Below are 57,626 nucleotides of genomic sequence, written 5' to 3'. Positions count from 1 at the left end.
ATGTTAAAAGGTCTTTTGCTATTCCCAGATGAAAAACCCAATCCTCAGCTCTCCAAACCTAGCATCTCATTATTTTAGCAAGCCCTGCCTCATTTCCAAACGACATTTCTGGATGATCCGCACCCTCAGGAATTCAGATCCATGGTTTTCATAGTTGCTTCCATAATATGGTCATTATGTTAATTATGAAAGTTTAGCAGTTATTTCCAGCCTAAAATTATCTAGGGAAATGCATTTTGGTATATTCTTGGATGGACATTCCTCATGTTCAGCAGAGAATTTTATAATCCTATTAAGAAAGGGGAAAACACTGTGTTTGCTTTGTTCTTAGGAAAAAAAAGCCAAAAAAACTAAATGGAAAGGGGTGTGGTTGCTGGTTTCTGGTGCTAATTGGCCTCAAACAATGTGTGCTAGATGATTGGTTTCACATGCACATCTGAAATGTGATCTTCATTACATTATAAGTTTTTGGATGGAAGAATATATGCCTACACCCTGCTTAAACCCTTGAGTTCGGAGGGTTGTTTTTGGGGGGTGACAACATACCTCACTTGTTTATAGTTTCAGTTGATCTTATCTGAGTCTTTAAGCTTCGCCTGAAATGTTTCCTCTTTTATGCACACCCTATGCAATCACCTTGCAGTGTTGGCAAGTCACCAAAGAAATAACAGGAATTAATAGGAACATCCAAACAGCATTTTGTTGAACTCATTTTCTTCTGTTGTGGATAATCACAGCCTATTGTGTTGGGGGTTTTCCATTAAGTAAAGTACAGAGGGGAAAAAATAAAAAGACACAAGCTGTATAAATCTGCCTCAACAACCCACAAGATGGATTTGGAAAAAAAAAAGATATTTTCTAGTATTCAAAGGCAAACTAGTACAAGAACTTTCTGCATTTCAGAGGAGTTTGTTATCATAAATAAAAGGAAAAGTTCAGAGTCAAATGTTTACTTCCAGATTGAGAAAACTGTGTCATACCCCTTTCCTATCCTATCTGGCCAGCTGAGAGAGTCTCTGGGTAGAGGAATCTTCATCTGATGTAAGCAGTCCTGCAACAGATACATCCATGCTAGAAAACAGCCTCCAAAACCCATAACCTCCCGATAGACTTGCTCACACTTCCCAATTACCAGGCGGAGGAAGTCCCATTGGGAAATCCTAAGATATGGCCATCCACCTCCAGAGCAGAGTTTCCATGAAGTGCGCTACGTGTGTGCTTTGAGAAGTGCAGGCACTGGTTTTGATTCAGAGCCATCTTGACTTATAGAATCATAGAATCTTTGGTTTGGAAGGGATGTTTGAAGGTCCTCTTGTATAACCCCCCTACCATGAGCAGGGACGTCTTCAACTAGAGCAGGTTGCCCAGAGCCCCGTCCAACCTGACCTGGGGTGTTTCCAGGGATGGGGCATCGACCACCTCTCTGGGCAACCTGGGCCAGGGTTTCACCACCCTTATTGTCAAAAATTTCTTCCTTAGATCTAGTCTAAATCTGCCCTCTCTTAGTTTAAAACCATCACCCCTTGTCCTAGAACAAAAGGCCCTGCTACAAAGTTTGTCCCCATCTTTCTTATCACCCTCTTTAAGCCCTGGCAGCTGCAGGAAGGTCTCCCCGGAGTCTTCTCTGCTCCAGGCTGAGCCCCCCCAGCTCTCCCAGCCTGTCCTCCCAGCAGAGCTGTTCCAGCCCTCGGAGCGTTGCTGGGGCCTCCTCTGGCCCCGCTCCAGCAGGTCCATGTCTCTCCTGTGCCGAGGGCTCCAGAGCTGGACGCAACACTGCAGGGGGTAGAGGGGCAGAGGGGCAGAATCCCCTCCCTTGCCCTGCTGACCTCGTGGCTTTGGGTGCAGCCCAGGACACGGTTGGCCTTCTGAGCTGTGAGCGCACATTGCTGACTCATGTCCAGCTTTTCATCTCCCAGGACCCCCAAGTCCTTCTCCATCGGACTGCTCTCATCCCTCCATCCCCCAGCCTATACTGATACCAGGGGTTGCCCCGACCCAGGTGCAGGACCCTGCACTTGGTCTTGTTGAAGTTCATGAGGTTCACACGGGCCCATGCCTCGAGCTTCTTCAGGTCACTCTGGATGGCATCCCATACTTCAGGTGTGTCAGCTGCACCACTCAGCTTGGTGTCATCTGCAAACTTGTTGATGGTGCATTTGATCCCACTGTGTATGTCCTTGACAGAGATATGAGAGTACTGGTCACAATACGGACCCCTTGAGGGACACCGCTGTTCACTAATCTCCATCTGGACATTGATCCATTGACCACTACCCTCTGGGTGTGACCACCCAACCAATTCCTCATCCACTTAACAGAACACCCATCAAATCCATATCTCTCCAATTTAAAGAGAAGGATGTTGTGGGAGACCGTGTCAAAGGCCTTACAGAACTCCAGATACATGACATTGGTAGCTCTTACCTTTGTCCACTGATGTGGTCACTCCATCACAGAATGCCACTAAGCTGGTCAGGCAGGACTTGCCCTTGGTGAAGCCATGCTGGCTGTCTTGAATCGCCTCCCTGTCCTCCATGTGCCTTAGCAGAGCTTCTAGGAGGATCTGTTCCATGATCATCCCAGGCACAGAAGTAAGGCTGATGGGTCGGTAGTTCCCAGGGTCCTCCTTGTTACCTTTTTTAAAGATGAGTGCAATGTTTCCCTTTTTCCAGTCTCCAGGCTTCGTCAATAAGACCCCCCTTGGTCAGGTGGCCTGTAGTAGACACCAACCACAAGGTTCCCTTTGTTGCCTCAGTCCCTGATTCTTACCCATAAGCTTTTGACCTGCTCGTGGCTGTTCCTCAGAGACAGCTCTTCGCACTCTATCCATTTCTTGATGGGCAAAACCTCCGCCCTTCCTTCCTCGCCTGTCCCCTCTGAACAGCCTAATAGCCAGACTCCAGTCATGGGATTCGTGCCACCAAGTTTCAGCAATGGTGACCAGGTCATAGCTTTCTAGCAGCATGGTGGCTTCCAGCCCCTCCTGTTCATTGCCCATGCTGTGTGCACTGGTGTAGAGGTACTTCAGCTGGGCTGTTGGCTGTGTCACCTTCTTAGGGGAACACTCTCTGAGGTCTTTTCCTGGTGCAACAGGCTAAGGAGCCTCGCTAGCACCCTGTCCCTCTAACCTTGGTGTGTCATCCCACAGCTTGTCGTGGGTGAGCCTGATATTATCCCCCTCCCCTTTCAAGTCTAGTTTAAAGCCCTGTCAATAAGCGCCGCTCACTTGCTAGCTTCTTCCCCCTTTGAGAAAGGTTAATCCCATCTGATGCCAGTAAGCCAGGTGTTGTGTAGGCTGTCCCATTATCAAAAAAACCAAAATAGTGGCAGTGGCACCAGTCACAGAGCCATGTGTTAATGGACGCGTCTGTTTCTTCCTATGTCACTGCTTGGAACTAGAAGGAAGGAGGAAAAAATAATCTGTGCTCCAGAAAAATAACCTGTGCTCCAGTCTTGTGCTCCAGACTTGATAATTTTAAACTATTTTCTTGATTCTAATCAGCTTTTTATCTATCTCCTAGGGATCCCAGAGTTTTCCATAGCAGACAAATGTATGATGAAAAGCTATGATTGGATTCAAAGGCAGATGTGGAAGGCTGTTGACATGACAGTGTTGCTGTACACTAGTGCTCATCTTTTGCTGCACACCTACAAGTAGGTTAAACCCAAAAACACTCCTGTAAAGTGGGTAAACATTATTATCTGAAAATCAGACCTAGGGAAGCTGAGATGCAGATAGGTTAACTAGGCTCATGGAGCAAGGTAGTAGCAATTCCAGAAACAGAGCCAGCATTGTATTCCACATGGTTTAACCACTAGTTAATGCTCTTTTTTCATCAGTGCTCCTCTGCCATTTTTGTGCAACCCTAATAGGAGGTGCCTGAGTTCCTAGAAGAAACAGGAGTGAATGCTGACCTGAAAGCCACATACTTAGAAGTTTATTTCAAGCTCTGTCAATGATTTGCTACCTGACCTTGGAAAATTAACCTCAGTTTCCCCATTTTAGATATCAAGTTAATGCATATTGTAGCGTTGATCATAACTACAATATAAGCTCTGTATTAGAGAGGCCAAAGAGGAGGTTTGTTCAAACAATTCACAGTTTTCTCTTGGCAGCTTCAAAATGGTGTCAATGATGAAAGTCACTTAAGTAAGCCAGCAGCAAGGATGGGGTAGACTAATCAAGTGTGCAAGCGTGCCAGGGATTAAATTACCATAAACTTCACCTCTGACACATCATGTCCCCATCTATCTCTCATAGTAACTGCAATTCTTCAGAGACGAGAGCCACTAAAAGAGAGGAATTAAACAGATATCTTTGCCCTCCTCCATTTCCTCCTTTGATAAGGAACGTCTTTAAAAGTTAAAGAGAAACCTGGAAAAGCAAAGTAAAAAACAAACAGTGCCAAGCCTGAATCCGGCCTATCCCTATGAATAATGCGTCAGGAATCCAACCCTGCAGCTCACTTAGAGACATTTCCACTCAGGCATCCCTCATTAGCTCATTAGTCACAGCAGCCTTATTCCTACTAATTGATTTTACTACGATTCCCTACAAGGTATGGCCAAGATCCAACATGTCTCTGCCTGGCTTTAAAACCATTATACTGGCACATCCTTGCAAGACACTTTAGCCCTCTCTCAAGCATATTGAGCACTTAAAGGTCGCGTAATTCCTGGAACCGAGCTGTTGGAAAGTTCCCTTGGGGAAAGGGCATGTGTCCCCTCAATCTGACAAGCCATAGGCTCAAAGCACCCAGCTGAGCAGGGACTTGTGACTTTCACACCTGGTAGCAGGTCAGTCTGCTATAGATTGGAGCCGCAGATGGGTACAGAAAGGTTGGCAGCTCTTTCCACACTGGTTTCCACCTTGGTACTGGACTGGGACATGAGGGATGCTGGTTAGTGCAGGACTTGGGACAGACAGATCAGACAAGACCGCAAGTACGAAGGGTTTCATTAACTTGGCTGCTCTTCCCAAATTCCCACCTGACCTCACTATGGCTATCCCCTGTGCTCCAGGCATGTGTTGTTCTGTGCCTGAGAATTAGTGATGCTTTGTGTACTCACCAGGACAGGAAGGTAGGGAACAAGCTGATTTATTTTTATAAGGAATCCTGTTCCCTGCATGTAATGACTCACCTGCCTTTTTTTTTTTAAACTTCTTTTTTTTTTTTCCCTTTGAATTCAATGCAGGTACCTCTTATGTCGAGGTTATTATTTAGACTAACCTCTGTGTAGCACTTAACTCTTTCTGGGTGGGACTTTCGTATTTATCACTTGCCTGGCCAGTGGCCAGGACATGGATACAGAAGTCCTACAGTGAAATCTTATGCGAGTTAATAACTACTAAAGTGTGTTCTCTCTCTCTGTTCATAATGTGCATAGAAAGGATTGATCATATATTTATAACCAGTGGGAATTTGTCTTCCTTCCCTATCAAATTTTTCTAGTTTCCTTTTTTTTCTTTTTGCTTTCAAGCTGGTATCTTTTCCCTTCCCATCAACCCTGACTGACTGAGGCACTAACCACTTGTTTCAAGATTATTTGCTCCATCCAGCTTTCCAAGGCATTGTTAACAATGCAGGAATGTAAATCACTTGCTCAGCTTAGCTGTCACCTGCTCTAATGATCCCCTATGTTCCTTTAAGACTTAATCCAATGAACAAGAGATACTTTCCTATCTGAGTCACTTCTCACTGACCCAGAAGGGAAGAACAAGGACAATAAACGTAAAACAGTAAATGACCTGCCTGAAAGGAAGCCTCTTTGCCTCCAGGCCCTTTTCATCTCCCTCTAATGCTGCAATGCTTGGCACTGAAGCTGGAAATATCCACGTCTCTGGCTGAGGAGTGTGTCTCCAGGTTCAGTTTGCCCAAATCAGTAGAAAACCTAAGTGTCTTGAGGATATCCCCACTGCCCAGGTGATAGGCTCGGCCTGTCTCCCACCAACCGCAAGAAACATCCCAGGTTTGGCCTCCAGATGCTTGAGGATTTCAGGAAAAAGGTTCTGAGCAAAAAGCTTCTGGCTCCTGGAGCATTTGTCCCTGGTAATGGTGAGGAAAGCAGCCTGGTGGTGATGTTTTCCAGCTGGGTGAGCAGTTCAGCCCATCTGATGTTCCTGGCAAACAGGCAATGGAAGGTCTGTGGGAGACAAGACCAGTTCATGGGCACTTGTCACAAAGCTGAGGAGCACAAACTCCCCCGGCCACACCAGCGGCAGAATTTACACAAATCACAAAATGGTTGAGCTTGGAAGGGACCTCTAGAGATTGTCTAGTCCAGCCCCTCCGCTCAAAGTAGAATCACTGCAGCAGGTTTCCCAGGGCTGTGTCCAGTTGGATTTGATTATCATCAAAGATGGAAGTTCCATGACCTCTCTGGGCAGGCTTTCCCAGAGTTCAACCACACACAGTAAAGAAGGATTTTTCTCATGTTTAAATGGAATTTCCTATGTTCCACTTTGTGCCCTTTGCCTCTTGTCCTGGCACTGAGCACCACTGAAAAGAGCCTGGCTCCACCCTCTTTTCACCCTCCCTTCAAGGTATTTATATACATTGATAAGATCCACACATCCCTCCCCACTGAACCTTCTGCTTTCCAGACTGAAAAGTCCCCAATCTCTCAGCCTCTCCCCACACCATAGATGCCCCAGTCCCTTCATCATCTTCATGGCTCTCTGGTGGACTCTCTCTAGCATGACTGTATATCTCCTGCAGTGCGGAGCACAGAACTGAACACAGGACACCACATGGGGCCTCACCAGTGCTGAGTAGGGGAGAAGGATCACCTCCCTTGACCTGCTGGAAATGCTCTGCCTAATGCAGCCCAGAAGGCCGGTGGCCTTCTTTGCAACCAAGGAACACTGCTGATTCATGTACAACGTGGTGTCCACCATGACCCTCAGTCCCTTCTCTGCAAAGCTGTTTTCTATCCTAATCAGCTCTGTCCTGGTGCCTGGGGTTATTCCTCCCCAGATGCAAGACTTTGCATTTCCATTTGCTGAACTTCTTGAGGTCCCCCCATTTTTCCAAACTGTCCAAGTACCTGGTGTATCAGCCCCTCCTCCTAGTTTTGTACCATCTGCAAGGTTGCTGAAGGTGGGTTCTGCCACACCCTCAGGGTCATTAATGAAGATGATGAACAGTATTGACCCCAACATTGAGTCCTGCGGTACCCACTAGTGACTTGCCTCCAGGTGGACTTTGTGCCACTGATCACAAGCCTCTGGGCCCAGTTGCTCCACCAGTTTTCAGTCCACCTCACTGTCCATCTATCTAAGCCATAAAAGTATGGAACGGACCTCTCGTCTATGAGCTCATCAATGAGGGTATTGTGGGAGACAGTGTTGACAGCCTTAATAAGGTAGAGATAAACAACAGCCACTTCTCTCGCATCATCCACCAAGCCAGTGACCTCATCATTGAAGGCTATCAAGCCGATGAGGTGTAATTTCCCCTTTGTGAATCCAGGCTGGCTCCAAGGTTGTGATGCTGCTTTTTGTCTTGTTCCTCTCTCTCAGGTTGTTAAACTCCACCACCTCATGGTCACTGCAGCCAAGGCTGCCCCCTACCTTCACATCCCCAACAAGTGCTTCCTTATTTGCAACTCTGAGGTCCACCAGAGCACCTCTCCTTGTTGGTTCCTCAGTCACCTATGTCAGGAAGTTGTCACCAGTACACTCCAGAAACCTTGTAGATTTGTTATTGCCCTGCTGTGTTGCTCCTCCAGCAGATATTGGGGTGGTGAAAGCCCTCCATGAGGATGAGGGCTTGTGAATGGGAGGCTTGTCCCAGTTGTCTGACGAAGACCTCATCTACTTCTTCCTGATCAGATGGTCTGTATCAGTACACTCATTGCAACACCATCTATGCTGATCATCCGCTCATCCTAACCCATAAGCTCTCAGCTGACTCATCATCCATCCCTAGGCAGAGCTCCATGCACTTCAGCTGCTCTCTCACATAAAAAACAACTCCCCTTCCTCACCTTCCTGGCCTGCCCTTCCTAAACAGTCTGTATCCATCCATGGTAGCACTCAGTTATGGGAACTATCCCACTACGTCTCTATGATCCCAAGCTTTCATGTGGTTTGGCCAGTGAGTTGACCATAGGCAGTATCAGGAGTTAGGAGAGAGCTGGGTTTGTTCAGCCTGGAAAACAGGCTGAGAAGAGAGGCCTCAGGAGGTCTAACAGCATCTGACGTAAAAGACAGTGACAAAGAAGGCTGACCTAGGCTCTTCTTGAGGATGCCCATTAACCACAAGTTGCTGGAAGTAAAATTCTGTCAGATAGAAGGAAAAATATTTCTCCACATGAGTGTTAAAAAACAGGAGCAAGAGACCAGAAAAGCTGTGATGTCTCTATCCTTGAGATGAGGTGAGGAGCATGCTGAGCTAGCACACTTTTTCCTCATCTCCTGGCTCCAGATAAACTTCTTTCAACATCATGTCTGGCAGCAGAAGGGTCCTGGGGTCTTGATACATCAACACACACATCCCAGGACATCCTATGGACTGCACTGGGAGATCTGGGGCCTGCCACTGCCACCTTCCGACAAGAGAAGAAAATGCAAATGCCCCGTCCCAGCCCATTTCCCAAGGAAGGAAGGGAGGAATTTTTAGGTAGTTTTTAATTTTCACTGTTTACAAAATTTGGGTTTCATAATGTCCTGGTTTCAGCCAGGGTAAAGTTAATTTTCTTCACAGAAGATAGTGTGAGGTTGTGTTTTGGATTGATAACGTGCTGATGTTTTGAGCTGTTGCCAAGTAGTCAAGGACAGTCCAGCTTCTTGTGCTGGCCTGCTAGCAAGGAGGCTGGGGGTGCACAGGATGCTGGGAGGGGACACAGTCAGGACAGCTGAGCCAGGCTGGCCAAAGAGATATTCCATAGCATATGACGTCATGCTCAGTATATAAAGCTGGGACGAAGAAGAAGGAAGAGGTGGGGTGACGTTCGGAGTGACGGCGTCTGTCTTCCCAAGAAACCATTACACGTGATGCAGCCCCGCTGTCCTGGAGATGGCTGAAGCCCTGCCTGCCCATGGGGAGTGGGGAATGGATTCCTTGTTTTGCTTTGCTTGCGTGCGCGGCTTTTGCTTTCCCTGTTAAACTGTCTTTATCTCAAACCATGAGTTTCCTCACTTTTACTCTTCCTATTCCCTCCCCCGTCCCACCGTGGGGGAGTGAGTGAGCGGCTGCGTGGGGCTTAGTCGCCGGCTGGGGCTAAACCATGACACATAATCATTTGATTCCAACCAGCGTTAGGATGAGATACCTCCATATGAAAATAAAAAAGGGAGAAAAATTCAGTCTAAGTTGCCTTGAACAAACCATGAGTTGAATTCCAACATGAGTAGCTACACCTTGCCCTATCTATAAAGCACCTGAGCACTGCAAAGCAGTCACATACAACATGCCACCATCCCAAATCTATCGAGTGCTCGTATTTGGGTTTTGTCATCTTTCCTCTAATAGTTTGGAGCACGATACTAAATGGGTGCTGATCCTGGAACCAACAGGTTTATCTGGTCTGAGCTCAGGAAGGGGTCCTCGTGCGAAACTTGGACTCTCATGTGAGAACGGGTGACTGCCTCCCTGCAATGTTAGTAATGAGAAGACAGAATTAGAGCCAGGAACATCTGGTGCTCAGGGAAAACAACATGGCATTGCTCTCGATGATGTGGGCATGACAAGCATCCATGTGAAATACGATACACCCAGTCCTTGTTTGTGTTAATTGGCATGGAGAAGGAGAGCAAGGCACGCTACTCACACCTCATGGGATTGATGCTGTATGTGTTACGTTTTCAGCATGCTAGCTTAATGCTTTCTACACAAGACAAGAGTTATTAACTTAATGGCAGTTCAGATTGCTAAGTGTCCCTGTGTCACAGGAAGGACCAGATCACCAAACCCAAGGAGACCAAGGTACACTGTGCATCGCTTTAAATCTCGCTAAATCTTACTAAACAAAAAGAGGGTAGATTTAGACTAGATATAAGGAAGAAATTTTTCACAATGAGGGTGGTGAAACCGTGGTCCAAGTTGCCCAGAGAGGTGGTCGATGCCCCATCCCTGGGAACATCCCAGGTCAGGTTGGACGGGGCTCTGAGCAACCTGCTCTAGTTGAAGATGTCCCTGCTGATGGCAGGGGGTTGGACTAGATGGCCTTTAAAGGTCCCTTCCAACGCAAACTATTCTATGATTCTATGATTCTATGATTCTTTTTCTTGGGAGACGACAAGCAGGAAGATTGGAGCATGTTCCCACAGCCATGCAAAGCACCTCCCATCTTTCCAACCTCCTCCCATCTCTGCTGCTGCTCAGGTCAGCATTGCAGCCTGGGTGTGCTGGCTTCCCCCTTGCTCTCCACAACCTCTCATGTCAACCTCAATACCCATGAACTGGGGAGAAAAGGAACCAGGAGGAAAGAAAGTGGAGAAGGTTGTCACTGGCAGGAAGGTGCGGCTCTTGATTCAGTCATTTTTTATCTTCCTTTAGCACCACTCAAATATTCACTTGCAAACTATCTACCTACACACTTTCCTTGACTCATCCACATAAAAAATAGCAAATGAACTCATTTTCTGGAGATTCCTCTCTACCCCCTGAGCTATTCCTTCCTCTAAAAACCTGTGTTTGCCATGGTTAGAGTGGAAACATGTCCAGAGGGACAGAAAAGGGCAGGGATGGGGAGGCAGGAATTCTCCTGTTTCAGACTTTTTTGCTAGCACATGGTGTCTCATACCCTGAGATGATCAACACAACCTTGGGATGCCAGTGCGAAACATCTGCAGAGCCAGCTGAAACCTAAACACTGGCAACAGCCTGTGTTGTTTAGTTTCCAAAAATACTTTTGGGTATTTGGTGTCACTACATCTCTTAACAAGGCTCAGTTGGAAATACAGACCTTAATGAAGGAAGCAGTTCTATTACCTGTGGGTCAAAACATTAATGATGCCCCCTCTTGGACTTGGAGAAATGGCACCATTTCCCTGAACTCTCTGAACACGTGAAACGTGGGAGAGCCCATCCCGGGCCTGTCTAGAGGCAGGCAGGTCCCCATGGAGCAGTAGGAGCAGGGATGTGGGGGGCAATATGAACAAAAAGGACAGAAATAATGGGCAGGATAGAGGTGTAGCCTCCTGGGGGTAGGTTTATTCTGTCCCCACTTGATGTGCAGTGCCCTCCTGTCCTGAAAATACTCCCTGTCAACACTGGTGCTCTCCTGTCCCAAAATACACTTGTAGGCGATGCTACAAAATACAGATTGCAAGGAGAGAGAGCAGTGGAGAAGAGCCTTTCCCAGCAAGAAGATAGTCCAGATTGGGGTTATCCAGAGAAAAGGAAAGATATTTTTAAGTGTTTGTTTCAAGCAGCTTGTGGCTGTTCCTAAGAAACTCCTGAGAGCCCATCACTGTTATTCTGCATTTATTTTACATTCCCCAGGGAACATAATCCCCTTCTCCCACAGGATCCAACTGGGCTCCCAAAAAGAATAAAGCTTTAAACAAAAATTAGAATTACAGGTCTTTGCAAAGCAAAGCATCATCCCGGTTCAGGAGAGTAGGAGGTGTCTACAGAGCATCCAGCCTCACATCCGTGTGTCCATGTGTACATCTGTCCGTGGGCAAGAAAGAGGCCAGAACAGCCCCTGCAGTACTGCAGCCCCAGGCAGCTCGGGAAGAGGAGCAGCTGCCCACAGACACCCACACAGGGGCCCTTATGTGCCCAAAATAGACATCCCTCTCCAACATAGCTGCCCTCTCCAACAAGAAATTGCACAGGCTCAAAGGACAAATCCCATCTCCATTCCCAGTAGGGTCATGGGCAAGTCAACAATATTTATGAGCACAGCTATTGAAAGCAAAGACAATCCCTGTTCTTTATCACCAGGAAGAGACTCCAATGCAAGGGCCTTGAGATGGCATGTATGGATTTATCCCTCCCTACAGTCTATAGGCTCAGCCTCATATCTGTCCTCCGTTTGACCAGCCTGCAACCCCCAGCCCTGGGCTTTGAATCCAACCCGAGCACTTTCTCTTCACACAAAGCAAGATATAGTATCTGCAATACCCACAGAAGCATCCAAAAATTTTGTTCCAAGTGTACCTTTTTTATTAATTCCATATATTTTTATTAGAGTATAAGAAACAGTATGTAACGTACACTACATTTATACTTATGTTAATATATTTAATGGAATCAATGTTTCTTTATTCTGATTATTCTGTTACAATAAAGGTAATACACAATTACAAATCGCACATATATGCATTAGTAAAATCAACTTTTCAGTGTAACCATCTCAGTGAAATGAGATCATCCAACAAAGCTGAAATAAAATGTGTCAATAGTTTTTCTGTAACACTTTATTTGCCTTATTATATTTTTATGAAGTGTTTCAGTTTTGATGAAACAGTAGGGTGTGGGCTGGAAAAAATATTCCCTCAGAAAACGTGGGACCTGAGAAGCCTGTTAAGCCTTTCATTTCTCAATTTAGACTATCAGAGCAAAGCTGGACACATTAAAACACTCAATTTGTCTCTGATGCCTCTGATTCTCTGCTTTGCATGCAATTATCTGGTTAAAGGTAGCTCATCCTTGGCTCCCTAATAGCGATTTTGTGTGTTAATGGTTCCTCCTTGACTTCTGAGACCTGGGCTTCAAAGCATCTCTACCAGATCTGATAAAAGCCAGTAGATGGCAGGACCGACCCAGGGCTTCGCTCCCCTGTGCAGCATGGACACACCCAAAATGCAAAATTGGGTGTGTCTATCCTTGTTCCAGTTTGATCACCTCAGACAGCAGCTTTCCAGGGGCGAAATAACTCCTCCAGGATCAAGGAAGGATTGAGAGCCATCTTCATCCCAAACAACTGAGACCCGCAGCACCCCACCACTGAGGATGACAGCGATGGCACAGCCCAGCTTCAGGGTGCAAAAGCACTGGGATCACTGGAGCGAGAGGCCCTAAAACTCCAAGCATCCAGACATGCACCACATGTGCCTTTCCTGGAGACGAGGAGCTTGGATGCCTGTACATCATTCCAGCATGGAGGCACAGCCACTCAGACCAGAGCTACCAGGCTTCCCACAGGGGTGGTGGGACCATGGCCACCTCCATTGCAAATAGGGTCTCTGGGAGGCAAGTAATTTCAAATAGCCCATAACTTGAGTAAATTAACACCAAGCAAGGACATTCCTTGAGTAACGATGTGGATCCTTTGAGTAATGATTAAGCAACTGGCCTTATTTGCTCTGGCTGTTTGTGCAAGGAAGTCACATCAGGTCTGTGCTTTCCAAAAGGAGAACTTCTGTCCTTTTGCAAAAAAAAAAAAAAAAAAAAAAAAAAAAAAAAAAAAAAAATCCCAAAAAGTTGGAAGAACCTTGTTCATTTTTAAGTCCTCCTTTTCGTCAAACAACAAACCCAGCAAACCTGAGTGGAAAGGGCTGGTGCCACAGTAAGCTTTGAGACTGTACAGACAATACCAAAGAACGAGAGCCCTTGCGACGGTGGTGTAGTGGTAGACAGCAGAAGCTGCCATTGAAATACAGCCATTTCCAGAATGGAAGCACAGAAACCATTTCCTTATTAGCATGCTCCAAAATGGGCAGGTATTTGACTTAAGCTCTTCTCATTTTCCAGTGAAAACCGTTCTGGGGTATTTTATGCCTGTATGGAGAAAAGTTGCCTCCCCTTGTCACCTCTCATCTTGTCAGAGAAGGTAAAGATCTGTGTTTTCTGCTGAGATTTTCATCTCTCATTCTACAGTCCAAGTAAACACATTCAAAGTACTTAAGGCTGTCCCACCATGGCCCTCAAGTTCCAAATCAGGCATTTAAAAAGCCACCAGTTTTAATGCTCCATAAATGTTGTGTTCTTGCTACTTTATTATTATTATTAATATTTTTAATCACTACAGTTGCACATTTTCAGGCCTTTCACTCCTGGGCTTTACAACAGCTGAGGTTCTTACATGATTTCCAGGTCTGATTTTGGGGCCAAAAAAAATCTATAGCAGGAATAGAAATTGTGAGAGTTGGCAGAACTGATCATATGATGCTTGGGATTAAACTGTTGAATAACATTTCTTGCATTTGACAAGCTGTCATACCTTCCCTGTCTCTCAACTGTACATATATCTATCAAAGAGATCTTTGATAGATATATGTATGAAAGGCACAGCTGAATATTTCTTCTTTTATACACTAAGTGCACAGGAATATAGCACATAAGGAGGGAAGAAAGACAAAAAGAGAGTTAAGAGGAAAAAACAAATCTCCATATACAATCTATTCATCATCTGTAAGCTCAAGAAAACATGTGAACTGACCTTCAGATCCTGTCCCCTGGCAATACCATTAATGTAACTTGTTATTTGTACGTGGTAAGTAGCCTGCCAAACGCTCTTCCCACCAGCCCTTGCTCCTTTGCATAACCGAGTCCTTGGCACAAGCAAACTCTGAAACGCCAATAGGAAAGAGATGGCCATTGGAGGAGGCAACCAGGTCTCATAACCCTGCTCATAGCTTTAACCCATGGGATGGTCCAGTGTGGCATCCTCAAGAGACTTCTCAAGGCATTAGGACACAGCTATGCTGATAGCTTGTAAGTTTAGCTCTTTGCTCACAGCAAAGGTGTTTGTGAGGGTCATTGAGTCCAAAACCAACCTACCCTATGATCAGGTGGCTAGAAAAGAGTTACAGCCCAATTACTTGCAAAGTAAAGTAGAGCACTCTGGGTGCTGCCTTGCTCTCACCCTAGGGCATCTCCATCCCTCTGATCCACAGCAATCCCACAGGGACTACAGCACCTACTCACAGCAAGTGACAAGGAACAAGTTAACCCTGCAGATGAGGTTACTAACCCTCTTGGGAGAAAGGCTCAGGCACAAGAAAGCTAGGGAATAATTACCCCATTTCTAGTAATTTTTTCTTCAATTTTCCCTGTGCCATATGTGCATAGCAGAGGTTCATGGCTCACCTAGAGCCCTGCAGTCCCAGTGGAGGTCCCAACAAGTGAGGGAGGATGCATTAACCAGAGGAAGGCACATCTCAGACCCAATAAGATAATGGAGCAAGCGTCATTCTTACCAAACTCATCACCTAATTGTGGGTCACGTCATGATGACTAGTCCCTCCTGTTGTAAAGGCTGTCATTAGCATCTGTGTCATTTTAATTAAAAGATGGGGAGAAGGAGGAGGAAAAAACATGTAACCGCTTTTGTTGCAAATATTTCTATACATCTGCACCCATCTTTCAAAAGAAGCTGTTTATCCCTCATTTAAGTGGGGATAGAGGTATACTTGAACAGTGTGCGCAGCTTGAGAGACTTTTGTTTGTTTGTCCACACAAAATAGGAGAATCACATACAAGGAGGGCATGGCTAAAGACTGTCAATGCTACACATGATTTTTGCTGCTAGAAGAGAAAAAAAGCCCAGTGCACCTCTGATCAATCAGTGGAAGTGACAGCAAGCTCTCACCTGACAGCTTAAGGCTCAGTTTTGTCTTGTGTCTAGCAAGTCCACTGGTGGGCAAAGCAGGTAGGAAGCCAGCATGATGCAGAGATGGCAGGAGGACACATCTTCCATGGGACAGCCAAGAACTTCCAGGAGCAACGCTGACGAAAGACCTGGGAAGATCCTGGGATCTGAGGGACAGCAGGAGTGGTTTGGTGGTGAAGTCACCTTCTGCAGTCCACGTGCACCATCAGCCCATCAGCCAGGGATTGCAGGTTGAACCTAAAGATCCAAGTATTGATATCTTTGCCTCTGACTTCACTACATTTTGCAAACAGACCTGTTGCCCTGGATCATTTAGGTATCGATGTTATTGTCTATCACCATCACAAGTCCAAAGTGGGGAAATCGAGGCACCAAGTCTTTGTAATAAGTCATTTTTAGAGGTCCTGTTCCCAGTGCGCTTGCTCCGTTAGGAGTAATGGTGTTGACTCAGACCCCAATAACTGGCATTTTTCACTAAAATGCACCTGGAAAAGGTGATTCCCAAGACAGGTTAAACAAGCTGGCCCAGGGGTGTTTATCAGAAAGGACGGGGAGAGGGAGAAGATGGACTTGCTGCTCAGAGGTGAACTGGAAGGAATGCTGAGATGAAGCACTCAAAAGCTGCTTGAGAGGGTAAGAGGACCTCATGCTGGGCATAATATTTGGGTTTCTTCTAAGAGCGTTTCTAATCTCTCTGTCTGGAGCAAGGAAACACACACAGCACACGTCTCCTCTCAGGTAACAACAGGAGCATGTTTATTCAGGTGTGGCACTTACAGAGCTTGGAGGGACAAGGTACACGTCATTTGTTTTGCAGAAAAGTCAGCCCAGGATCAGAAGAAACAAAACGATTTTATAAAAAGAGACTGCAGCTGCAGGGGCCGGGAATGTGCCTCCTTTCGGGTCATGCATTCCCGGTGCCTGGACCACCCATGTGCTGGGGGCATGCCGGTGCCCAGCACCTCCACGGAGGCGAGAGGCAGGAACGTCCGAACACTTGACCGGGTGGTATCCGGGGTTAATCGGTTCTCGGCACATCCCAGCCTTGTTTTAACCAACCTTAGAAACGAGGGGGGAGTATTAGGTATAAAAGCAGAAACCCTTCCAAAACGATCCACCTTTGCCAAGGAGGTGTGAGAGTGCAGTGGGGTACGTCCACAGAAGGAGGAGAACAGCTTGGCCAAACCGCCCAGGTCTCCAATGCTGGAAGAGCATAAAGTCTGGGAAACAACCACCTTGGAAGCTGCTGAGAAGTAGAAGATCTCCTTGCAGACAGCAATAGAGAAGATATTGGCTAATGAGACCTGCGATGGCCCATGGAAGACAGGTCTTCCTCAGCCAGCCCCATCACTCGCGAGCCCTGAGGACGTAGACGAAGCTAATGAGGACGCCCAGGGCCAGGACTGCGTAGCTGGCTTTCACGCTGCTGGAACCACTGATGTTGCAGAGGAAGGAGTCGCAGCAGTAAACGGAGGCAGCTGCTATGCCGAGGTTGATCCCGGCACTGGGGCAAATGGGAGAGCATCCTTTGGAGATGGACTGGCCAGACTTGCTGCCTGAAAGTAGGTTGGGGCAGGAGTAAAGGAAAAAAGCAAAAAGGAGACGGGTTTAGAATGTTTCTCGGCTTTCTGATCACCTGTTCTGCAAAGGAAATAACAGTACAGAAATAGCCAAACCAACACAGGTGGCACGGAGAGGATGAAGTGCTTCTTGGCTTCAGGCTACGACAGCAATCTCAGCCAGCCCACGCATCTCAAGGAATACCCATGATAACCTCCCACACAGACCCTACAGACTGTGCACAACACCCCAGGGACAACCCTTCCAGGCTGTGAGCTAAAACTTGTCCGCTACGGCTCTGGCGGAGAACCTCAAAAAACCCACCCAAGCTTGACCCTTGGGCCTTCTCAAGCAAGCCAAGGAGCACGGGGCATACGGAGCACCAGGGAGGGACTCGTGAGCAAAGGTTGCGTTTCATGTGTCACCCGCGAGAGAGGCACAGCAAACATTTAGCAGTAGGAAATAGGAAACCATTAGCGCTGTGCTAAGATGACAGGTTTCTAAAAGCTCCCAGCCTCCATTTCTGCATGCACGACCCACCCACGCTGCAGACCATGCAACTCGGGCATGCAAAACCCCTCCTTCCTGCAAGGGAGAGCAAGGGAAGCTAGGCTGGGCTCTGGTCTCCGCAACGGTGCCAGGAGACCTGCCGGAGCAGCCTGCTGCCCTGGGAGCAGCAGTTGGGAAGCACAGACCCCCCCAGATCTTTCCTGGCACTCAGGGAGGAAACTTGCAAATCTCCCCACCTTGTCCACGGAGAGCAAAGAAGCAAAACTGGGACTCCGGGATGAAGAACCCGAACAAAGGGTAAAAGCAGGAAGGGCAGCCATAGAGCTTTCCTACGAAGGAACCCTGCAGCATCCTCCACCCTTTCACTTATTCATCAGCAACCTCCCCGCCCCCACCCCGAAATTCCCCTCGGACTCCCAGAGTCGGAGCAGGCACACAGGCTCTAATGTGACTCTGTCTTGCAGCACGTCCCTCGTAAAAATTCCCTTGGGATGGCCCGACACTCAGCTGCTAAGCCAAACTTTCCCCTTTTTCCAGCTGCAGGAAGGAAAGCCTTCCTGCAGCTCAGCAGGTGACCCAGGAGAACAGCCAAGAGGGGCAGAAGGTCCTGTCACCACTCACCAATTCCCACTCCAACATACGTCGTCACACAGTGGTTTTCATTCTCCCCGCACTTGACAGGCTTCAGGCAGGCCCAGTTGGAGGATGCATCCGAGCACGAAAAGCAGATGAGCGTGTGGGCTGCAAGGGAAAGGCACACCTCGGTTAGGGGCTGGTGGGAAGACCTCCTCGCTTGGTGGTCCCCACCTCTGACACATGGCACACACCGCATCCAGCCACTGCTGTCCTTGCTATTCCAGCTGTATCAGTCTGCAATAGGTTTTTTCCCCCACAAAATTGGCCAAGTGAGGGGTTCAAGCATAAGGGATACATTCCGAGCCCTTGGCAGGATCAACTGTCAGCTAAAGCCTCAACAGCCTCTGTTTGCACCAAGAGCAGGTTCAAGCTACAGTTGCCAACTTGAAACTAAACAACAGAGGCAAGTTCAGGCCTGCAAACTTGAGCCTGAAATTTGGGCTTATTCAGCTCAGCTACCATGGACACTGATGGGAAATGCTCCAGGCGTGACCATGGGTTCAAGCTGTCCGTGACCTGCCTTTGGCAGCGGGGCACAAAGCTCAGTCTGTGCCTGAGCTAGCACATGTGGTGGAAACGATTTCTCAGCTAGAGCAAGCCCAGCGTTGTAGCAAGACCTGCGTTGTAGCAAGACCTGCAAGGACTTGCACTGTCCCGCTACCCAGGGAGTCATAGCAATATGAAGGCAGCATATGCAACCAACCTTTATAATTTGGAGCAGGGGGATAGCAGAAAAAGCATGCCCTTCTCTACGGCAGGTCCCCTCAAATGGTCTACCCTATACCAGCAGGATGAACTGCACCAGCTAGCTCCCATCCCACATGCTTCGGGTCTCCCCACGAAAAGGGCAAGATTGGAAAATAGCATTCAGTGGTAGGAAATGATTGCAGGAGCAGCCTGGACCAGTGACTCAGCAGGGACATACGCACTTTGCAGTGGACGGATGATCTTCCCTGTATTTGACATACAAGAACACCACATCCACACTGCAATTGTTGACCTACATACGCAGACAGATCAGGTCTGTTCCCAATACTTCACGGGCCCTGATTTTTGATCACTTAGACGGCAAGCTGTTCCACCAGGTACTGCCTTTCTCTGCTGTGTTTATAGGAGGCAAAACAGAGTGGGGGCTGATTCAGGATGGGAATTGCAAGGCAGCGTCATCCCTGCTCCTACCTCTTTCAGCCCCACCACAAACAGCTCATCCTACGGAGGTGAAGGCAGTGAAGCCTTGGGAGAGCTTGCTGAAGCTCAGCAGTCCCTATCACGGCGTATTTTGAAGAACATGTTGGATATATATTGGTTAGCAGCTGTCCCGCTCTGCCATGGGACTGCGTGACCTCTTGAGGTTCTTCTCCATCCTGCTTCTTCAGGAAAAGAAAAGCTTTTTATGGGAAAATTGAGAAAAAAATAACAATTGTGCTCTGAGGAATGAAGTTTGAGCAGCCACGGCCAAGGCAGGGGAAGAAAACAAAAACAGGGAAACCAATTAAAGTGGGTTAGTGGGAGATCCTGAATGTCACATCAGGCCAGCCAGATGACTTTGCTTTGGAGATGAAGCCAACACCACAACCCCCTAAGCAAGAATTTCCTGGACTGTCTCATACATCCTCCAATGATCATCCATCTGCCAACGATTCTTGCAACAAAACCGAGTTACCTGAGCATGCCAACACAGCAGCCACAACCTATACACAGCACCCAGGATTACAGGGCCACCAGTTGAGTCAAAAGCCCCAGGAGAGATTAGTCAGTGAACCTTGCTTCTGGATCTAGGAGAGGGGGAGGAGTATGGAGCCAACCATTGAGCCTACAGGCTGTCATCGTCCTTTGCTCAGCCTTTCCATGGGTGGCATTTTTGATCTCATTGGCCAAAACGCAGTCTAGGACCTCAGAGTGAAGCCCAGCTCCCTCCTGCTCCCTTGTCCCCAGCATGCTTCTGCTCTCAAGTCTCAGGTGACCTCTCCCAAACCCTTCTCCTTGCAACTACACTGAGGGCAAAGTGAGGAGGCAAATTGACTCATCCCATTTCACAGGAACCATCTGCAACCAGGAATGAAGTGGATTATAGGCTTCCTCTGGGCATTACGGTAGGACATATGTCCCCATATGTATTTGCTCACTATGCCGAACGTACGAGTCAAGTGGTGCAGTGCTGTTCATTAAAGCTTAGAGGTTCCAGATACAAACACATCAGAAATATTTGTACATGCACATAAAAATGCCTTTAGGCATAAAATTCTCTGCCACGTCACTAAATCTGTGCTCCTACCAAAGCATCTCCTACCTGTCCCCATGTTTTTCTTTGTCATGTTTGTGTTAATATAGACAAAATCTTTCGAAGAGAGGAGAGTCTTTCAGCATAGTTTAAGAGAGAAAATCTGCAGTTGTAACTAGTGCCACTTTCTGCCCCAGCAAACAAATAACCAAATAACCCACTGCAGAGCGAAGACAGCAAGCAGGCTGAGTGTTTTAGACAAAAGGCACAAGAGGGGTGGCAGAATTATTTTAGGAAGCTGGAGACAGAGCAAAGAGTTGGTGCTCAAGGCTACAAAAAAAAGGGAAAAAAAAAAAAAAAAGCCCAAGACTGAACAATGCAAAAGGGAAGCCTCGTTTTCAACAACTAGAAAATGCAGCACTCTTCCACGGGAAGAATTTATGTGTTTATTTGTTTGCTGCTGGACTCCTCAGAGGAACAAAGAGCTCCCAAAACAGAGCGGATCATTTGGGGGAATTCCTCAGAGAAGGGGTTGAACCCATTCTTGCAAAGAGCAATGCAGGGGGATAAAAAAAAAAAAAAAGCCTTTAAAAGCCCGCTCTGAAGCTCAGCACCAGTGAAAAATGCTGTTGCTTCGGCAGCTTTTCCATTCGGTCCCTACACCGAACGCTTTTTCCTTTTCCATTGCTCTTCGACAAGATCCTTACAAATCATACGCCAGATCTTCTGGGCACTGTGAGCAGAGGGTAGAGCTTTTCTGCAAAAGACTCCCTGGATGTGCTGGAAGCATTTGGGGATAAAGCTACCTGCAACAAACCCTTTTGCCTGCATAAGAACTTACTTTAAAGCTGAAAGGGGTTTTTTGGGGGGGTGGGGGGGTGGGCGGGGAGTAAAACCCCTTCCTGCCTTGGCCTGGACAGCCTGTCCTCCCAGTTGGAACTGAGCACTCGCCAGCTGGGCTCTGACAAAGCTTGAATTGCCAGTTGCCTCCTGGACCCCACTGGGAGGGGGCATGGGAAGAGCAGCAAACAACTAGTTTCTTCTCACCGTTGTCCTCAGGAGACAAGAAGGGCCCATGTTTCCTGAGCAGGGGTTCAAAGGGCCAGGAACTCTCCTGTTTGCTCTTTGTTTGGCTTCTCCAAGCATCGACATATGGAAACAATATGGGGTTTTGCGCAGCCCCATGGAGTTTGGATAGCCAGAAATGGGAGTCGATGGGAAGGCGGGGATTGCAGACCCTGCGACTTGGACAACTTGCAGTTTAACACCCAGCAACAGGAAGCACATTCTCCACGGCTTCACTGGCAGCCCCAGGATGCCTTCCACAGGGCACGGTCCCTTGAGGGTCACCTCCCCAAGCAGTGGCCACCACAGCCTGCCCCAAAGGATGCTGGGGGGGCGGCAGGAGCCAGGATCGTGAGTGGCTCTGCCCAGACTTTGCTCCATCAGCCATTGCCAGGGCTGGGCTCCATCTCCACTCTCCCTCCTCTCGGCTGCATCTTAGCCCATGTTGGGGCCGTTATCCAGGCTCGCTGAGCTGTACGGGGGAGCGGAGCCGGCCCTGGTCTTTGTTCGAGCTGCAACTGGGAAAAGCTCCAAAATACCTACATGCACAGCTGGAAATGCACACCTATACATACAGGCACGGAAGCCCTGAAGTTCCTGCTGCAAAAGGGACGCTTCTGCGAGGCAGGTCTTGGAAAGACACCCCTCCACCCCCCGCCAAACCCCGGCACTGTCCCCCCCGCCCCTTAGTAACCCTCACCCTCCTTGCAAACCTCCAGAGCCCACCCTGTAAGACGCAGCACCACCCCCACCACCCCCAATTTGCTCCCAAACCCAGGGCTGGGAAGGGACTGGGGGACTTTGGGGAGAGGTGATGGTGGCCAGGAGGGAGGGGGAAGCAACCCCCGCCCCTTACCTCTCTCCACGCACAGCACCGCAGCCAGCACGGCGAGCAGGAGCGCCTTCATGGTGCGACGATGGGGGCCAGCGAGATGCGCAGGGAGGCTGGCTGTGCGCAGGGCTGGCGGCAGGGCCGGGCGCCGGGGGTGGGGAAAGGCCAGCGGCTCCGCCCCGCGGGCCGCCCCGCGGGCCGCCCCACCTTCCCCCGCCTCCTCCCGCGCCCCGACTGGTTTTGTTTCTCCGCTCCGGAGAGCCGGGTCCGGGAAGGGGCTAGTCCTCGTGGAGCCTCGGCGTGCCAGCGTCTGGGCCGCTGAGAAGATAGGAGCCCTGCAGGAGCAGAGCCAGCTCTCTCCCCTGGCCCTGCTCCAAAAGCTTTTTCCATCCCCCTTTCGGGTACCCTTTATTTTCCTGGGGGAAGAGACAGGAGTAGGAGGGCTCCCTGCATGCCGGACCCCACTCATGCACAGCCCTCTTCAAGTGCAACTCCCTGCATTCACAACTCCCTTCACCCACGAGGTCCTGCTGCATTCGTGCCTCCTTCCCATCCCCTGTGAATTTTCATTCACAGATCCCCTGAGCACAGCCCCCCCCATACATTCACAAGCACCCTGTATGCACACATGCCCAGCACGTGCAAACCCCTGTGTGCAGGACCTCCTTCATGCATAGAACTCCTGCATGCAAACCCCCTTGCATGCACAAGCCCTCTGCATGTGAGACCTAAGCATGGAGGTGTGAGGAATGAGTGATTCGTGTAAAGAAAATCTAGTGAATATAAGCTTAAAGCAAATGTCATTTATATTGAAATAAAGGAATATATGTAGGGCATGACCATAAACAGGGGAGTGGTAGTCTTTATGTAACTTCCTGATAAGTGTAGCTTAGGTAACTCCCTTGATGTGTGTAGCTTATGTAGCCTCCTGATATGTGTATGTTAGTTCCTGATATATTAGTGCAAACCAGTGTTGTAGCTAACTGCAGAAATGTCGAGAAAATGTTTAGCCAAATGAGGTAGCATAATAGAAGTAGAATAATGGAGCGCATGAGTAAACAGAGAGGTCATGTAGAGTGCACTGACGAAGAGGAGCATCTTCCTCCCAACGACCACCGGACGACCACCTAGAAAAAGATGAAGCACGCGCAGACCGGGGAAGTGGTGACGTATTTAGAGAAAGAGTCATCTTCCAAGAAAAAGGCGGAGAAAGGCGAGAAACGAAGCCTAGAAAAGTATAAAGGAAGGAATTGTAAGAAGTGAAGGTGTGCGTCTAGGTGGAGCGGAGACTCCCAGCGCACCCAGCGCTGTTTGCTTGCCTCTATTCGTTTAATAAATTGTAAACTTGAATTGGAATCCTGTTTGGGACTAAATCATTTATCACAGAGGTAACCAATTTCTCGAGACGTTTATCAGAGCCTAGATGGCATTAGACACATTGGGTTGGGAAGCTTGACGGTGCGATGGCCCAGCAGCTGGGGTGGCATGGGGCAGCCTGGGCTGCTTGGTAAGATGGGTATTCAGAGTGTAGGGCAGTCTACCAGAAAGGTTTGCAAGAGTGGCCCAGATTCAGCAGGTCCCACAGAAATAGTTAAGTTCTCTAGAAAATGAGCTGCAGAGAGGGTATTGGGGGAGGGACCTGTGAAGCCGGCTGTCAAGGAAGCTTGGGAATGGTGGAGGTGCGTGGTAAGCCAGCAAGAAACAAGCAGGTTTGACAAACTCTGTATGCTACAGATGGATTTAATTCTGCAGAATCAGCATTTCCTGGCAAATGCATCTGTCAGAAGAAATTCCAGCTCCTGTCTGGCCAGAGTGTATTCAGAGTCCTCTACTTGGAAAACAAATCTGTTCCTGCAAAACCCCACTTCCCTTGTCTCTCCTACGGCTCATTTTTATTTGTCCTTGCCAGTTACTCTAGCAGGAGCTGATTGTCAGTGGCGTGTTTCTGTGGTCTAATATCTTCCACTGGAATGGGCTGCTGGGACTGTTTCATTCTCTGGTTTATAAATCAACTACTAAAAAACTGGGAAGTTTCAGCTTTGCGGTAGCCTGAGCAACCGTAATTCAGATACACTCACAAGACCCTTGTGTCATACAGACCAAGTTCACATTGTGCCCGTAAGAGTCGGTCTGGCTTTTTATAGCCTACATGTGAGCAATCTCACAGCGTTTATCTCCACTTTGGGATGCAGCACCTGAGATTTAATTTCTGGTTCTCAGGAAGGCATAGAATGTTCCTTCAGCTCTCCTGTTTCTCCAGTGTCTTGTACGCTCCCCATCCCCCAGAGAAGCGTACAAAGGCCTACAATCTTCCTGTCGTTCTTCCACACACAAATTCAACATTATCATTCCACTGTTTCCTGGAGAGGACCTGTCCGCTGCTGGGAAGGAAGAGAGAGGACCTGAGAGTCACACGGGACACAACTCACCACGAGATCTGGAGTCATCCCAATACTACTGAAATGTCTGGGTGGGGACAGCACTAATTACAAGATGCTGCAAACGGAAGAGGTGGGCAGAGCAACTGGGAACCAGTTTGCTATGGTGGAAGATGCACCAGGTAAGGAAGCCCTTCTGAAAGCTGGTTGAAGCCCATGGCTCCCTCCTCCTTACGAAGGCTATGGTGTGGGACAGCAGACTGCAAAGCTCAACACAGCGACTGTCTGACAGCAGGGCTTTCTGTACCAGGGCAACGCGCAGCAGAACGCTGCACCGCATGATCCAGCCTTTTGCAAGTTCGGGGCTTGTTGGAGAACTTTGTTGGACCATTGACTTCATACTGTGAATGCAAGGCAGAAAAATATCTCTTGAGAAGGAGAGGGAGGTGGTAAGAAAGGCAGCAGGAATGTGGTCTGTGCTGGGGAAAGGTGGATACAAGTACAAAAACATGCTTAAGGGAAAAGAAGATAAGGAAGCAGCTGGATCATAAAGCAAACTGGTGCTAGAGTAAGTATTTCAAGGTTTGCTTGCATGCTGGGGAGGAATGGCTAGTCTTAAAATCAAGAAATTAAGACTATGGCAGCTCTCTTCACGGGTCAAGTGAGCAGAGATGGGTGCAGCAATTAAAACTCGAATTACTAGGTCTGCAAGGCTTTGGTGCTGAATTCACACTTTAGGAGTTTGAGCTTTGGACATGGGCCTGCTAAGAGCTTGCTGAGCTTCTGTGGAGCCAGGTGGCATGCAGAGAGCTTCTGTCACCACCACGTTTCTGTTTCAGGGCTTGGGTGAGACTTCCAGAGCCTGGCCAGGGCTGCGCATGTGGGTGTCTGTGAGGCACCTAAATCCCAGCTGAGTTTGCAAATGAGGTGTTTTCCCAGTTAGCGGAGCAGAATTGGTTTGTGGCACAAACCTGCTAAAACCGCCTTGCATAGATACCACAGGAAGGGGACAAAGTCCTTTCTTGTCAATAGTTACAACATTCTCTGGAAATTAGAAGTGTTCTCTTCTGCCGGAGAGGAACGGAACTGCTCTGTGGAACAGTCCTGTCTCATCTGCCAAAGCTATCTCACTGTGAAACACGGGGCTTCAGTCTGGCAGAGCAGAGGACTCGGAAAGCAGGAGCCCAGGATCTCTGTCCCTGCTGCAAGGTGTGTTGTCCCTTAGACAGACAAGTCTCTTTGCCTAGAGAAGTCTGCTGCAAGGTAGTCATAGCATAAAGGTCCTCACTGCCTCAGGTGCTGCCACAGCCTTTTAGGCTCCAAAGAGTGCTGGAGCCATGATGCACCATCCCCGAGACTCCTACTTCCACCGACCTGCTCCACCCGGCTGAATGAGAGGGTTGACTTCATATGCCACCCCTTCCCTATCATCCCACCCCTGGATGTTTATCCTCCTGAAGCCCCTTTTGATTGCTCTGGATCAGAGTTGCACAGAAGACCTTCAGGAACATTCTTGGATCATCCAAGGATGCTACAGACACAGGTTTTTGCATGGGCAAACGAAGCAACAGTTGCTTCGTTGAGCTTCCTTGCTGTCTACAGTGCCAAACAGCTCAATGTCCTCCATCACCTTGACAAGCCATTCTCTGCTGGAGACCATGGGGACAGACCCAAGTTAGCTACTGAGGTTCCTGAAAATGTGGGTGCATAACCAGGTACATCTTTGTTCTTCTTCTTAAACCATACCAAGTGGTTTAAATCTCCACTTAAACCACAACCTGCAGTCATAATCAGGCTGTCAGGTTTATGAACTTTCATTTCTGGTTGACATCAACATTACCGTTTCCCCTCTCTCCCAGAGCCGTTAAAGTGAAGGTGGTTCACTGACTGGTGCATGCTCACTCCGTATTGGAGAAATCGGTATTCTCACACCTCCTCCTTCCAGAGTCTGCATGACTCAGCCTTTGTCTTGCTTGTTTTTTCTAGGCTTTTGACAGGAAAAAAATGGTGAAGCTTTAAGCAGGGGTCATTACTCAAGCAAAAAGTTAAATTCTGCTGTGTGATCTCTCCAGGCTGCTGGAAGTGTGCTGGAGGGTATGTCCATGTCTGGATTGACCAGGCTACCACTTGAAGAAAGGTTGATCTGGAGTGCTCCAGCATTATAAACTGGCTCCTCTACAAATGGGCTCATGTTGTCGTATCCTGAGTGCATGCATAGGCCCTGATTGCCCTGAGCAGTCTTACCAGGGGCCTTCCTTCAGACTGTCCCCATGGGTCCAGGAGCCCCATTTAAGCCCAAGACCAGGCCTTTTGTCCTTGCCAGGACTATGCTTTAAGTGTGCCTATCTCCAGCCATCTCCTGGGTGGACTTTCGTTGTGGTTTAACCCCATCCAGCGACGAAGCACCACACAACTGCTTACTCACTCCCCCTTGGTGGGATGGGGGAGAGGGTCGGAAGGGTAAAAGTGAGAAAACTCTTGGCTAGAGATAAATAGGTAAAGCAAAAGCCGTGCATTCAAGCAAAGCAAACTAAGGAATTCATTCACCACTTCCCATGGCCAGGCAGGTGTTCAGCCATCTCCAGGGAAGCAGGGCTCCATCATGCGCAACGGTGACTTGGGAAGACAAATGCCATCATTACAAATGTCCCTCCTTCCTTCTTCCCCCAGCTTGTCATGCTGAGCATGACATCATATGCTATGGAATATCTCTTTGGCCAGCCTGGGCCAGCTGTCCCTGCTGTGTCTCCTCCCAACTTCTTGTGCAGGCCCAGCCTGCTCACTGGTGAGGTGGTGCGAGAGGCAGAAATGGCCATGACTCTGTGTAAGCACTGCTCAATAACAAAAACATCGCTATATTATCAATACTGTTTCCAGCACAAATCTAAGACACAGCCCCATACTAGCTACTACAAAGAAAATTAACTCTATCCCAGCCAAAACCAGCACAACCTTAGACACGTGTTGTAGGTAGTTTGTCTTCAGCTTTGTTTCTGGCCTCATGATGGCCACTGGACTCAGGACGTGACCTTGTCTCCAACCCTGTCTGCTGTATGGCCCTTGACCTATGTAGTAGGTATACCTGTCTCCAGGCCTATCCTTTGAATCACAGAATCATAGAACAGTTTGGGCTGGAAGGGACCTTTGAAGCTCATCTAGCCCAACCCCCTGCCATGAGCAGGGACATCCCCAACCAGAGCAGGGTGCTCAGAGCCCTGTCCAATCTGGCCTGGGATGTTCCCAGGGATGGGGCATCTACCACCTCCTTGGGCAACCTGGGCCAGGGTTTCACCACAGTGAAAAATTTCTTGCTTCGAACTAGTCCAGATCTCTTTTAGTTTAAAACCATCACCCCTTGTCCTAGCATAAAAGGCCATGCTAAAAGTCTGTACCCATCTTTCTCCTCAGCCCCTCTCAGCCCTGGCAGCTGCAGGAAGGTCTCCCCGGAGCCTTCTCTGCTCCAGGCTGAGCCCCCCCAGCTCTCCCAGCCTGTCCTCCCAGCAGAGCTGTTCCAGCCCTCAGAGCATTGCTGGGGCCTCCTCTGGACCCCGCTCCAGCAGGTCCATGTCTCTCCTGTGCCGAGGGCTCCAGAGCTGGACGCAGCACTGCAGGGGGGTCTCCCCAGAGCGGGGCAGAGGGGCAGAATCCCCTCCCTCGCCCTGCTGGCCACGCAGCTTTGGGTGCAGCCCAGGACATGGTTGGTCTTTGGGCTGTGAGCGCACGTTGCTGGCTCAAGTCCAGCTTTTCACCCCCAAGACCCCCGAGTCCTTCTCCATGGGACTGCTCTCCATCCCTGCATCCCCCTGCCCATATTGATACTGGGATTATCTCCATCTCCTGGTTGATCTTTGGACCCATGTTATAGCCTTTTTTCCAGTCCTGGCCTCTTTTGAACCATCAATGAGGTTCTGCAGTGACCTGCAAAGGTTCCTGTGCCTGGGGACATCTCCCTTCCCAGACCAGGGAATCACCTGGTTATTTCGGGGAAGAAAGAGGCATTTCAGGCCCTTCCCCATCCCTTCCACCAAAAATGTGTCTCTCTTTAAATAAGGAATTTGCCAGGTTTAAGGAGGTTGCACAAACCTTGCTGAAGCTGTAGACAAGGCACTGGGCTTGCAGAGATTTGTAGTAGAAATGTTACGTTTGTTATGAAAGACATGGGAGTGGGAATGTGCAAGTGTGCAAAAGCACCTAGAAGAAATGCCACAGCAAGGGTTAAAAGGAAAGGCATGTGTTGACTGCTGTAGAGCACCCTGTGTCTGATTTCATTCAAATGAAGAGGAGGAACAAATTGATCTTAGATAAGAGTCTCCAGAGGGGGTGGGAGCCATAAAACGAGCTGATAAAGAAAACAAAAGCACCGGGAGATTCAGGAATTTCACTTAAGAAGGGCAAAATCAAAGGGAAAGAGAGCCAAAGAAGCAGCATCTCTCTAAAGGCTGTAAAAGGCAAGTCCAAAATTAGTGTGTTGTGCTCTGCCAAGAACCTCAAAATCATGATGAGAACTGCCTAGCTGTCATCTCTTGTCTACCTGTGGCATAGAAGTGACACTGTCCAGATCATCTCAGCACACACATGTTGGTTCTTGTGAGACAGTGATCAAATTAAATCTGTAAGGATGAGTGTGAGAGGGCAAAATCAACTTGCTTAGAGATTTTGTATGATAAAATTGCTTCTTCTCCTGGAAGATCTTGCAGTGACTTTTATTACACTAATTTCCTGTAGACTGCAGAAGAGAGTTTCTTGTTCCCAGGAGCAGTGTCTGCACTGTTATCTGATTGCTGATTAACATCTAATGCTGGAGCAGGCCCTGGAGCTGGAGGCAGGTCCCAGATGAGCTGTTGTGAGCAATGGGCATAGAGCCAGTTTCCTGGCCCTCCTGGACCAAGGAAAACTGAACCCCTGTCACCCTCATGCATGATGACCACTTTGTGTGGTGCTTAGGGATTCACCAAGGTGGGAAATCAGCTGAAAGAGGAGAAAACCGTATGTCATTCATACTACGCAGAGCAGTCTCTCCACTCACTGCCTTAACACTACTATTGCTTTTACCGTTGACCGAGATCCTGGGAACCCTGGAGGTGTTCTGGGGGTTGAACATCCTTTGGAGCAAAGTTCCTACATTATGTAAGTGGAAAAGCATCTTTGCGTCACTTTTGCTGCTAGACAACGCTATGTATTTGGCTTTGAGCAACCTGATCTAGTGGAAGGTATCCCTGCCAGTGGCAGGGGGGTGTAACTAGATGACCTTTAAGGTCCCTTCCAAACCAAACCATTCTTTGATTCTATGATAAAGCAAAGTCAAGCCTGAACGCCACAATTCTGCTCTAGTGAGGGGAATTTGCACCCCCAACAGGTACATGGGAATGACAGAAAGGAGACGGAGAGGGTCAGGAGACACAACGGAGCCCCAGTGGAGACACCAATGGGATGCTGACGGGATTCTATCATGCTTTGATGCACCTTGATAATAATGCTTAAGCTGCTGATGCTGGAGGCAGTTCTCCCAGCAATCAACTCCAACTCTTCACTATCCATTAGGCGCTAGGAAATCTTTTTGATCTATCTAAAAGCTCCTTTGCTGCTGTGTGAGCCCTAAAGCAAAAAGTGGTGAGAATGGAGCAGCCCAGGCCTTTCTTTTGGAGAAGAAACTGGAAGGATCTCATCCCATCACACACCATTTTACACAATGTGCAATGTGTAAGACTTTTCAATGGACTGCAGAGTTCCAACAAGGCCGCTTTCTTTTTCATAATTTTTTCCTGAAGTTTGACACGTTAAACTTGTGATCTGTTATAACACCCACCGCAACTTCCTTTTCTGCCAGACCTCTGCAAGGGTGATTTCCTCATCCTGTATTTGTGCAGGTGGCAGGTCCACATTAACTATAGAGCTTTGCGCTTGTCCTTCCTAAATTGCACCCTCTTTCTCAGACTATTGCTCAGATTTACCGGCGTCACACAGAATTCTCCTATTTGCAGTTTCTTCCAGTTTGTCACCTGCAAGCTCAATGAACTTACTTTCTGATCCATCATTCAAACTGGTAATTAAAACGTTGCACCACACCAGAGCCAAGGCAAGCCACAGAGGACCCTGTTTAATAGATCATTCCAGTTTGACAGCAAACTGTTGACAGTTATTTGCTCATGATCTTAGCTAGACTCTGTTTTCTTAGTTTGCTTATGAGACTGTCATGTGATATGGTGCCAAAACCTTTATTAACACTAAGCTATGTGACAGGTACCACTTTTACCCTAAGTATAGATTTTACCATCTTGTCACAGGTGGGAATAACACCCGCCTGTCACAAAGTTCTTGCTGTTCATCCCCATCTCCTTGATAGCCCCTACACCACTGGAATTTGTTTGATGATTTATTTCAGAGTTTTTTCCAAGACTGGGGTCTGGGCTGACTGCTCTGTATGTCCCCAAAGTCTCCCCTCATCCCCTTTATAAGAAACAGGAGCAGGTGAAACAGGCTGGGTTTGGTAGCCGTGACGGATGCCGAAGATTTTTTTTTCCCAGTGCCTCTATGCCTGGACACTTAGTTGGCTGATGGCCCTCATTGATGTGCATATTCATATTGAAAACACCACCTTTTATTTGCTTAGACCTGTGCCCTGATTAATTTTAATGTTCTTGCTTTTGATGTGTTAGTTGGCTAATCCGTGTTAATCTCATGAACATCTGCAGCAGCAAAATGGCTCTATTACTCTTGTGTTAGATGTGGTTAGTGTCTCCACACCTGCCTTCCCTTTCACTCTGCACGTACTGCAGGATGGAAGCAAGAAACAGATCTCCTGATTCTGGGTGTCTAACTCAAAGTTGCTGTAAGATTACAAAACAAATCCTACATTGAAGTGGCACCTCTAAGCATCACCTGCATGTCTTCTCCCTGCAAGCACAGCTAAGCCTAGAGAGCAGCACCAACCAATCCTCACACACCAGCCTAATTTGAGAAGGCAAATGTGACTGATTCTTCCCTTGGAGGAAGAGGAGACTTGGCTGTGCCAAAACTCCTGAGTCACAGCAGCCCTAATCTTCTATGTCCACCTTCCTCCAGCCCTGGGAAGGCAGGTACCTGTGTGGAAAGGGAACAGTGACCTTGTCATCAGCCAGACCAACATATAGCCCATTTCTCATCCCCAACCAAAAAGGACAGCTTTTAAGTGTCCTCCTTTCTTCTTTATTTCTTTGGAAGAGTTTCAGTGATTTCCCACTCAGAGCATCAGCTCTGACAAAGTCCATTCATAAATCCTACCCACATACTCACTTTTCAGAGACTTTCAGCTCCTCGTTCACAACTGTGGGCTTTCAGTCCAGGAGCCAGGGGGGTCCTGGTATGACAGGCAAGGCAACCAGTAAATGCTTTAAACACAGTGAAAACCTTAAGGCACTTCACCTGCAAAGGATCAGTCAGCATAATCCTATAGTGAGGTCAGGTGCTCTGGCATCCAGAAATTTCAAGAAAGGAAAGAGTTCCTCTAAACGTGTAGACAAGGTGACCTAGCAACCCTTCTGCCCATTTTGTCTTCTTGGAGGCAACATCCGTTTGGGTGCTATCAGCAGGCAACACTTGAACTGGCATGATGAAGAGGAGGGGAAGAGCTAGGAAGGCGGTAAAGGCCTGCAAGGATGCACGATGCATGCAGAGATCTGCCGGCAGCAGAAAGTCCCTGTAAGCAGAACAAAGCAGCTTTTTTAAAGTGTCCAATTGCCAGGGATCCCAGTCCAGAAGTGGAAGGCCACAAAAGGGAGTCCTCACTAGTGGCTGCTGGACTCAGCTGAGCTCTGAGCGGACCACCTCTCCCTCCAGACCCTGCAGCAGCTCCCGCTCTGCTGCTCTAAAAAAAAGGATCTGGATGAGATTTGCTGTCCCTCCTTCACTCTGCCCATCCTGGCCCCCCACATGCCACCAGCCTCAGTGGACTTGCCGCAATCCTTGACTCGTTCCCTCCCTGCCATCTGGTCTCACCCACCAGGTCTTTGCCTTCTCACATCCAATGAAACTGGTTGAGATATAAATTGCTCCTTCTGCTTCCCCTTTCCTGTGCCAACTTGCCTGGTGGTAAAGACAGTAAAGGGTTTGGCCTGGAGCCCAACTTTCCTGGAGTTTTTTGAAAGCACCTGATGTACCACAGGGAAGTATCTTCCCTCTGTGTATGGTATTCGTGGAGCATGTGCTCATGGCATTGGGACGCAGCACGGCCACCACAGCCCCTACCAGTACTGCCAGCCCCTGCCCTTAGCAGCTGAACGTCTCTTCCTTCCTTTTGGTTTAAAAAGTCTTTCCCTTCCCCTTTTCCATCATGGCTTTCCTTCCCTTTTGTGGTTTTCTTTAGTGGGAGAAAATTAACAGCATTTTCTGCTGGCTAGTTCACATTTGGCCCTCTTGACATCTGTCGTCCCCTGGTACATCTCACCAGTATGCTCAGATCAAAGGCATCAGGATCTTCTTGTCCCTGCCCAGCACTGTGGTGTCACCTCCTTCATTTGCTTTGGTTCCCTCTTGTCCATTAAACAAAATGTTTAAAACCAGGCACTGGGCTTCAGAGTTCACAGTACAAAACATGAGGCTGATGAGGCGTCTTTGGCTGGTCGTCCTGTTGAGAAACCAGTGGCTCTGTAATCCAGGCAGTGTGAAACATCTCAAAAATGTGCGTACTTCACGTGTGCAACCAAAATACAGCAGACTTCCAAGGCAATGCTTGAGACAAACCGAAGATCTCATTTAGCCATCAAATACAACATCTCATCCCAAAAAAACCCACCACTTGAGTTGTTTGGATGAGCGCTGGTTTCCCCCAGAACACAGCTGAGCTAGTGATGCTGCCAACTCTTCATTTTTTTTCTTTCTTTCCCCAGAAAAGTGAGCTTGCAGCAGGGGCTATGACCAAGAAGCTCGGGACTGTTTGTGTTAGCCTCTGGCTGCCTGCCCTTCTTCTTCTCTTTAGACACGCCAAGGCCTCCTACAGAGCTTTTCTGTCTCCCCTCAGCTGCAGCTCTTGCAGGGAGAGGAGGGAGCAGAGAGCCTGGAGTGCAAAACCAAACAAAGCCCAGCACAGTCAGCCGTTTCTGAGCCAGGAACATGGTTTTGTGGAAACCATCTCACGATCTCTAAATGACTGGGATCGGCAACAGCTGTCAGGTTGGTTTAGCCCTACAAAAAATGAGGGAAATAGATATGGGGACACCTTTTTTCCAGCTGGACCAGGTCCATGAGGAGGCAGTGTGCAGGCAATTCCCAGCGCAGTGCTCATCATGCTGCACCCTCCTTCCTTCCTCCCTCTCGTCCCCGCTCCGGTACCTTGCCACTGCCTTTCCTCTCTCAAACATGTTTTTTTCTACCTTTTCCTCAAGCTCAGCCAACACATCGGCGCTGGGCAATAAAGGATGCTCATTTCAACATGTGATACCCCTACGAGAACTAAGAGCCAGAGGAGCCAAAAATTGTTCAAATTGAGGCTGGAGGAATGTCCAAAACACTGCCAGAAATAAGTTTTACCTCTCCTTACTTGTTTAGGAACTGCTTGACTAATGTGTGATAACCAACTTACTGTGAACAGAAGATACTGAAAATCCCCTCTGTGCTGACATAACTATTGAGCTATTACCTGTGTTTCAGGCAGGGTGGGTTGTTATTCCTCGCAGTTCTTTGAAACTGAGAGACAAAACCATGTCTTCAAGGATCTCTTCAGAGCTGTAACGATCTGAAGCCCGACCATGACAAAAGGTCTGTCTTTTATGTGTTTGCGTAGGTGACTTGAATGTCTGGGGACATTTAGGATTCAAGTAGGCTTAGGAAATCAATGGGAGTTCAGCACCTAACTTATTTAGAGTCTCTAGAAAATCCCAGGGGAAGCTCAGCTGCAAAGCACGACTCTTTGAGAGCAGTAATTATTCCAGAGCAACACACTTTTATTTCAGACGACAATGCCACCATGGGGAGTTTTTCCTAACCCATCATAGTCCACATGCAAAAATGTAAGTGGTACTGGCTAGGACACCCAGGGACATCACTCCATAGCTGCTTTGCTTGCTGCTGACTCCATTCACATTGCATAATGGTTTCTCACAGCAAGAAACCCTCTGATAGGTTTGGTTTTGTTGCTGACTTGTTGCTGGACAGGTTGGAGAACACATCTTAGAGATGACATATTTAGGCTTGTTGGGCTCTAATGCAGAAGAGAGGGGGGAAAAAAAGAAAGAGTAGAATATAAGGATCATTGTTAAAATGTTTCCATGGTTAAATCTGCATTGGTGAATAAAAGGCGGCCAGGGACTAGTCCCCAAGTCTGGCCATGTCCCACACTGCTGCAACATGATGCTGGTCTTCTCTGGGCTCCATGTTTTGTCTGTCCCTAAGGTGGAATTAACATGTGTGGGTGGCTTTCGGTTCAAGCTGCCTGAAGAAATGCTCAGGCTGGATCGCTGCCTGCTAGGATGATTTTCCTACAGGAAACCAGGGGAAATGTATTGAATGACCTGAGATTTGGTCTGAGAGGACATGGAGGTGCTTGAGGGTGCAGAGCCCCAAGGATAGACCTGAAGGCTTGTGCATGGCAGAGGGAGTCAGCTGTAGTGCAGTTTTGCCCAAACGTTTTTGAAAACGGCTCTGGGAGTGAGTAAAGCCATAGGAAGAGCTAGCTGGAGCAGTCAGCACAAAGCTGGGGGGAGCTAGCCATGAAGCGGTGCAGACAGCCCCAGGCTTGAGTTCACTCTCTGGTGCTGCTAGATACGTATCTTCAGCATTTCCCCAGCTCCTGGTAACAATATCAAGTATATATCGACATTGCAGTGACTGCAATAGGGAGCAACAAGGTCAGGGTTTCATAACAGTTGGCGACTGGGGCCTATTGTTTCCATACGTGACCGTGACTGGGACAAAAGCCCATTCCTGGGACTGCTCTTCTACAGCACAAACAAGGTGTTGTTCAGAAACGTACTTGTTCCAACGTTGTTACGGACAGTCACACAGTATTTGTCGTCTTTTGCGCACATGGAAATGGTCAAACAGTTCTTGTTGGACTCCTGTTCTTGGCACACGTAGCACATAAATGGGTAAGCTAGGGGAAAAAAAAAAAAGAAAAAGCACATTACATGGTTTAGGAACCACCATACCTACAATCCAGGTATCTCCATTTTCCCAGTTATAGCCTGTTGAATGCTTGTGTGTGAATGACCAGTGACTTTCTTTATCCCTTGACCTGTGGCATCAATGTTAAATCCCTCTCTGTCTCATATGTCTCAGACTGTGAAGTGTTATCGATCTGTTTGCAACCTCCGGCAGCAGTAGATGTGAGTGGAATTCAAGGATTTGGGGTCTTTTATGATGGAGATTATTGCCGAGCAATAGCTTCTCTGTCCTGAGAGCTCTGCACGTGAATTGCTAATTACTGCTCAGTTGCTTCTCCTGTGCAAGCCTAGGCAGGGCTTTCAAGAGAGAACCTGAGGATGCCTGGAGCATTTCAAGGAGATGGACAATGCCCAGTGTCCTACTTCTCTTTCATCTGGCTCGGAGACTGCCATCACGTATCCTTCCTTGTGGTCAAACGCCACTAACTGAACTGGCCTAACCTCAGTCCTAGGAAGTCTAGTGAAAGTAGTCAGATGCTCTGTTGAACTTCTGCATACTACTGTAAGACAGAAAATAAATGGGAAGTCTGAACCAAAAGTACGGTTTAATTGGTAAACACAGATCTGGTGGGTTAACTCATACATCTGCAATACAGTTAGAAGGGGACTGGCAGGAAAGTCAGGCAGTGATGAGTTGTCTTTCCTGTCAAGAACGTACACACTTGCCCTCAAATCCAGAAGGTGGTAGGACAGACGTCCGGAAAGCCTATGTAAAGTAATGATAAAAAGGAAGAAGACCAAAAACACAGTCTAGATGAGAAACCACACTGAAATGTCTGCAGAACATTCTCCAGCTAGGCAGATTAATTGATTTATAGGTTTTATGGTGGTGGTTGGGTTCTGAGCTTGCAAAATCACCCAGAGCAACGTATGTGGTTTTGTGTGTAGGAGAGGGGATGAATTACTTTAAAAAGACAGGCATTTTTGGAAAGGGAAGCAGACACAAGGCAGAATGCTTGCTAAGTTCCTGGTAAGTCTGGGGACAGTCTGTCAGTATGGAAAGGGCAGAAGGCAAGTAGAGGACACATTCCTGTGAGTGCAGTTTTGCCCGATAAGAAGTTGGCAGTAAGAAAGTGGAAGGGCAAGGAAGGTCAGAGAGACCATTAACTGAGAAGTTCCTGATGAAGGGAAGGGAAAGGAAGTGATGGGAAAGGAACGAAAAAGTTATCAACTGTTGATGCTGAGAGGGCCATAACACTGTGTAGCTTTTTTGCTTCATTCATCACTAAAAAAGTTGAAACTTCATGTGCAGAGTAGAGGAGATAAAATAAGGTTTTACCACAATTTTTGGCATAATCTTGCATGACGTTGTTATAAGCAAGGCCAGGAAACACAAGCTAGTGAAAATGCAACAGAATGGGTGCAAAGCCAGACATGAAAACACACTCACAGGGTAGTTCTCAATGGTAGTTGGTCAAACCAATGGGAGGAATGCAACTCGTAAGGTTCTCCAGAGCTCTGCTGTGGGCTCAGGTCTATATATAGTGTCATCACTAGTGGCAGTAGGGATGGGACAGAGGATGCACATCACATTTTCAGATGATGCCAAGGACAAAATAGCTGAAAACATACTATAAGCAGAGTTCTAAGTGATTTTGGCAGATGGATGTAATAAATGAATGAAAAAAAAGAATGGATGCGGTTCAATAAAGAGCAATATAGTACCCAAAGATAAAAATTAACGATTTAAATGTAGGGTGGGGAACAACTGGTTGAGTTACAATTAAAGACTGCAGCGTAAATAACAGGAGTCAACCATGTCACACAACAGTGATGAAAACAAGCGTCACCCAAAGGAACACAGGCAGCAATGTCATGTGCAAGATATGCAAAGTGGCCTTTCCATTCTGGCAAGGCCTCAGCTTGGAACACCGATGGCCAAATCTGTGTGCAGCACTTCAAAAAATATGTGAAGCATTTGAAGAGAGACCAGAGGAGAGGGAGGAGAAATGGTTATAGTATTTTGAAAATATGACCTCGTAGAAAGGTTGGAAGCATTTAGTTTGTTTGTTAAAAATGAGAAAATGCTGAGGAAAGTAACTGTCTTCGTGCAAGAAAAAAAAAGGTGCAAAGAAGAAAGTAATAAGTTGTTCCACACATCCTATGGTGAGAACACAGGAGAACTGTACAAAAATAGATGTTAAGAGATATTAAGACTAACTTTCTAAAACTATGAGAGTCTGAGCAATTCCAGGCTGTGGAATCTTCTTTATTGAAAACTTTCAAGGACACATTAGACAAACGTCTGCCTGGTTTGGTCCAGCACTGGAGCAGGGAAAAAGATCATGACCTTTTAGGATTTCTTCTGGACATATTTCTATAACGGTGAGTTCATGGAAGAAAATGACCCTCTTTAGTGAGCTGTGAGATCAACAGTTTTGATCAAAAGTTGCTTATTAGGGCCATTCTCTTCAATGGGACCCCAGATAAATGAGAAGGATCAAATAACGGTTGTCTCCAAGATTTCCTTTGTGCCTGTATTAGGCCAGAAAGCTGTGATCTCTTACTCTTGAATGTGAAAGCCTTGGTATTTGAATTACTAGCTTTCTCCAGTCTAGACTGGGCTACAGAAAGGTGCTATATAAGCTTGAGTCCATTTGGAAGCTGATGGCAATATAGAACGGCACCATGAATGTGTGCTACCAGCCTTGGATCTCTATTAGCTTTCTCTTAGCTTTCTGCTTCATTCTGGGTAACACTGAGGACGTTGTCTTTGATAATCACTCTTCTCTGTCCATGTCGTGCCACTGCATTCAAGAATTAAGGGCACAAAATCCTTTCTTCTCCCACCCCAACACTGGCCAAAGCTTCTGATCTTCTAGGCATGTTGCAGTATCATCTATCCAAACAAGGTAGGAGTAGGGGGTTGATACATCAGAGAGCAAGAATTAATTAGATGTCTCTTTCTCAACCCCTGCTAGATTATGTATCATGGTTTCTGGGAAACCATCAGGCGTGGGGGAAACACTGGCAATCTGGTCATTATTTCTGTGTGCAAGTAGAGATGTAGCAACACATGCGTATCAGTCCCAGAAGAAGGACACACATTCAGAGCACCTCAGACTTCTCTTTGGGAGAAGGATGCCTTTAATGTGATGTATGCACAGAAAAGCACTTTCACCTCTGCCTCTGATTTAATCTACAAAAATTCTCACTGGTGATTTTCCTAGGGAGCAAGACACATGTCAAACCACGTGGCTCGTTACAATGGAGGAAGCAGCAGTACAGGAAAGTCTGTAAAACACTTAAAAAATGATATGGATAAAAAAATATGGTTTGTTATGCTTTCTGGCACTTCCAACTTGCATCTTTTGGGACGATCCCACAGACCACTGCATGGATATAACCTGGCATCCAGCGGCATACAATTAGAGCTCTATCACTCAGTACTGCCAGCTGGAAGGAAGAATTAGTTTATCAGGAACTTATTTCTGCAGCAAATCATTAATCAAGGTGCAAAAGGAAGTTGGTGATAGCACGGCTGCAACACTGCAATACTGCAAAGTTGGTGACAGCCCTCTCAATTTTTGCCACATGAGAAATTTTCACCATCTTCTCTGTAAGACTTATCTTAACTAGTAGCAGCATTAGAGGCTCACCTTGCTCCACACACAGGACAGCAGCCAACAAGGTGACAAGAGTAGTCTTCATCTCCACCAGATCCTCTCAGCCAGACTGGGAAGACGTTTGGAGGGCAGGTTATATACCTTTTGAACGGCAGCAGTTTTACAGGTTCTAGATGGCTCGCGGGTGGACATGAAATCAACCTAAGGGTGTGTAATGTGCATGTGGGTGTTCTCCATGCTGGAGCCCATGGCACAGGCTGGCACCTTGGGGAAAATTCCTCTTAGCAACACATTTCTTGCTCTTCCGGTCATATGAGTGATGGGAAATGAGGATCTGCTCTCTTCTCCGAGTTTCTTCCTTTCCTTCCTCCCAGCAGAAGCAGCAGCAGCACTGATGAAATAGTGGAGCCTGGAGGCACGGGGAGATAGTCCTAGCTGTGCATTTTTCTAATCCTTTTGGATAGCCAGCAAATGATGTACCAGGGTGCAGACAGTTCATTCTCTTTAATTATTCCACAATACCGGAAGATCAGACTCTCAACTGGCCTCCGATAGTTTACCTGCAATAAAATCAGTGTATTTTACACTAAATGAAATTAGCTAATGGTTAGTTAAGCAGAAGATTTTCCTCAAATTTTCATGTCAGTCTTCATTTCTTATCAGTTTTCCATTACCTGTAGTTAATCCCTCTGCTTGCTCCTCTCTCTGTTGTAATTCTCAAATACTTTATACATTTTTCATTTAATGAAGTTTTGCTTCTTTTTCGGGGATCGTTTAGAGGGTCTGCTTTTCTCCACGCCCAACAGTTTCTGGAAATCAGACCTCCATTTACGATACCACAATCTGGCATCCTGGAATTGCTGCTCCGCTTTGAAAAAGCCATCTCTCAAACTGTCTCTGTTTCAGTCTCTCCTCTTAAATCAATCCCTTTTCTTCTATTCCTCTCTGTTGCTCTTCTCTGAATTTCTTAAAATCTGTTTCTGACGTTCCGGGAAATAGACCCTAATACAAAATGCATCTTGTAAGAGCTCAAGCTACCATCTCAACGGAGCTTCTTCCAAAGTGAGATTAGTCCTGAGCAGCAGGTAGCAGAATGTGTAAAATAAAAATTGCCAAACACCCCTTTTGCTGGCAATTATGGAATAACTTAACCGGCAGTTCCCTGGAAGTAGCCATCAGTAGGGTATTTTTGTCTAACATGAATCATTCCAGCATTGGATGATTTCCTTATCCACGTGAGTTTCTGATACTTTTCAGGGTCTCTTAAACTGCTCCTAGAATGACATCATCAGGTGGTGAATTCCAGAGTTATTCAAGCCTGATGACAAACCAGACATCCCCACTCCTGTTTTTGGAGGTTTGTGAGGTCAGCAGGGGTCATGCTGGTGGTGATAAAATCAAGACTTCTGCTTTGCAGAGGGCAATTCAGTTTACTGCCCAAGTGTGTTATAAAGAGGTTGCTCTTCATAATTATTGGGTGTGTCTTCTTTCTGGTATTTTGCAATGAGGGTAAAAGGAAGCAACCATTTTTTCCTTTTTTTGGTCTTATTAATTATCCTGTAGACTTCTGTTCTGTATATTCCTTTTCCCTTCCTCCATGAATGAGAAAGTGTTATAATTATTGCCATACCCTGCCCCCTCATGTTGACTTTGCCAGCATCCATTTGTTTCTACATGAACCTTCATGCAATAGGATCTTGGCTTAGCCCTTTCATCAGGCCTCCTCAAGTTAGCTTTGAGAGCGGTGAGGCTAAGACATCCCCAGCGCTGCCAACAAACGTGTACTACGGAGAGAAATTTGAGTAGGAAACAAGGTCTTCTATGTCAAACAGTTATCTGGGAGCTGTGCCCAGGACATTAATGTCTTCCATAGTACCTAGGTGTACTGCGGTGCTGGAGCATACCCTCTTCTCAGCATCTGGAGAGTGGTAATTTTGCAGTACAATGACTGGGTCGCAGCGATTCCTTCTTTCTCAAGAGGTCAGATTACAAAATGCGATGCAGTCAGAGGCAACACTTAAGCAGCCAGCATGGGGATGGTGTCTCCTGCTGCTCAGCATCACAGCCTTCAGCATGGAGGAGGCCTGAAGCAGGCCAGCCAGCGACACCAAGTGAGAAGTAAGATCGAGGAAGACTGCAAAAAATGCAAGAGAGGTGAGTCACCACTGTAATCTCATCGCTACCCGTTCAGGAAATGAAATGACTTTTGAAATGGACTTCAAAATGGAGCTGGGAGAAGGCTATATGACAAGAGATCAGCAGTTAATTTTGAAAAAGGGATGCTTTTGTCACTTTCCATGGCTTCCACGGAAGAAGATTTTTAGACCCGGTGAAGACCTTGCTTTGATCTTTTGCATCCATCTTGTCTCTTGCTTTGTCATTGATTCACTGGGTGTTGATCAGATCTGGGCAAATAAGCAGAGAGAAAGGGAAGGAATTTCATGTTGTGAGGGAAAAGACAGCCAAATTATTTCAGGAGAGCAGAAGGCAGCATAGGTCCTTCAGAATCAGTGGTGACAGAGCCCCGAGCGAGGGAAAAGAAGGGCTTAAGTTAAACCATCTCCTCCAGGTGCCTAATTTAGGCAGGGCGAGGCCCCCTTGGCTGATTCATGTGCTGGCACAATGACTCAGAGCACCCAAAACCGAGCTCTTAGATAATCCACGCAGAGAGCCAGCTACCTCCCAAGAGCAATCCCAACGATTTGAGACACTCGTCTTCTTCCTGAGAGCCCTCCAGGCATCCCAGATGTCTCTGCAGGGCAGCTCGCCACTCTCATCCAAGGAGTATGCAACCATGGGAGCCAACAAATAAGAAACTCTGGGTAGAGGGATGTGGAATTAGGCAGCAGCATCTGTGTGGGAGATGTCACATCAGGTTTTCTCAGGGAGGCTGGCAGAGAGGAGTCTCCTCTTACACAACACCCATTGCCAAGGGACTGCTCACTAAGGGAGCTTTCAGGTTTTAGGACCTCCCATGCCTCAGGGCAATTTCTGGTCCCACTTCCAGATATCGACCCTTTTACGTAATTTGAGATGTGGGTCAATCTTTGGCCCACATGCATGGCTTGTGTTGCTGGACAGGAGGGAATGCAAAACCTATGGGGTCAGCTAGAAACCAGGTGAGAGGGAAGCAGGCTGGGGCCCATGGATGGAGCTTCTCCCTTAGGATTAGGACTGCCAGCTTCCAAGTGCTGTTCATAACTTCTCCATGCAACAGCCATAAGCAGACCATGAACCCCCCCATGGCAGAAGCAGGCTCTACCATGTGCCTTCACCCTCCTTGCCCACACTTTTTTATACCTTTCTTCACATGCCAGGTTCCCTCTCAACCCAAAATGGAGGCACCTGCCAAGTTCAGGTAGCAGAAGACATGACCTTATTTCAAACCTGGATGCCAGCAGTAGGTCTGTATTCACAAGCTCAGCAGGACAAGACATATGGCAGTACCAGCCCCAGCTTGGCCTATGCCAACCAGCGTTGTCCTTAAGAAATCCTAAATCTGTGGACAGCGAAGGCTGGAAACTACTTCAAATAGTTCAGTTATTACCACCTCATCATCCAGGTGTGGGGCAGAGTATAGCCATCCAAGGCCACAAAACAGTTCTTGTTTTTTTTTAAGATGTTCAGATGTGTGTGCCACTTGAATATCTCTAAATCTGGCAGGAGGGGAAGAAAGGTGAAGGGAGTAGTTTGGACAGAAGACTGGAGCCAGCTCAGCGGGGGGTTGGCAGCACAATAGAAACCATAAGGACAACCAAGAGTCTCATGGCTAAAGGCAGAGTATATTTGGCCAACCTTGCATTTGTACTGTGGAGAAAAAAAAAGAGATGAGGTTCTAGCAAGAAAATAGAGGCTGGAGGCAAAACGCAGACTGAGACTGGGTGAAGAAGCTAAGGAGGACGGCTGGAAGAGAAAACAGCCAGGGAGTGTATAGCTGCGGGTCGGCAATGGATGGGAGGAATGGTGGACAGGAAGAGATGGGAGCAGGTTGAGCTGGAGTCATGAGACCACATTTCCTTTGCAAACCTGTTATAAATATCCGCCTGTTTCTGAGTCTTGTTAGTCCTCTGCTCTCAGCAAATACCCGGCAGAGTGAGCGAAGTGTGTAGCTGCTCTCCATGTGCAATGAGTCTACAGTGAGAAAACCAGCGGGGTGAGCTGCACCCAACTAATTACCCTGGGAGATCTTTGTTGGGGTAATTCTAGTGGAGAGCTTCTCCACTAGAGAGCTCAGGAGAAAGCATTTCAACCTCCTGTGACTCACTTCAGAAGGGTTTGAGTGAGCAAAACTCTCATTCCTAGCTGAGATCATCCACAAGGAAGGTCAGTGCAGGGGAATGAGTTTCTTCAATCTTAACCCTGATAGGAAACTTGACTAGCAAACATAAAAGATTAATTTTCAAAGTCAATAATTTGTTATAGATGAAGCTGAAATTTCCAGACTCCAGTAGACACACAGTAGAAACTGTCTGTCTTTTCTGATGATTTTCCTTTAAGCACCATGCAAGACACTTTTCTCCCCTTTCAAAAAAATCCATAATGTTTATAAAGCAATTTCCACTGGAAGATCTTAAATCGGTTTAAAGAAAACTTAATGCTCAAGATCCCTTCACACTGGGCCCTGCCTTGTCCCATCTGTTTGCCAGCTGGAGAACTCAACAGCCATTTCCTTTCAGCCAGCTGACCCAGAATAGAAATTGAAAGTAAGTTAAAGAAATGGAGTCACAAAGTGACACTTCTGCCAGAAAAAAAACCCTAAAATCTGGGGAGACGCTTCCTGAAGTGAATGCAAAGCAATTGTGATATATTTCAGTGTTATTTCAATTCGACTTGCAGACTAACGCCTCCGCTTTTGTTGCTGCTAACAGGGATGCATCCAGCCGCTACGCTCAATGTACCATACCACACAGTCACACAATCAAATAAAATACTTTATTGTGCCCAGCTTCTGTTTAACAACTATAGTACTGAAGGCTTCCTCAAAGCAAAATGATACAGGGCAGAAAATGGTATAAGGGGGAAAAACGGCATGAGAGAATGGCAGGGACAGAATGAAGGGGAAAAAAAACCGCATGGAGTTATAAAGGCCAATAGTAGGAGAAATGGTGACTAAATGGTGCCTTTCTACATGTGCAGAACTCCGCATCATGCCTTTCTCTTCCAAACACCATTTTGAGGTAGGGCTGTGCTCTTGTGCATTGTCATCAGAGCACGTAAAGAGCAAAAATATTTGTTGATGGGATGTGACCTTCCAGGTGGCAGAAACAGGGCAGCATTCACGCTGTACAGATGGGAGTTTGATCCCTCGCAATGCAGGGCCAAGCAGCTCCTTTCCCTCCCAGCCCCTCTAAAAACCCAGACGGAGGATGCAGGCAAGACTGGCCAGGACACCCAGAGCTATCATAGAGTAGCTGGTTTTCACACTGCTGGCACCACTGATGTTGCACAAAGAAGTCTCGCAGCAGCTGGTAGCGACGCCGGCTATGCCGATATTCAGGTCAATTGTTGGGCAAAATGCTGAACATTTCTTGGTAATACGCTGGTTACGGTCATTGCCTGAAGTGGGAGAGAGAGAAAACAGGAAGAAAAGTCATGTTTTTTTATCTGGGATATCTTTTACAGACTTCAATGATTGACTGGATATGCAATATCCAGTGGGGAATACATTGTTCTGCATTTAATGCTGTTGGTTTTCCCTTGGGCTTCGTCACGCTACATCATTATTTGTATATATGTGACCTATGGAGACAATCTCCAGGCCTTACAACTCCTCTGCTGTTTTCAGGGCCAGCTGAGTGCAACCTAGGGCAAGAATTTGGGAATATAATGCATTTGTACAGTGCAAGATTGCAGGACATCATCGTCACCGTGCCTTGGGATTGCTCCTTCCACAGCACCTGGCCCTTTCCAATTCCACCACCTCATGAGCATACATTTGAGCTTGGAGATGAGGCAAGGGGTTTGTGCAGAGAAAACCTCTCTCCTCCCGTATCTCCCTTTCCTGAGTGAGTTTAATCAGCAGTGCAGTATTGCTATGATATATTGCAACAGAGATGGGTTATGCTGAGTTCCCACCTGCTGCAAGACTTGCTCTCTGTGTGCTATGACCCTCATTAATTCCTCCACCACACCTTACGGTGGGAGGAGGCTTCTGCAGTCAGCCTAACCTGAACCCCATCTTGTCATCAGAGCCTTAGAAAAGCTTCACACTTACCGAGTCCCGTGGTAGAATAGGTTGTGAGACAGTACTTCTCATGGTCAGAGCATGTGGTTGTACTGAGACAATGTATATTGGAAGATGCGTCTTTGCATGTGAAACATGTCAAGGAGAAAGCTGCAGAAGAAGCACACAACACCCATCGGTCACCTCTAGAAATATCCATAGGAGCACAAAACTGGTGGTGCTGGTCCAGATGGAGGATCTCTCAAGCCTGGTGGCCACAGGCAGACACCTTCCTGGATGTATGAATCCTGGCCCTTAGCGACTCTCCAGGACCCAAATTACTTTAAGCTGAGATTCCTGACACTGATGTGGTTTGTTCATTTAGTAACCCTCAAGGGATCTTCCTTCTGGATACTTACTTGGATCCATTTAAACATCTGGCATCTGAAGTGTGCTTTGGGAAAGAGCTCCCTAGCCTACCACCACTTGCAGCATGAAGCTCTTGTGGTTTCTGTCCAGCCTGGCTCCCCCAAGCCCCAGTTGTTGGCCACTAGTTCTTGTATGGAAAAAGGCCAGCTGATTCCTGCCCACACTCATCCTCTTCAAATCATCTGAAGAGTCCTGGCCTACACATCCTTTCTCAGACCACACATGCCAACAGTGAAGTATTTTAGAAATCTTTTCAAATACAAAGAGGGAGAGATACACCTGAGGGTAACCACCCTGGCCGTACCGGGCATGATTTTTTTGCTGCATACCCCCACAACCTATCTCAAATTAGGGACAAGTGACCTAGATCTGCATCTCAGTGTTTGCTGATGATGGATGCTTGCCTTTGGGTTGTTCATTTCCAGAGCTCTCCTGTGCTGGGCAATCCTGTCCCTGTAGAAGACGGGGCTCAGCAAACCACCCCCTTGGCTGCAGCAGACTCCTTTTTACAGCCATCCGTGGGCGACGACTCCCTAACACTACAAAATTTGTACATCTGAAACACTGTGCATCAGCAAAGCGCTGTGCTAATATGAATGAATGAAAACAGTTTGCACTCAAGTAAGCAAAAGCAGTCATTCACAGCAAAGAGATCCTTGGGGAAGGTTTCTTTGCATGATAAGAGGGATTTCCTACTCATCTGTTTATCTGGAGCAAACACTCCTGCAGTAATGTCACCCACCAGGGATTAGGTTCATTCTTCTCATTTCCAGGCTATCCCTATCTATGGCCAGTTAATACCCATCTTATTTTTGTACCAGCACTGTCCTTTGCCTTCCTTGCTCTTCATCTCCCTTGCTCTTCTTCTCCCTTGCCCAAGATTCTTTGTCATTATTAGTGCCTTTGCCAGCAGTGTCCCAACCTCATTGTTGCCCTTGTTTGACCTTAGGCAAGCTCATCTGGCCCAAACAGGCTCTCTGCTCCCTGTCGTCCTACTAGCCCAGACCTGGCCCCACCTCTGACCATGACCCCAGGTGACCAAGGTCACAGTATTCCATAGAAAGCCACAAAAATGCCTTTTGGGGCCCTATTCATCCTTCTCTGTCTCTGTGGAAACTGCCTTCTCTCCCCACTCTGGCTAACAGCCCCTTTGCCTTTTCCATGCACTGCACCCAGCACTGACCATCATTTTCCTCTTGTGGTCTGTCGTCCTCGCAGATCCTACTCTCCCTCTGTTGTCTCTCACTGAAGAGCGGCTAGCAGAGGCCACAGAGGCCAGGCAACTGGGCTTGCAGTGTCTCAGATCCCATCTCCCTCTGTTACCATGCTCAACACCCTTATGATTTCAAAAGCCTCAGACCTGGCACCCAGCTCCCTCTGACTTGGTATCAACTGCTGCAATTTGCTTCCTATCTTGGTCATGGTCATTTCCACTTCCAGTCTCTCTTGGCTGTCCTGCCTGGCTCTTGCATTCAGTATCCTCCTGACACTGCAGGCTACATTATAAGTTTTTTCAAGTCTGGGACCCGCCGTTAGACTATCTGCCCTCAGAGCAGATTCTCTTTTCTTGTGCAAACCCCACACGGGCACGTTTCTGCTCCACCCCACTGGGAGCCATCCTTTCCTCCCAGAATAACCGTACACTAGAGCAGAGTCCCCAAACTGGGTTTTCCAGATGTGTAACCCATTTTATTCCTTAATTAATGCAACTTCTTCAATCAAGACCATTCCAAGAAAAAGCTCCTGAATCTCTGCAGGAAACAGTGCAGCTTGTTACACGCCCAAGTCCTGTTTGATCCCAACCTCCCGAAGCTGCTAATTTAAGAGAACCAGTTGTCCTGGGAGCCTTCTAGCTAGGGGAGGGGGAAAGCACCTTCAGGGTTGATTTTGCTAACATCTCTCTGTGCTCAGGAGGTTTCTTTCTCACTCACATTTACGACAGAGGACTCTGGAGGCACGTGGGCTCCTAACCTGGTAGCTTGGTTAAGCCCCTGAAGTCAGGTAAGACAATCTTGATCCTCTGTTCTGGTAAGAACAACAATTGCTCATGCTGCTGAAAAACACTTCTCATTTTATGGCATCTGTTGAGATATCTGCTGTAACAAGGGCTGAGTAGGGGTGGGAACAATATTTCTTCAGAAATGTGCCCCGCTCAGGCTGCCTTTGGAGGTCTCCTGTCTGCACCCAGCAAGCCCTCTGCTGTAGAGGATCAAGAATGTTCCTCAAGGAAGATTTTCATGTGAATAATTCGAGCCACCCAGATAAACAACTTACACGTGTAAAGCATTAGCAAGTGCAAGTGCTGGTGGATGCAGGATTTACACCGTTAAAATCAGTCAGGTTCAGGATTAACTGGAACAGCAACCAGCCTTCTGGCTAGATTGCACAGCGAAGCGGTGCTGCGTTTGTGTTAATTTTCACCAACTCCTTTGGTAAGTCTGCTGTCTCATTACATGATCTTTTTAAAAAATGTGATTACAGTTGATAAGCTGCAGGAAAGGGTCCTTTTATTGCCCTCAACTTTCTCAACTCCGTTGAGCACAGTGATTTAGCACATGCCAAGTTTAAAGCCTGTGAAGTCCCACAGTAAGAACATTTACAGGCTCAAATTAAGTATGAGTCTAATTGCTCTGCTAGACTAGGACCAGAATGGCCAGTAATTTGCAGGTAAAGCCCTACGGCAGAGCCTGAGGAAGATTCAGTTTGCAATAAGGCAAAAGCCCCCCCGAACTGAGGAAGGCAACTATTCCCCTGGAATAGTCAGAGGGATGTTCAGGGATGCACCCTCTTTCCTTGCCTGACCCACAGCACATCCCTGTGCAAATGGGGCATCTTCCAGAGGCACAGGCAGCAGTCCTTGCCAGGCAGAGTTAAAGTGCAGGTTCCCAGTGCATCCTTCCCCCCCAAAAAACAGCCAAAAAATCAGAATGAGGATGGGACTCTGCGTCTCCATCCCAGACCTGGCAAAGGTGCACCTCAAAGCAACAAGCTGTAAGAAAGAGATGGGAGCCAGTATTGCATCTTCTTGTGGCATGACCACCTCTACCAATTTAGGTAAAGATGGTTCATAATTGCAACCAATAAACAAGCAAGTGAAAAAAAAAAAACAAGCTGTCGTTAGTTATATGTCTAATTTGCAGCTTTATTGCCACTTCTCACCAAGCTGTCTACACTGAGCCTCTCCAAGGGCTGGGCTGGGACTACACGAGTCAGGTGAGGGGATGTCTCATCCCCCACTTCAACTCTTCACCATCCTTCCAACTTCTGGGGGGGGATGCGTCCCCTGGCTTCTTATCCCGAGGACTGGAATATTCTCTAGAGCCTAATGACCTTCCAGCTTTACCATTCCTGCTGCAAAATCCCCTTGTCATCCTGCAGCGTCAAAGACATGCCCCAGTTCTGGGGGTCTTGCTAGCACAAAGCAATCCTTGGAGACTCACCGCTCTCCGTGCACAGGGCTGTGACGAACACGACAAGAAGAGAAGTCTTCATCCTTTATAGGTCTCGCAGCCTCCAAAACAAGCAGGACTCACCCAGGGCAGGTTTTATACTGCTGCAGTGTTTGCTTTGATGCTAGGGTAATAACTATAGGGTTGCTGTGTCAGATGGTGGATAATTGATAGTAACATGTCAGCGCTTGTATGTCAAAGTATGCTTTGTTGGAAATCCAAACAGGCTCTCCCCCCTCTTCTTCATTTCCTAGTTGTTTCACAATTCAGCGTGTTCGTCTGGTGTTAAGTATGCAACAGTTTCTAATTCTGGATAAGTGGGGGAAAAGCAAAACACAAAAACAAAACAGTGTCCACGTGAGAAGAGGAATGTTTTCTTTTCCAGACCAGCTTCGGTTTCAGAGCAGGCTACATCCTTAAAGATCCTGCCCTCGTGCACTGTTTTAGTACATATGGAAGTTGATTGAATTTGGAATTGAAATTGGGATTGGAACTTCTACAAAATGTCTCCCAGGATTGTCAATACAGCTAGATCAGAAGAGCAGTATCCTTCCACTGCATTTCACAGGGGACCAGACATCATCTTCTGTGGGCCTTTTTAAGACAGCATTTCAAAAGCATAAATGTTTCTGTTCTAAAATTGGATATTTTATATGAGGTCAAATGTTCTATTAGAAAATAAATTCCACTGGGTAATGAAAATGACCACTTAAATTAAAAAACAGAAATAACACCTACCCCATCACATTGAACAAGCTGTGATTTTTTTCACAGAATTACAAAAAATAAATGTCAGGAAGAGAAAAAACAAACCAGTTAAAGCACGAAGAACGAAGGATTGCCTGATCAAGGATCTCAGCTCATTAAGTCTTCAGAAAAAAGAAATTAGAGCCAGCCAAAATTATGTGAAATGCCAAATAAGAGTACTCCACTGGATTTCCATACGGTGCTCTTTATTCCTCCTTTTTTATCATGTTTCATCCTGTCTCCCCGTATAAAATCAGAATCTTTCCCATCTTCTTCTGATTGCTGTTGCTTTTTCCTCCCACCGTTGTCTTTCTGCTGTCTAGTTGTGGGGAAGGAGGCACAGTCTCCGAAACGGTCAACTTGGATCCCTTTCACATGACACTCAGAGCTGCACGAGCAACCTGCGTGCCCCAAGCCTCTGCCAGTGACTCTGCCCCTTGCTGCTCTCCATCTGCTTTATTTCCCTTTTTTCTTAGTCTCAAAGTTGCTCAGATTTCCATCTCCCATTAAATATTTGGGCTTTGAATGTGACCCACCTACAGTCATTATCTCACCAAAAAGGCATGCCCAGTTCTTGAGGTGATGTAACTCTTTCCAACACCTCTAAATTGGATGTATAAATATTGTTAATATGGAGACCTGCGTGACTAAGGTGAGGAAATTTCTGCTTTCTCAATAGGTAGAGCATGAAACTCAGTTGGAACAGAGGTGGCAATTAACCAAAAAAGCTCAAAGGAGGGGCGTTGTTTGGCTTCATAAGGCCAATGCCTTTGTAAGGCACCAGGCAGGAGGAAAACAGAAGCTGGCACCCTCCATGCCAGGCAGTGCAACCCTCATTTCCTTGTGAAATATTTTATTTTCCCCAGTCCAGAAGAGATTTCATAATGGGTAAATCAACTGATTTGCTGACTATTTGAGGTAATAGCAGAAAAGGGGGCTCTAGTCACAAGGCAATGCCATTCCGCAGCCCACGTTCAGATTTATTCCAGCCAACAGCATCCATTAACAGGTACAGAAATAGCAGCTCAGCCAGGCACTTCTTTTTTTTTCCCTCCCTTGTAGTCTCATCCAAGCAAAAACTAAAATATCTCTTGTCTCCTGCAAGCTGCTGAGATTTTGAGATGGCAAGGCTCTATTTCTTAAAGGAGTTATTGCAGGATTTCTGGTAGTCGAGATTTTCCATTAGATGGTCCTGCACTCTTCCAGCTGGTCCCACATGTCACTGGTATTAATGTTATCTTCATCCCTCACCAGTGCCAAGTAAGATAGATTGAAAAAAACTCCTGGGGCAGGAAGGACATGGATGATTAGGACACCAGAGCAACCAAGGCAAAAGAGAAGATAATATCACAGTTTGCAAGTATTTGGAAGCTATGAAATTCAAGAAGATTTTGGAACGAGTAACAGGGGATTTAACTGGGGGTGGAGCATGGGGTCGAAAGACCTATTTCCCTTGACGTGGTTGCTGAATGGAGAAGGAAGGAGAATGTTTTGCTCATCTGGTTCTAAACCTGATTGAAATTGTCATACAAGAAGGGCAAACGATTTCTTTATTTTGGTGAAAACATGTAGTTTTCATGAAACAAAAGCTGAAATGTAAAAGTAACTGTGAAATTCAGATGTTTTTACTAAATGTGGATTTTCAAGTTGGCCAAAAGCTTTGAGAATCCTTTCAGAGATTATTGTGATTAACATGTAGGAAAACTGACAGGAAAAGTGATTAAAAAGACATGCAAAAAACCAAATTTCTGTTGGTCCCTCAACACAGAAATGCTACAACACCACCATTCTTCAGTTAGCCCATCTTGTATTTAAATAAATGACAGAAATTAAATCTTTATAGGATGACTAAACCTAAACCCATCTTCACAGCCTTCGGCCAGCGCTGCGGTTTCTCCCCATTGCACAGAAGCTCATACCCTTTGCAGCCTGTCTAAGTGCTGGTGGAGCAGGACTCCCCTCAAATCCAGCTGGGCTGCAAACATGAGGGCTTTTTTCTGGGTGCCATTTCTATACAAGCCCTCCCAAAATGCAGCATTGCACTTGTAAGCTGCTCCGCTGCGAATTACGCACTCTCCGGCTCCAAAAGTGCATGTATTTTGCCCATCTTCACAGAATCACCGAATCACTAAGGTTGGAAAAGAACTTCAAGATCATCAAGTCCAACCATTAACCCAACACCACCATGCCCGCTAAACCATGTCCTGAAATCTTAGCTACTTAGCTGTAGCTCCACTCCTCCAAGAGCTGCGGGCGACCTCCAACCCATTTCCTCCATCCCCAAGCCTGGAAATGCAGCAGCGACAGAAGAAAGGGAAGGAGCAGAGACCTTCCCACCAAATCGGACATGCATTGCCTCTACCAGGCTCTTTCTGTCCCTGCAGGGAAGTCATAAGCAATCACTCAGACAGAAGCGTCTTCTCCAAGCAGGCATGGAGGTCCCCTTTCCATGAGGACAGGTTCCAGCAGCACCATCCTCATCTTGGACATCTCCAGGATCTTGGTGTGGGCCCTTTGTCTATTTTAAAAGCGGAAACCATCCACCCTGCAGAGGTCACACGAGGACTTTGCAGCACAGCCAGGAGCACAACCAATACCCGACAAACCCCCAGTCCTGTGTGTTATCAGCAACAAAACAGTTCTCGCTGTTCCTTCCAATGGGAACACCACAAACATCTTTGACCTTTCCAGACTGACAACTTTATATAAATTATATATAAATAAATCACTGACACCGGTGATTTATTATCACTGAGTGGTCAGACAGAACATCTGGCTTTATGGAGTGTCTGTCTTGAGCTGCTGGATGCAACCAAGTCAATTGAGAAAGGCAACCAGGAGAAGACTCCCAGGTGCTAAAAGGAGGAATTCAAGGTAATGTAGAGATTCAGACTACAGTTCTTTCTGGCAGAGCTGTTTTTTCAGGCTGATCTTAGTGTGGATATAACAAACACACTCTAGAATAACATAAATCTTTATTTGGTCTGACAATTGTTACACACATGCTATCAAAAGAGCTTTCCCAGGGAAAATTAGTACAAAACAACAAATGATACAGGGGAAAAAATAGAAGCTACGCTGCCATGCCATTCTGTGAATGGGATCTGAAGCGTTGTCTTGTGAAAAACAGGGTGGCATAGACCCTGTTGGAGACACTTGACAGGCGTGCTGGTTTCTCAGTTGGGGAATACCTTGTAGGTTCTTGTGTTGTCTCATCTTCTCCCACCCCTCATCACAATCCCGCCCTGATGACACAGATCAAACTGGCCACAATTCCCAGGAACATCACGGCATAGCTGATTTTTACACTGTTGGCACCACTGAAATTGCACAGGGAGGTACTACAGCATTTGGTGGAATAAGCCGCCACACCAAAGTTCACGTTTGTCTCAGGGCAGTCTACAGAACATTTCTTGGTGATGCGGTGTCCCATGTCCTTGCCTGGATGAAGAATAGACAAGAAAGGAGAGCTGTAATTTAAGATTCTTCTGCAAGAGGTGACCAGAGGACGATAGGAGGAGGTATATTGCACTATGCTTAATTTGCAATGCAGCAATAACAGCTATCAGGAGATTTGATGAGTGCTGGGTAAGTATCCACACAACCTGGATCTAATGCATGACACTAGAAAGTCCTTGATAGAAACCCAATGCTTCCCCTAGGACAGCAAAAAATCACTGCCAATGCATTTTCAGTTTCTAAAACCACTTTACTTACATGCAGCCCCTTTCCATCCTCCATCACAAAGCATGTGTGTAAGACTCCCAGATCAAGCAACGGGGTCTGCTCATGAAAATCTGTGTGCTTCAACCAGCCCTGCCACAAAGTGGTGAAGAACATATCGCAGGCGGTGGATCACAGGGCACCGCTGAGGAATTTACACACATTGTGTTGTGATCCATAAACCTCAGTGATCTGTTCTTTCCAACAAGACCAGCTACCGTCCGAAAAAAAACATTGCCCATCACTTTCTCTGGAGGGGTAAAAAAAAAAAAGCCTTGAGGTGTTGCTGTTACTCACCAAACCCAGCAGTGCTGTATGTGGTTGTACAGTATTTCTCATGGTCTTCACACTTGTAGGTTTTAAGACAATTCCAGTTGGAGTGCTCATTGTCGCACGTGTAGCAAAACAGCGAGGAAGCTGGAAAAAGCACACGTGACACATATTAGTGGTTTCCAGCAATGGCCTCCTGGGAAGGAAGTGTCAAAAGCCATGTCCTTTCTTGGAAAATACAAGGTGAAAAGTATGTTACAAATAAGTTTTCATGACAAGTGAAATACGAAGTTGGTTTTGATTAATGAAGCTGAAAAAAGCAAACAAACAGAACAAAACAAGTTTTCTTTCCTTACTTGAGATTTTCAGCGATTAAACCTGAAAACACATTTTTTCAGCCTGAGCAGCACTCAGGTGACTTTCTTTCTCCCCTGGGTCTGCACTGCTCTGGTTGACAGCCAACCTGCAAAAGCAGAGCTTGCAACCTGCCCAGAGGGGTCTCGTATAGCTCTGGCAAAGAGAGGATGAACTGGCACTGTTCTCAGGTGAGAGCTTAGGTTTTTTCATATTTTCAGTCTGCATCTGCAAAATACTATACAGACATGAATTAATTAAAGCCTATGACACCCCTGTGAGCTAAATTACTGAGCACAGAGCCACATTAAAGGGAGTTCCCTGGGAGAGGTTGCTCAGGACAATAGAGAGATTATTTCTACCAGCGCCTGGAACAACATGTTCTCAGCGATATTATAAGCAGGGCTGAGCCAGATCTGTTACAAAGGCAGAAGGAGGTAAGATATGTATTTCTGAGGAAAATGAAGTAAATTGAGTCAAATTTCCAGGCTGGCCATGCTAGAAGCATAGGCACGTGCCACCTCGTTCCCTGGAGGTCAATTCACAACTCGTGAAAACTGTTTCCCTCTTGTTCAGGGTCCCATGAAATGCTCCTTATTCCTGAGCAGGGGTCACAGAGACAGTTAAGCTGCTCTTGGGACAGCCTGCTCCATTGTCACCAGTGGCGGAGAGCTCTTGGTTGAAGGTGACCAAATTGCAAACCAGGGAGGCTCCTCCGTTAGGCTGAAATTTCCCTGGTTCAGTTCCTCCTGGCTCTCTCAACCCAGGAAAGCTCTTTGTTGTCTGCACAGAAGAGCCCCTTTCAATTGAATTTGAACCTGTTTTTAACAAGGAAACTCCTCCCAGGGACTCTCCAAAGCCCAGCTGCTGTCAATTCAAATTCATCTCTGAAGTTGAACCTGCCCATGAGGTTTGGTTAGACATCTCTAGAAGCAGTTTTAAGAGAATTAAAAGCTATTTCAGGCCCTAACGACTCCAGGTAGGAGAAGAAAGGCTTCCCCTCTGTCATGTGGGGAGCTCAGGTGCGTTGGGTACAGCTCTGGAGACAGCTCTGGGTGCAAGACCAACTGTCTCGCTCTGAAACCTACCCAGATGCTCTTTCCTAGTGCCAGGTGTTGCGAGCGCAGGTGTTCTCCATAACAGCAGATAAAATCATCCTTGTTGCTTCTTGGTTTTAACGTCTCTTTAACTGACTGTTCAGCACTCACTATTTCTCCACCACTTGGGTATGTTAAGCCTTTCACCTCTCCTCTGGAGGTTCCCCAACCCAAGCTGTGGGCTGCTGTCCTGTTGAAGACCATGCCAAGCAATCCCGGACATGCTGCCTAGCAAGCAGCGTTGCATTTTACAGACCCTACAGCTCGCTCTCGCCTGCTTTTCTGCCAAATCTCATGAAGTTGTTCAAACCACTTCCTGCTGCAGATGGGGACGAGACCTCAGCGTGTGTGCGGAAGCAACTGAAATACACTCCTGCTCATTGACTGATGCGAGGAAAATCCCTCCCAGTAAGGAAACAGTAATAGCTTAAACCCTTATAGCTGTTATAAAGCCTTGCCTGCATCTGGCCTCCACCCTCCATTAGCTCTAGTTTTGCAAATGCGGCCAGAAATAGCCTTAACGGTGCAAAAAAGCTTGCAGTACTCCTCAGGGTTTCAATACATGCACAGAGCCAATGTTTCTCAACTGGGTATTTCTACACAATAATCCTGTTACATCTGCACCTCTTTTTGAAAGAGGACAAGCACCGAGCATTGTGGATCCCATTACAAACACACTCACTCCCAGACACTTTCAAAAGCTCTTCAAACCTATGAGCAAAGAGCTCCGAGGCTTTCAAATATCTGTTAGCAACCTAGTTTCTTAATTGTAATGTTGTTGTGGGAAATAAAGTGAAACGCTGTCAGAAGATACGGTGTCAACATCAGCTCTGTTATCTTTATCAACAGCTCCTGAAGTTTCATTCAGGAACAAAAATAAAACCAAAGGCAAAACTGTGAGCCCAGTTTAATTCCTGTTAGCATTTTTCAGTTCACATGTCTATCTTCAGATGTGAGTGGTCAGAGCTTGATACTTGAGGGTGTCAGAAACCAGAGTGGTGAGCTCATCATCTTTGGGTTATGGACACCTCGGCAGAACTCACCCAGAAGCTAAGACGGAACCACAGTAAATATTGCTTGACACAGCTGACACCAAAGAAAAACTGCACTACCAAGACCTCACCAATTGTGAGAAAACCAGTCAAACCTTCTCCCTGCGTTATCTCTAATTTCTCTTCTGGCATTTTCATCCTCTCCATCTGGCTCTCCCAGCCTCCAAAGTCCCTTACCTTGCTCGGCACACAGGACTGCTGCCAGCAGGGCAATCAGAAAAGCCTTCATGGTCGTTGTGCCCTCAGAGCCTGAACAATATGGGATGGTGCGCCACGGTAAGGTTTTATACTGGGACAGCGTTTACTTTGACTTCCTTTGATTACAGTAATTTGAGGTTTGGGGAGTGACAGCGCGTAACATGTGATCAGTGATGGGTGTGTTTGTGCGTAGGAACCTATTACGAGGCTCCAGGTAGCAATTTCTTTCACATCTTATTCAGATCCTATCTTTTTTTCCAAGGCCTACTCCTGCTGACCATGTCTGCATTGCTAATTTGGGGAACAGTTTATCTGATTCCAACATGGGAGTCTCTTCTTACTCTGTTGGGCTGAACCGCAAAACCTGGAGCAAAGCAGAGGCAGCTGCACCAGTCTGGGGTGGCTCATCGCTTGCAAGATAGCAGCCGTCACCTGGCATCCTCCACCTTTTCTCGCTGCCATGGTATGAGAGCTTTATATCTGTGGGAAGTGGGAGAGGAGGCAAGAAAGAAAATTTGCACTGGATTGTCCACAGTCATTCAGTATTTCACTTGTACTAAGGGATCATAGAATCATAGAATGGTTTGGGTTGGAAGGGACGTTTCAAGGCCATCTAGTCCAAACCCCTGCCATGAGCAGGGACATCTTCAACCAGAGCAGGTTGCTCAGAGCCCCATCCAACCTGACCTGGGATGTTCCCAGGGATGGGGCATCTACCACCTCTCTGGGCA

The 57,626-nt window shown here is 47.0% G+C and overlaps 3 protein-coding genes across 3 annotated transcripts; all 3 read right to left on the bottom strand.

The window, feature by feature from the left end:
• Nucleotides 1-16,297: 16,297 nt before the first annotated feature.
• Nucleotides 16,298-22,410, bottom strand: LOC309417120 (lymphocyte antigen 6E; the record flags this gene model as incomplete). The annotated part of the gene is made up of 3 exons (XM_082014560.1): nt 16,298-17,062; nt 18,198-18,321; nt 22,359-22,410. The coding sequence occupies 3 exons, from the start codon at nt 22,408-22,410 to the stop codon at nt 16,858-16,860; spliced, it is 381 nt and encodes a 126-aa protein (XP_081870686.1). The 3' UTR covers nt 16,298-16,857.
• Nucleotides 22,411-34,674: 12,264 nt separating this feature from the next.
• Nucleotides 34,675-39,498, bottom strand: LOC309417657 (lymphocyte antigen 6E-like; the record flags this gene model as incomplete). The annotated part of the gene is made up of 3 exons (XM_082015183.1): nt 34,675-34,886; nt 35,658-35,777; nt 39,447-39,498. The coding sequence occupies 3 exons, from the start codon at nt 39,496-39,498 to the stop codon at nt 34,675-34,677; spliced, it is 384 nt and encodes a 127-aa protein (XP_081871309.1).
• Nucleotides 39,499-53,433: 13,935 nt separating this feature from the next.
• On the bottom strand, nt 53,434-56,926 carry LOC309417274 (lymphocyte antigen 6E-like; the record flags this gene model as incomplete). Its single annotated transcript, XM_082014747.1, has 3 exons — nt 53,434-53,642; nt 54,222-54,341; nt 56,875-56,926. The coding sequence occupies 3 exons, from the start codon at nt 56,924-56,926 to the stop codon at nt 53,434-53,436; spliced, it is 381 nt and encodes a 126-aa protein (XP_081870873.1).
• Between the last annotated feature and the right edge of the window lie 700 nt (nt 56,927-57,626).

The sequence above is a fragment of the Phaethon aethereus genome (assembly GCF_964289735.1).
Source record: "Phaethon aethereus genome assembly, chromosome: 2".
In the NCBI taxonomy this organism is placed as follows: Eukaryota; Metazoa; Chordata; class Aves; order Phaethontiformes; family Phaethontidae; genus Phaethon; species Phaethon aethereus.
Note: the sequence above shows the minus strand (reverse complement) of the source record. Positions and strands in the feature narration are given on the sequence as shown.